Source organism: Hemitrygon akajei, chromosome 24 (assembly GCF_048418815.1).
Source record: "Hemitrygon akajei chromosome 24, sHemAka1.3, whole genome shotgun sequence".
Lineage (NCBI taxonomy): Eukaryota > Metazoa > Chordata > Chondrichthyes > Myliobatiformes > Dasyatidae > Hemitrygon > Hemitrygon akajei.
Window position 1 is genome coordinate 51,785,865 of NC_133147.1, and position 72,089 is coordinate 51,857,953.

A 72,089-nucleotide genomic window follows, 5' to 3' on the forward strand; every position below is an offset into this window, starting at 1 on the left:
AGATGTGACTTCTGCTTTACCCTGATTATCCATGCTATTTTTCTGGAAGTTCGTACTTGGGACAAAGTTAGACATTTGGGTTAGAACAAACTCATCTGCTAGCTTAGCAACCTCCTGCAAAGTTGCAGCATCCTTCTCGTCTAAGTATCATAATGAATGCATCCTTTAAACTTTTCAATTAAAACCAACTCTTTCAAATTGTCGTAATCATCATTCACGTTTTTAGATATGCACCAACGTTCAAAACACACAGACATTTCCTGAGCAAATTCCACATGAGTCTGGCTCACAGATTTTCTCAAATTCCTAAACCTTGTCCTATAGGCCTTTGGAACCAGTTTATACGCTTTAAGCAAAGCCTGTTTTACTATCTCATATTCAGCTGCATCTTCAACTGATAGTGCAGAATGAGCCTGCTGAGACTTACCTTTAATTACGCTCTGCAACATGAGACGCCAAAACTCTCTTGGCCACCGTACGCTCTCAGCAGATTTCTCAAAACGCTGAAAGTATTAGCAACGTGGGCCTCATACAATGGAGGAACAAATTTAATTCCCGTCTGGCAACAAACCTTAAATGCATTGAAAAATGATCTGGAAGCGATGCATCGGCAGCTGGATCTTAACCCGTTTCACGTTTCAGCTCGGCATCCTGAGCCCACTCAGCATTCGTGATATATTTTTTTTTAATGTCTGGAGTGGGCTGTTGCACAGTTAATGTCTGGTGTGGGGTGATAATGCTTGCCAAATACAACGAGCCGCTTTGTCCTTGTTGCTGATTTTCTACGGGTAAGCTGCTTGCACAATATATTTTCCCGGTTAAAGCTGATAGGGGTGTAGGACATTTTGCTTTTCGAGAGAAAAGAACCAGGACAAAACCCAGTTATTCCACGGGGAAGACGGACAATTCGTTCTGTAAGACGCCGGGATTGAAATCCGAACTCCGACGCCTTCAGCTGGAACAGCGCTCGCGCGGACTGTTACACTGCGGTTACCGGACTGCTGAAGGTTTATTGTAGATGACGGTGTGGACATGGGTAATGTTTACGTCATTAAATGACTAATTATGTACGCATTTACTCAGGATGCTCATGGTTAGTTGAGTTGAAGCCTGGCTGTTACTTGCATTTTAACTTCGGTTGCGTATTCTGTTTGCACGGATCTCTGCATCCACCAATTAACCCCTTCAAGAACATTTAAACAGGTAAATTGATTCATAGAAATATGACAATTCAGCTACACTTATCTGTGGGAATAAATTTAGTCGAGGTATGATATCGTCCCGCCACTAAGCTGTTGACGCTATTATTTGGAGCTGAGTGTGCCTTCCACAAGCAGAAGCCGTGGATTGAGTTCCACAATCTGCGGAGGGCCTGATCTGTGGTATTCACACCTGGCGATTATGTTAAAGACAAGAGTTCCAGGCACAATCTGCGGAAAGCCACATCGCGAACGAAATGGCAAATCAGGACCAAAGTTGAATCTATCATTAGCCCTTCGGCTTGCCGTACAGCGTTGTGCTGTGAGGGTTTTGAACACCTGAAGTTACTAATCAATATCTTAATTAGAGTTGTTAGTCGCCGTGCTTTCGGATTAGTCTTCTCATGTGAGTAGAGGCTGGCACAGGTTTCTCATATTTAAAGAGAGCTCCCAGTGAGTGCCCGATTGAAGATATTGTGTCGGAGAGGATGAATTAACTCGTGATGACGCTCAGTGGCCTCTCCAAAGCTCTGATTCGACATTTAACCCCTGGTTTCCCTCTCTTCTTGGGGATCCTGCGGTGCCTCCTCGCCTGGGTCCAGTCCAAAATGAGCGCACCAGGACTGAAAGACCACGCTGTCCTATCGACCCATTGAAGATGCTGAACTTCTCCAGTCTGTGATCAAGACTTTTACCCTGGGTCTTTGGGTTCACAGGGTTCGAAAGGTCTCCTATTTACTGTTTCGTTGCGTGTTATATGCTGAGCAATGCTTCTGAACTATATAATCCTGCTCTGCTTCAGAGCGAAATGCAATGTTTCCAATTCATATGACTTGTTTCCAAGTTACATGACGTAACTATATATTAACTAGAGTTCTTAAACTCATTTGTCTTTGGCATAATCTTGCTAAGCTATTTGTGGCAGACACATGTTACCCGGAATCCACGATCATTGAAAGAGAACTCCCATTTAGTGCCCGGGTAGGGTGATTGTGTTGGAGAGGATGAATTGCCTCGCTGTGTCGTCCACTCGCTCCTCCTAGGCTCCAAGTCCGACGCTTAACCTCTTTTTTCCGTCTCTTCCTGGGTATCCTGAGATTCCTCCACAGCCGTGCCCAGTCCTCTGTGGGCACACCATGACGGAGTCACTAAAGTTTGTTCGATACCTTTGCCAGGAGCTGAATGCTATTATCTCTTACAAAGTGAAAACAAGGGGCAAAGGTGACAGCAAGGTTTCGCTCAATGCCTTCAGTGTTCGTTTTTACCGTCAAAACATGGAGGAAACTTTGCAGATCCCAGTCATTTCCGATTGTCAATATTTCCTCCGCAAATTTCATCAGCACAGGCGTATCACAAGTGTATGCTGAGCTCCTTGCTCTACTCGTTTTATCGTTGTGACGATAAAGGTGAGGGTAGCTCCAATGCCATATTTAAGTTTACTAACGACGCCACTGTCGTTGGCCAAATCAAAGCTGGCGACGAATCAGCATACATGAGTGAGATTGAAAATCTGGCGTAATGGTGTTACGGCAAATGCCTTTCACTCCATTGCAAGAGGACCATAAAGCTTTATATTGCCTTAAGGGTCAGAGAAAGTCAACCTTCTGTCAACTGAAGGTTTTTTTTGCCGGGGACTCGAAATGTCCTTCCTCTTTCTCTGTTACTAATCAGCAAGCCCTGATTATTCCCTCATTCTCTCTTTTACAGTTAACTTGGTGGCAATTGTGATCCTCTGCCGGGGAAAGTGCGGGCTCTCCAAGTGTGTCACTAGCTATTTGAAGGCCATGGCGGCGTCCGACCTCCTGGTCGTTCTCACCGATCCATGATGGAGGTGGACTGCTCGGAATTCCTTCCCGCTTTCATTCGTGAACGTCACTCACGTTTGCAGAATCACCATCGTCCTGCTTGCTGCGGCTACGAATATCTCTGTCAGGCTGACGGTCGCTTTCATATTCAATCGATTGGTGGCCATTTGTTTTGAAAAGCTGAAATCGAAATATTGCACGGAGAGAATGGCGGCAGCTGTGATAACAATGGTCAGCCTGCTGAGTTTCCTTGTCACAGCCCCTTGGTACTTCGTTCATAGGCCTAGTAGGTTTATTAATGGTGCAGATTTCGGCTGTAATATTACAAATGGGTTCCAACCTTCACCAGCATGGAAAACATTTGACTTGCTTGATCGCAATTTAAACCATTTCCTCCCGTCCATTCCGATATTACTGCTCAATGTTCTGACGGCCAGGCGGATTCTAGCGGCTAGTCCAGTCCGCAGGGCCCTCGGCGGTCGTAAGGATGGAGATTATGACAAAGACCCGGAGATGGAAAAACGAAAAAAATCTGCCGTTTTGCTCTTCAGGATAACGGGCAGTTTCACCTTGCTGTGGATGACGATGGTTTTGTTCATCATTTACAGAGGAGTAACGGGAGTGTTTTTTTTTCTCTCTCTCTCTTATTCTGACTCAAATAGCATCACATAAGCAATTGGGTTTATACTGCAAATTATCAGTTCCTGCACCAAAACGTATTTGTATCGTTACCAAAAGGAGAGTCCGAGCGGAGCTGAGGAGCGGGATAAAATATCCATTAAATATACTAACTATATTTGTTACGACTTAGCTAGAGCAGAATACTTATTTTTCAACGGTATGTATCTCCTACAATGACTTTACCTGTGAGAATGAAAGAGGAATCAAAGTAAGATGACCATTAACAATATGCACTAAAGAGGACGGCAGAAAAGAATTTGAATGCCGACGGCTAATTATCTTTGTTTCTCAGTGCTGGTGTGAAGCCAACCTCGTGAATGGTTCGGGGTAGAGGATTTCACAGAACAGGGAAGAGATCTAAAGGTTGTGATGGAGTGATGGAGTTATGTGAACTGCTGGAATTCTGCTCCCGATCCGGCGACACAGGCTTCGCTAGTTTTCTATACCTATGTACGTATATTATTTGACTGAGATTATTCTTCCCCGTGTATGTTTCTCTCCAGCATTTCTTTCGTTTCCTAATCTCCATCACTCTAAATCTTTCCCTGTGACACAGGATTATGGCAAGAATAGGTCAGTGGCTTTAGTTCACGTCAATACACAGGGCTGTGAAAAGCAAGTGGGGCAGTCAGGTTAGTTTAGGGAGTCAGGTAGAGCTGTAGGACTGGTTCTGACTTCACACAGCCAGAAGACTGCATTGAGGCTGGTCCAGCCCCTGGTCAGATCATCCCTCGATCCTCTGTGGGTTGCCTACCAGAAGCACACTGGAGGCGACCATGCTGTGATCTACCTGCTGAACAGAGTTTACCCCCGTTTGGATAAGCAGGGCTGCACAGTAGCCTGTCATGCGCCTTTGTAAGTAACGTAAGCATAGGCCCAGGTAACTTTCGGCATGAACCTTTTAGCTAACACGACTGCGCAGAAGTCATGATTCCTACACAGTCATGCTCCTTTGATTTCTCAACTATCTTCAATACCATACGGCAACCACTCCTGGGGGGAGGAAGCTGCGTTCATGCAAGTTGACTGTGCATGAATAATTGTATCCTGAATAATGGACAACATGACCGTCTGCGCGGCTTCAGAGTTGTGTAAGACATCTGTTGTCGGTAGTACGATCTTGTATGCGGCAGTGTGTGCTGGGGCAAAGTAAGGCAATGCCAACAGGCTGAATAAACATGTTAGAATGAGTCAAACTGGACACACTGACGGCTGAAGTAAAACGGAGGACCCTATGGAAAATCCTGGCAGTTCTGGAACGTTGAGCAATGTGCAGCAAGAGAGGAATCTTGGAGGTCCACATCTTTAAATTCCTCATAGTGGCCAGCCACTTTGATGGGGTGGTGTAGAAGCAGTATGGTGTGTTCATCAGTTGGGGTACCGAGTACAAAAGCCCGAATAAAACATTCATAGAGTACACGTGTGTTCAGTTCTGGTGGTCTCCTCATCAAAGGGATGTGGAACTGTGCAGAAGAGATTTCACAAGAGATTAGAGAGCATGAGTTATGAGGACAGGTTGAGGGAGCAAGGACTTTTCACCTTCGAAGGGAATAAGATAATTTGATTGACGTGTAAGTAATAGTAAAAGCATAGGCCCAGGTAACTTTTAGCATGAACCTTTTAGCTAACACGACTGCGCAGAATATCATTCAGAGATGTGGGAGCGTGGACGCTTTCCTGGGGCCTTGGCAGTGGCAGATATTGACACTTTAAAACCTATTAAATGTGAGTTAAATATAAAAGTTTGGTGCAGTATCGTTCTCCAAAGGGCCTGTTCCAAGTTCTCTTCTCCAATCATTTATATAAGAGATGTTGGGACGTTTGAAGATTTGCCGTGAAATATATACGGTGCGCACCTGTCATCAACAATACTGTAGCCACGCCAGTCGGTGCGCACCTGGCATCAACAATTTACCAGTTACACAAGCCGGTGCGCAGTGTCTATCAACAATATGCCAGATATGCCAGCCGGTGCGCACCTGGCATCACCAATGCTGCAGCTATTGGAGTCGGTGCCCACCTGGCATTAACGATACGCCACGGAACTCCGACTCATTTTCATTCTGACCTCCTTTTCCGACTTAAACTCCGAAATTTCAACTTTACTCAGTCGCATTCCACAGTTGCCCAACCTCTCGTTTGGAAAAGGCTCAACAACGGATTGTGGATGTGGAGCTCGCTCCCGTCAGAATAATATTCGAATTGTTGGATTAAAAGAGAAATCAGAATCCGCCGACACGCTGGATTACTTTGCTAAAATGTTTCCATCTTTATTTCCGGAGGCTTACCTACAACCCTCGGAGATGGAAATGCCTCACAGAGTCGGCTACTTTAAAACCACTCGGCATGTGGTTGTGCGTTTTCTAGGTTTCGGAGACAAAAAACATGTTATTAAGCTTGCTAGAAACAAAGATTGTTTCAATTTCAAAGCACTGAAATTCGCTTCTTCGAAGATTTTCCTCGTTAAATTGTTCACAAACGTTCGGAATTCGCCGCTGTTATGCGTACAGCTTATGAAAAATAGCTGTACCCATCTCTTCAATACCCAGCTAAATTAAGGTTTTCGGTCAAAAATTCTGGGGTTCTTATTTTTGATGACCCAGCTGAAGCACTGCGTCTTATTAATTCTCTCCCTGACGAGTGTGAAGCCAGAAGTTTGAATCGTTTTCAACTCTTTGATTGTCTCACGATGTAAGGAGTGATGAAATCGGAAGATTTGATGGCTAGGTAAAGTTATTACCTTAAAATGCTCTTTTAGCTCTGAAAAAAGGCTAGTTTGGGTAGTTTTAACCTCAAAAGTCACAGCGAGGGAACTGCCGAAAGACTCTAGTTAACTCTGAACTTTCTAGATTTTTTGCTTCTGTTTGCAGCATTTAAATAAACTAATTGCTTTTAGGCTTTGTATGTTTTTATTCCGAACTTTTAAGTAATTATCTGGGTTTCTTTACGCTTTAAAGATAGACTTGATATTTTTTAAATGGCGATTGTTTCTCTTCTGAGCAAATATTTCAAGATTTTTTTTTTCTTGACGTGCTTTTTCTCCTTATCTAATGTTATGAAGTCTACTTTCAAAATGGAAGATCAAATCAAATTATGTTCTCTTTAGCTCTGTTAAATTGTATACCGACTGCAATGAGTTCTATAACCGGAAGGGGGAGATAGAGTTTTCTTTTTTAAAAATGTTTTATCTTTTATACAGACATGTGGAGTTTATAATTGCATTTCATGCATTCTTTGGGGCTTGCTTCGATTGATATCGACTTATTTCTGGGCTTTCTTGTTTGGGCGTATTTTCCGTTTTTACTTTTCTTATTTTTTATCCCTATTATGGAATTCCGGAGCGTACGCAAATTATTATTATTGCTGCTTATCTCCACCATTTTCAACTACCTTAGCCTGACATGCGACTAACTACTTTTTTTCAGATGTAAAGTCTCATGCTGATATTTAAACAGTTAAATGAATTAAGTTGGAACGTTCGTGGTTGGAATCATCCTATTAAGCGCAAGAAAACATTTAAAGCTATCAAGCGATTCCGACCTGATTTAATCTTTGCACAAGAGACGCATATCAGGTTATGTGATAAAAATCGATTTTGAAATTTTGGAAGGGTCCTCAGTCCATGCAAATTCTCAAAGTAAAATTAGTGGTGTTTCTATTTTTATTGATTCCAATATTCCTTTTAACCAGGTGGATACTTAGCTGATATTAATGATCTTTTGATTTTTTGATTCTTAAAGGAATAATTTACAACAGAAAAATAGTTTTGGTCAACATATATCGACCGAATGGTGATGATCCCTCATTTATAAAGCTGCTTTCGCTGTATTGCCTGATCTAAATGTATACATGTTATACAATCGGTGGCGATTTTAATGATTGTTTAAATCCTATAATGGATATGTCTTCATCAGAAAATCTACTCCCTAATCGTTGTGCATCACTTATTAATTCCATTTTAACGGATGATGGCCTATTTGAAATTTGGAGACATATGCATCCTTGTGATAGAGAATATTCCTTCTATTCACATGTTGATAATAAATATTCGAGGATCGACTATTTCATAGTCGACCCGGGACTTCAATTTAATGTTCAGGAATGTGAATATGATGTTATTGTTATCTCTTATCACGCTCCTTTAAACGTAACATTTGAACTGAAAGATGTTGCTTCTATAAGACCACTTTGGCTCTTCCCAGAACACTGGTTACAAAGTTCAGAACTTGTTTGGTTTATTGAAACTCAGATAAAAGAGGGGTTTTTTTTCTTTAATAATACAGGAAACGTTTCAAAGTTAGTGATTTGGGATACATTAAAAGCTTATTCACGTCGTCAGATTATTTCATATATAGCTAAGCTGAAGAAACAGACAAGAAAGGAACCAGAAAAAAAATCTAAACAAATAAAGATTTAGATAACATCGATGCACCCTCTCCAAGTACTATTTGTTTAATTGAAGAGTGGAATTACAATCACAAAATAAATTATTATTAACTTATCCTATTAATATTATATTAAGCAATTTAATATTTGCTTAAATTGAAAAGTCAGTTTTGAATTTCTGGGGAGATAAAAATAATAAGTTGCTCAATTAAGAGCAGCTAAATTCAAATTCTGAAGATTCGTGAAGAGAACCATTGACAATATTTTTCAGGATTTTTATTCTGTTCTTCATAAAGTTGTTTATAATCTCAATTCCTGGAAATAAATGTTTTTGTTACATAAGATTAAATTTCTAAATTTAATTTCTAAGTAAGTTTCTAAAATGAAAATATTATACCAGCCACGCCAGCCGGTGCACACCTGGCATCAACAATATCCCAGCCACAACAGCCGGTGCGTACCGGCTATCAGCTATATACCAAGACATGCCAGTCGGTGGAACATGAAAATATAACATGAAAATGTTATACCAGCCACGCCAGCCGGTGCGCTCCTGGAATCAACAATATACCAGCCACGGGAGCCAGTGCACATAATACACAGCCACGACAGTCGGTGAGCAACTGGCATCAACGATGCTCCAGCCACTGGAGTTGGTGTGCACCTGGTATCAACGATATACCAGCCACGGAACTCCGGCTCCCACCTGTGGACATCTAGTCCGCCTTCTCCGACTTAAAGTCCGAAATTTCAACTTTATTTAGTCGGATTCCATAGAGCGACAGTTACAACTATGTCTATCGTCAGTAGCCCGAAAAAAAAATCCCGAAGCCAGTAACGGTAAGCTTCAGAAAACTGAGGAGATTTCAAACGAGCCACCCTGGGTAAATAGATTAGAGTCTGAAATCAGCTATATTGCTGCTGAACTAACTCAACTAAAAGAAAGATTTCTGCTTCTGGAGGAAAAATGACTCTTTGAGCCTTGATCTTAAAGAGGTTAGTCGAAATGCGGCTGATATTTCTTCTCGTTTGGAAAAGGCTCAACAAAGGATTGTGGATTTGAAACTCGTTTCCGTCGGAATAATATTCGATTTGTTGGATTAAAAGAAAAATCAGAATATGCCGACACACTGGATTATTTTGGTAAAATGTTTCACTCTTTATTTCCGGCGGCTTGGCTACAAACCACGGAGATCGAAATGGCTCATAGAGTCGGCTACTTAAAAACCTTGGGTCAAGGTAAAAATTCGGCATGTTGTTGTGCGTTTTCTTTGTTTCAGAGACGAAAACCGTATTATTATTAAGCTTGCTATAAAACAAAGGCTGTTTCAATTTCGCAGATGTAAAATTCGCTCCTTCGAATATTTTTCACATGAGATTGTTCAAAAACGTTCGGAATTCGCCGCTGTTATGTTTACAGCTTATGAAAAACAGCTGTACCCATCTCTTCAATACCCAGCTAAATTAAGGCTTTTTGTCAAAAATTCTGGGGTTCGTATTTTTAATGACCCAGCTGAAGCTTGCGTCTTATTATTGCGTTTTATTACCCTGACGAATCTGAAGCCTAGAGTTTGAAGGATTTACAGTTCTTTGATTGTCTCGCGATAAAAAGAGAGATGAAATTGGAATATTTGATGGCTATAGAAAGTAATTACATTAAAATGCTCTTTTAGCCCTGAAAAAGAATGGTTTGGGTAGTTTTAACCTCAAAAGTCACAGCGAGGCAACTGCCGAAAGACTGTAGTTAACTCTGAACTATCTAGATTTTTTATTTCTGTTTGCAGCATTTAAATGAACTAATTGCCTTTCCGCTTTGACGGCTTTTATTCAGAACTTTTAAGTAATTATCTGTTTTCTTTTACGCTTTAAAGATTGATTTGAGATTTTAAAGATAGCGATTGGTTCTCTTCTGAGCAAATGTTTCAAGATTTTTTTTTTCTGGACATTTTTCTGGATTTTTTTATCCTTATCTAAAATTATGAAGTCTATTTTTAAAACTGAAGCTCAAATCAAATTATGTTCTCTTTCGCTCAGTTGAACTGTATACCGTCTGTAATGAGTTATATATCCGGAAGAGGGAGATAGAGATTTTTTCTTTTTTTTTCCTTTATTCAGGCAGATGGAGTTTATAATTGCTTTTTATGCATTCCTTGGGGCATGTTTCGATTGATATAGACTTATTTTGGGGATTTCTAGTTTGGGTGTGGTTTTTCCCATTTTTAATATTCTTATTTTTTATCCCCATTATGGAATCCGGAGTGTGCGCAAATAATTATTATTGCTGCTTATCTCCACCATTTTCAACTACTTTACCCTGACATGCGACTTGCTACTTGCATTTAGATGTAAAGTCTCATGATGATATTTAAACAGTTAAATGTTTTAAGTTGGAATGTTCGTGGTTGGAATCATCCTATTAAGCGCAAGAAAACATTTAAAGCTATCAAGCGATTCCGACCTGATATAATCTTTGCACAAGAGACGCATATCAGGTTATGTGATAAAAATCGATTTTGAAATTTTGGAAGGGTTCTCAGTCCATGCAAATTCTCAAAGTAAAATTAGTGGTGTTTCTATTTTTATTGATTCCAATATTCCTTTTAACCAGGTGGATACTTAGCTGATATTAATGGTAGATTTTTTGATTCTTAAAGGAATAATTTACAACAGGAAAATAGTTTTGGTTAACATATATTGACCGAATGGTGATGATCCCTCATTTATAAAGCTGCTTTCGCTGTATTGCCTGATCTAAATGTATACATGTTATTAATCGGTGGTGATTTTAATGCTTGCTTGCATAATAGAATGGATAGAACTTCATCAGAAAATCTACTCCCTAATCGTTGTGCATCACTTCTTAATTACATTTTAACGGATTATGGCTTAATTGAAATTTGGAGACATATGCATCCTTGCGATAGAGAATATTTTCTCTTTTCACTAGTTCTTAATAAATTTTCGAGGATCGACTATTTTATAGTAGACCCTAGACTTCTATTTAATGTTCTGAGATGTGAATATGATGCTGTTATTATCTCTCATGACGATCCTTTAAACTTAATATTTGAACTGAAAGAAATTGCTTCTATAAGACCACTTTGGCTCTTCCCAGAACATTTGTTACAAAGTTCAGAATTTGTTGGGTTTATTGAAACTCAGATAAAAGAGTTTTTTTCTCTCTTTAATAATACAAGAAACGTTTCAAAGTTAGTCATTTGGGATACATTAAAAGCGTGGTCAGAGTATTTCGTATATAGCTAAGCTGAAGAAACAGACAAGAATGGAACTAGAAAAAAATTCTAAACAAATTAAATATTTAAGTAACATCAATGCAACCTCTCCAAATACTGATTTATTTAAAAGAAGAGTGGAATAACAATCACAATTGTAATCCTTCAATATGATATTGAAGGATATTTGCTTAAATTGAAAAGTCAGTTTATATTTCTGGGGATAAAAATAATAAGCTTTTAGCTTCCCAATTAAGAGCAGCTAAAGCTAAAAGACAAATTGTGAAGATTCGTGAAGAGAATGGGGATTTAGTAAGTTATCATGAAGACATTGGCAATATTTTTCAGGATTTTTATTCTTATTTTTATAAATCTTAATTTCCTGCAGATTCCTCGAAAATGATTTTTTAACATAAGATTAAATTTCTAAATTTAGTTTCTAAATAAGTTTCTAAAATGAAAATGATATACCAGCCACGCCAGCCGGTGCTCACCTGACGCCTCGCCAGCCTGTGCGCACCGGTTATCAACACTATGTCAAGTGTTGGCGCACCACGCACCACGCACCACGCACCACGCCAGTCGGTGCGCTCCTGGCATCAACAATATACCAGCCACGCGAGCCAGTACACTCCTGGCATTAACATAATACACAGCCACGCCAGTCGGTGCGCACCTGGCAGCAACAATACACCAACCACGCGAACCTCTGCGCACCCAGCATCAACAATATACCAAAGATGTCAGACGGTGCGCACCCAGCATCAACAATATACCAAACATGTCAGACGGTGCGCACCCAGCATCAACAATATACCAAACATGTCAGACGGTGCGCATCCAGCATCAACAGTGCTCCAGCCAGTGGATCCGGTGCGCACCTGGCATCAACGATCTACCAGCCAGTCGAGCCGATTCGCACCTGGCATCAACTGTCACGCGCGACACGACAAGATGAGAAAGGGGTTGTTGAAGTCATTGACTGGATTATGGAATATTTCCGGAGGACTGGAAAAGGTCTGTCACAACGCTGTTTAAGGGAGGGAGGCAGAAGGAAAAGAATAGGCCAGTTAGCTTGAATTGGGAAAATGGTTGGGAAAATGTTGGATGAGGTTTTGTAGATGAAATATAAAGTGGGCCAATGTCGGCAGGACAGTATGTGGATGTCGTTTACTTGAAGACATTTGACAAGATACCGCATATGAGGCTGCTTTAAATCGTAGTAATGATAAGGTTGCAACATAGATAGAAGTCTCACGGCCAGGCATGAGGTGGAGTCGCAATCAGAGGCGCCTCCAGTTGCCTCCAGTGATACGTGGTGTTCCACGCTGGTGGGTATCTTCAGGTTAGAAGTCAGCGATTTGAATGACAGAAGTGATGACATTGTGACCAACTTTGCAGAAAATAGATACGGGGAAAGACAGATAGTGTCGAGGGCGCAGGGAGCTTGCATAAGGACTTGTACAGATTGGGACAATGACTAAGAATTTGCAGATGGACTACATTGTGGGGAATCATATGGCTATTGACGAAAAAAAGAATAGAATATTTTCTAAACGGTTAGGAGATTCAAAATTCAGAAATTCAGAGGTACAATGAGACTTGGTTGTTGTTAACCTCCATTCCATAAAGGTTTAATTTCCATCTTGAGTTCGAGGCAAGTAACTCGATGTCAACATTTATTTCGAGAGGCCTATTAAGGCATTGGTCTGTATTTTGAGCAGCTCTCAACCCCTTATCTTGGAAAAGATGTGCTGTCATTGGAAGGGGTCCAGAGAGGTTTCACGAGAATGATTTCAGAAATGAAACGGCCTTTGATAGCTCTGTGCCTGTATCCATTGTTGTTTAGAAGAAATGAGGAGTTTATTGAAGCCTATCTGTCACGGATTCGATCGTTAATTCCCTATTTTGCTCCTAATTTCCGTTGATTGTGCCATAGTTACGACCGTTAATTCCCCCATTTGCTGCTACTTCTCTTTGATGACGACAGACCTGCAGCATAAGAGCCCCGGCGATACAACCACTCGTCGCCAGATCGTCGGTCTTGCCTCTGTGGTGATTAACGCATCCCGGCCGCTTAGGCTCGTATGTTCGAAGTTTTTCTCCAATTTCAAGGCTCCGTGTCAAGGTCCCTCCTGTTTGCTGTTCAACGTTCACGTCCGCGTACACATCCCAACACCATCCCCGTGCCTGCGTCCTGCACTTGAGTTCGCTTCATTCGCTCACTGCAGCAGAACGACCTGGTAACACAGCGGACACGAATACCCTGCAACAAGTCCTCGCCAGCCAGGGCTCCCTACTGGGTCAGCACGATGAACCTCTCCGGGATGCCATGGAGAACCTCCATTCTCTCTCTGCTAATGTAACGAAGAACGGTGACCAGGCGGACCGTGTATCCACTCATTTTACCCCATCCACTCCTGGAACTCTGTCTAACCAGCCTATAGTGGCAACGCCCTACGTGTCAGCAACAGCCCCGCCAAGAGAGCTGCACGTACCTGAACTAGAAAACTACGTTGAGGATTTGGGGAAGTGCTGAGCCTTCCTACTGTAATGCTCCTTCGAACAGCAATCATCCACGTACTCCACGGAAATTCAAAGATGGCTTATATCATGGGGATGTTGCGGAGAAGTGCGTCATCGAGTGCTACAGCTGTTTGGGATAATCAAACGGATATCTGCTCCTCATTCCCCACCTTTATCACGGAAATTTTTGAGCAACCTATCGGTGGTAAAGATGCTACTCACTCTCTACTCACTCTACTCACTCTCCGTCAGGGCTCACGCTGTGTTGCCGAATCTGTCGTGGAGTTCCGGCCGTCAGCGTCCGACGGGGGAGGGGGGGAGTTGAACGATGAGGCACTCCAAGCAGTATTTCAGAATGGTCTCAACGAAAGACGAGTTGGCAGCAAGAGATGACACCGACAGCCTGGATTCCTTGATCTCCCTAGCCACCAGGTTGGACAATCGCCTTCGAGAACGCCATAGGGAACGATCTGGTCGGCCACCACCTTTGGCCACTCTCCGGCACTCAGTACCGGTACCCACCAGCATAAGTCTCTCTTCTCCTCCTGCTCCTGGAATAGCTCCCAGCCCGGGCGTTTCCACCGCCCCGGGAGAGGAACCCATGCAGCTGGGATGGAACCGTCTTTCTCCCGCAGAGACACTCTGGAGATTGAGAGCGGGGAAGTGTCTGTATTGCCACTTCCGTGCTGTATGTTCTCTTCGGCCAAAAGGGAAGGCTCACCAGGAGAAAGAGTGGACAACATTTCGTTGCATCCCCCGAATCCGGATGCCGATCCCAGCTACCTTACGTTGCAACCAACTGTCCCTGCCTCTATCAACTCTAGTGTACTCCGGAGGTGAGGGAAATCTGGATGAAGACATAGCTTCCCGGGCCGGAATTCCTCGCAAGCCGTTAAATAACCCCCTGGAAGCCTGGGTACGATTTAACTTAATTTCCTCTCCTCTAGCTCCTATAGTTCTTGGGTACCCCAAGAACAGCCATAACAGCCATAAACAGCCATAATCCCCACTTTAATTGGTCCACCGTGTGGCGGCGCCCATTCCTCGACTCACCTCTCCTGTGACCCATTTTCACTGGGAACCCGAAGCGGACTCAGCCTTCTCTGAGCTGAAGAGGCGTTTCAGCTGCGCTCCCATCTTGTTCTAACAGGACCCCTCTCACCAATTCATTGTGGGAATCGATGGCTCCGGCTCTGGGGTACGAGCGCTCCTCTCCCAACTCTCCGGCCCAGACCAAAAACTCCATCCCTGCGCCTTCTTTTCCCGCTCGCTAACCCCGCCGAATGGAAATGCGATTTAGGGAACCGGGAGTTATTGGCTGTCAAACATGCTTTGGGGGAGTGGAGGCCTGGGCTGTAGGGAGCGGAATATCCATTCATAGTCTGGACAGATCATAAGAACTTCACATACAGCCACCAAACTCCTGAATTCCCGCAAAGCCCGTTGGGCTTTATTTATTGGCCGTTTCAGGTTCATACTCAATTATCATCCGATGTCCAAGAAATGAAAGCCCGTTGCTCTCTCCCGTCAATACGTCTCCAAGCAGGGCCTTCCCAAACACGAGTCCATCCTTCCACCATACTGTGTAGTGGCTGCCCTCACCGGGAAGATCGAATCCAAAATGAAAGAGGCCCACGGACTCAACCTGACCCAGGCAATGGACCCTCCAATCGCCTCGTGTTGTCTGACTCTCCTCGCTCTCAGGTTCTCCGGAGGGGGCACACCTCGTTTTCCCTGTCATCCCAGAATCGATCAAACTCTGTCCATTCTGAAGAAACATTTCTGGTGGCTCTCCATTGGCGCTGACACTCGTTCCTTCGTCTCTGCCTGTTCTGTTTGTGCCCGCGGAAAAGCCTCCCAACGATCACCTGCTGGGTTGCTCGCCCTCGACCTGTCACTTACCGCGCTTGGTCTCACACTGAGCTGGATCTAGTTATTGGATGACCCCCATCACATGGGAGCACTGCCGTACTCACCGTGGTGGACCGCTTCTCCAAAGTTGTGCGCTTCGTAGCCCTTGCCAAACTCCCGTGAGACAGGCGACCTCCTTATTCGTTACGTCTTCCGCCTTCATGGAATTCCCTCTGATATCATTTCTGACCGGGTCCCCAATTCATCTCTCAAGTCTGCAGATCCTTTTGTTAAGCACTTGGAGCCTCAGTAAACTTGTCTTCCGCCCGCAGACTAATGGTTAAACAGAACGAGCATACCAGGATTTGGAAGCAGAACTGCGCTGCATCATCGCCAACAACCGTCATCCCGGAGCACCCATCTCGACTGTGTCGAGTACGCCCACAACTCCCTGATCAGCACCGCCACCGGAATGTTTCCGTTCACCCCCCTCTGTTTCCCGCACATGAAGATGGCATTGCTGCGGCTTCTGTTCAGGCCCATCTCCGCCAGTGTTGTAAGATCTGGAAGGATGCATGGGCTGCCCTGCTCCTCTCAGCCGACCGCAACTGGAGCATTGCCGATTACCATCGGACTCCGGCACCTGATTATCTGCCTGGTCAGAGGGTTTGGCTCTCTTCAAAAGACATCTCCCCCAAGAACGAACCCAAGAAACTCTCCCCTCGCTTCCTGGGACCATTCGAGATTGAGAGTGTCATCAAACCCTCGGTGGTCAGACTCAAACTGCCCGGATCCATCCACATTATACACACGTTCCACGACTCCCAACTGAAACCTGTATCTGTCAGCCCTTTGTGCCCTCCTGCCGAAACCCCTGCACCTGCCCGGATCATTGACGACCACCCAGCCTACACCGTCCAGCAAATACTTTGCCGCCGAGGCAAAGGCCTCCTGTATTTGGTCGATTGGGAGAGATACGGCCCGTAGGAACGCTCCCGGATTCCCCGCTCCTTCATCCTGGACCGTTCTCTCATTCGTGATTTCCATCGAGACAATCCAGACAAGTCTGGTTGTTCGCCTGGAGGCTCCCGTTGGGGGAGAGGCTAGTGCCACTGTCCCGATCGTTAATTCCCTATTGTGCTCCTAATTTGCTTTGATTGTGCCACGGTTCCGACCGTTAATTCCCCATTTGCTGTCAATTCTCTTTGATGAAGGTACCCCTGGTATCCATCAAGACCTGCAGCATAAGAACACCGGAGTTACAAACTCTAGTCGCCAGATCGCTGGATTTGCCTGTGTGGTAAGTAACGTTTCCCAGCCACTTAGAACCGTTTGTTCTAAGTTTTGCTCCAGTTTCAAGGTTCCGTGTCGAGGCTCCGTGTCAAGGTCCATCCTGGCTGCTGTTCAACATTCACGTCCGCGTAAGTATCCTAACTCAATCTCCATGCCTGTGGCCTGCACTTGGCTTCGCTTCATTTGCTTACTACAACACTATCGAATTCTGGAGGGCAGACACAGAGAAGGTGTGGAGCGGATGTTTCCTATAGTAGATGAATCCAAGACCAGAGTGCACAGCTTTAAGATGGAGATATCCATTTAGAACAGAGATAAGAAAGAATATCTTTAGCCAGAGGATGATATTTATTGCCAGGGGCGGGCGTGAAGGCCAGGTCGTTGAGCAGATTTAACACTGAGATTAATAGTGTTTTGGTTATTCAGAGCATCAAAAGTTACAAAACAAAAGGCAAGGGAATTGGATTAGAGGAGTAATTAATCAGTCACGGCCTGGTGGAGCAGGCGAGTGGCTGAGCGCTCTAATTGTTCTTGTGTATCATATGGGTCTTTTGACTAACAGTACTGTGCAATAGTCAGAGATACAAATAACTCTAGCTAGGATGCCTTCTACCTTTATACAGTACGGTATTTATCAACATGAGGCCGAGAGCGTGTTCGTAAATCTAGCGAGAGCAAAGGATATTGGACTGGTGAGGGTGCAGTGCCGCTGGTGGGGTGTGGAACAGGTGGCAGAGAAGGAGTGTCAGGGGCCGGTGAAGACCCACCTAGCACTGAGACACCTGGAAAGGTACTTTTGATCCCTAAGCAAATGATCCATCGATCATTGCAGTATGTCTCTCTGGTGTTTCGTGCTCACTCTCCTCTCCCTTCCCTTTTCCCAAGCACGATTCCTTTCTCTCTGTCCTCTTCCCACTCTCAGTTCACATTGGAGACCAATGTCAGAATCAGTTTATTATCCATCAGGAATGTCATGTAATTTGTTTCTTCTATGTGTTTTCTTTTCTGGCAGCAGTATGGTGCAATGCGTAAAATTTCTCGCATTACCCTGCAAAAGTCGTCGTCAACCTAGCTACATATATGTGCCTAAGACCTCTTCAAAGTACAGTATATATCTTCATCATATCTTATACCTTATCAGACAGTGAAAATGGACTGACATATGGGAGCGAAGAAACTCTACCACTGTAGTAGATCATAGTGGGGGGGGGCGGGAATTTTCATTCTAAAAAATGACATTTTACATACCGCGTCTCAGCTGCTGGACTGCTGCTTTGATGTTGTTGTAAACTTTGTAAAAGGTGGATTGTGTAGATTAGAAAAGGGTTGTATTGTGAATATTTCGAGTTTTTGCGGTTTTTCATTTGCAGTTTTAGCAACTTTACTATTCATCATTGTTCATAAACCGTATTATAGTTTTGCAGTAGTACTGAAACATCCTGATTTCTTCTGTACGTCATTTGCATGCATATTTCGTGGTCCAGATTTATCTCAATTGATAGCAACCTGATGTATTGATATCCTATTTAAATCATAGAGACAGACCACATCTTTATATAATCTACAAATATTGCAAAAAAACCATCAATTCCATCGTACAAATCATTGACATATAACGTAAAAAGCATCGGTCCTAACACAAGCCCCCGTGGAACACCACTACTTACAGGCAGCCAGGCAAAGAATTTTCCCTTTATTCACACTCTTTGCCTCCTGCCAAACAGCCAATGATTTATTCCTGCCAGTACCTTTCCGTTATACCATGAATTCGTAGCTTTTTAGGAAGCCTCATGTGTGGCACTTTCTCAAAGGTCTTCTGAAAATCCAAGTACACCACATCAGCAGATTCTCCTCTGTACATCCCTCTTGTTATTTCTTCATTTTCCCTCGAGGAAACCATGCTGACTACGGCCTATTTTATCGCGTGCCTCGACATACCCAAAGACCACTTCCTTAATAATCGGCCCCAACACCTCCTGAACTACTGATGTCAGACTAACTGTCCTATAGTTTCAGTTCTTCTGCCACTCTCCTTTCTTGAATGAGCTTGAATGATCACTACTTTTACCATTACGATCTCTTCAGGCACCTCCTTCTGAAAACTGATTTGTACACCACCTGCTCTAGGTGGTTTATCCGCCCTCAGACTTTTCATTTTCCCAGGGAGTTTCGCTCTACCCATAGTAAATTCACATTCTTTATGCACCCAGACACCTGGAATTTCCACCACACTGCTTGTCCTTTCCACCCGGAAGAATGATGCAAAACACTTATTCGGTTGGTCCGTTATATCGTTGTCCCCCATTTTTACCTCTCCAGCATCGTTTCCCAGCACTCCGATATCCACTCGCCTCTCTTTTACACTTTATATATCTGAAGACACTTTTGGTATTCTCTATAATATTATTGGCTCCCTTACTTTCGTATTCCACCTTCTTAATGACTTATTGGTTGCTTTCTATTGATTTTATGAAATCCCAATCCTCTAACTTCCCACTAGATTTTGCTCGATTATATACCCTCCCTTTGGCTTTTATGCTGGCTTTCTCAGAACATTATCATGGGAATCGCAACCCTACTATAAATCCGGTATCTTCACAAAGTATCTCGTCAGAGTGCTTGACCACGCCATCGCCAACAGCGCATTCGAAATTCACCACTTCTTTCAATTATGAGAATGCCGACAATCATGCGCGTGGAAAGCAATTATTATCCCGTGACTTCATCGGTTGGAGTTCTCAGTAAGTCGCTGCCACAATGTCAATGTTGTCGCTCAGATGTAACCACTTGGTATAAATGTTTTATTTCAGGGAGCGGACTGTTTGCCACAATGACCTGTTATGTTTTCCAAGTTCATTTTGGAATACTGCTCCATGTCGAATTTAAAATTCAGACCTTATTTTCTTGCAGAACCATCACTTGTATTGAAAGCGCATTATTCTCTGCACGGAATAAACTCTAGCAAAGCGTTTGGGCAAATGATTGGAAGCGTAGTGCATTTCAAGCTTCGGCTAGCGGCATAATATAGGTGGTGATAGCCCATGGCCCGGCCAATCTTAACAAATTTCGTTTAGGTAGAGGCTAAGCAATGTTTCCCCTCTTAGAATTCAGTACCCAGAAATAACAAACAGTATACAATATGAGATTAAACGATTAAACTTTATTAGTCTTACTTTGACTACATGGCTAGTAAAGAAAACGCAAAAAAAAGAAAGAAGGCCCATTCTTATGAAACATTCTATTGCGCAATGTTGGAGCTCCCTGATAAGCCGGTTGTCCACAGTGGACCTACTCCGATCGTCGGTGTCCTTCTGACCCTCCCTCCATGTCCACTCCGTCCACCAGTCTATTCACTCTCCAATCGCGTCTTCTCTCCTCATCTCTCCCCTGCAAAAGACCGCGAAAATTCACAAGACTCACAAGAAAGAACAACATCATTCCAAACCCCGTTTACTCTAGTCATAAACTAAACATTGCTGCCACGGAGAAACCACGACATTATCAGTGAAACCTTAACGCATGTTACACAGCAGTGAAACCTTGCAGCACATTAAAGTAACATCGTCAACCGAAGAGTAAAGCTCTTTGCAGCTTGGTATACTGGACCATTCCAGAATTCGGAATATTATTTTCAAATGTTTGGAATCGGCTGTTTCACGTCATAGCTAATTATGGTTGCAAATATAGCGCGCCCTTTTTCCCCTTTATTGCTGACTTCCTAATGGGTAAGCAGCTCGCACGCTGTATTTTTTCGTTTATAGCTGGTGGGATGTGGAATGTTTTGTTTTCGTATTCAGAAAACGAAGGATGATAGCCCGGCGATGTACTTACCGTTTGGGTGCGTCGTTCAGTGCAACACGGATCTCTGTCCTGCTTTCCTCCAATTCTTTCTGGTTGGACTCTTGCGCTTTTGGTACGTTCGGAATATCTGACCTCGTAATTCAATGACTAATTACCTGCGCATTTCCTGAAGGTATTCATGATTGGATGAGTTTAAGTCAAAATGATGCCTGTATTTTAACTTCCGATCACTGATTTGCGCCCTGTGTATCTGCATACAGGCATTGACTCCTCAAACATTCAAACAAATGTTTTGATTCATAGAACTAGGCCAATTCATTTTTATATGCCAGACAAACAGGTTCTCCTAGTGGCCACACATTTTAATTCCACTTCTCATCCCCATTTCCATATCCCCGTCCATGGCCTCCTCCACTGGGGAGATAAGATCAGAATTAGGTTGGAGGATATGCACCTTGAATTCTGTTTGGATCTCCAACCTGATGGCGAGAACAATAATTTATCATACTTTCAGTTATCCATCCCTCTACCTCACCATTTCCCATCCCTTGTCCCTGTCTCATGTCATCTCCTTGCCCGTCCATCGGCCCACTCTGGTACTCCTCCCCCTTTTTTTCATTCTTCCATGACACTCTGTCTCTTTCGCCAATCAACTTCCAAGCACATTGCTTCATCCCTCCCCCTCTTAATTTCGGTTATCTCCTGTCATTTCTCTCCCCCCCCCCCCCCCACCACCACCCCATCACCACCCTCGCACCTTTCAAATCTACTGCTCAGTATTTTTTTTATTCACTTGTGCTGCCGAAGGTTTTTTTTGGCCTGAAATGTCGAATGCAATTTGTTCTATGGATGCTTCCCGTCCTGCTGAGTTCCTTCAGCATTTTGTGTGTGTTGCTCGGATTTCCAGCATCTGCACATTTTCTCTTGTTTCCAATTCATTCCTCTATGCCTGTGGTGTCTTTTACGAGTTTGTATTTTAAAGGAAGACTTTGGTGAATAACATTTGCCAGTTCATTGTGCCTGCGTGTATAAAACTGCTGAACGGTTCTGTCGTGCTTTCGGTTGTTTTTGGTTTCTCTTAGCATTTTCTACATTCATCGTCCCGAATTTGTTGGTCTATTATGATGTATGTTTGATCGGGTTTTTTTGTAAACCACTTTATCTTTTTATTAACCCCGCTGTTTCTGAAAAGAGCTCTCCAACTCTGAGAAAGTCGTTCAACGCTTCCTTATCGAATCTCGTCTGCTCAGATCGTCTAGATGTTTTCCATGGAGGACCGTGATCGTCCGCTGGTTAGCATTTTCTTCCCTTTTCTTCATTTTCTAAAATGTCTTTCTTTTTTCCTTGCTAATCAGTTCATTGACGTTTAATTCTTAAGGGTGTACTTCTTGTCAGAATCGCATATGCTCGTATGGAATGCGGAATCCTGATTTCGTTGATTAAACTACGGTGTTAAAATTCTTAACTGACCCTGAATAGTTTTTTGTTGGTTATTTCTCTCCCTCGTCTGTACTCGGTGGTTTTAATCTGTGTGCATTCGAGTGTGGATAAAGCTTTCCAAAACTTTTTATTTCAATACTTATTTTCGAGTTCTGTTTTGAATAAAGTTATTGCGCCAAAATAATACATTAATATGAATATAGCGGATGTGATCATTGTCTTAGTTCTAATTTTAATATAGAGCTCTGTTTGGCAGATTTTCTGAAGGTTTGAAGGAAACGCTATCGCAGGTTTTGTCATAATCGCACTATGGTCTATTTTCTTTACTTATTCATATCTGAAATAAATAATGTTTCATATTCATCCATCGAATATATTGTATTCTGCCGCCACGCTTGAGACTCTGCTATATCCATTGAACCTTTCTTTGTGTCTAATGTTCTGCACTAAGTTTGTGTTTATACCTTCAGGAGTTATTTCTACCGTTTGATATACTTGCTCCAGATCGACCGATGAAGGAGCCAAAGTCGTCCATATCTCGAACGTGTCGAGGTGGAATTCGTACGCGAACAAGAGAATATTTGCAGATACTGGAAATCCAAGTAACATGCACAAAATGCTGTTGGAACTCAGCAGGCCTGGCAGCATCTATGGGAAAAAGTGCAGTCGACGTTTCGGTCTAAGACCGTTTGACTGGACTGGAGAAAGTTGAGTCAGAGTAAAATGTCGGGGAGAGTGAAATAAAGAGTCGGGAAGTTCATTGGTGAAAGAAAGAAAGGGATGGAGAAGTCGGAATCTAATAGGAGTGAACAGGAGACCCTGGAAAAAAGATGGGCAACAAAGGGAGACGATGGGCAGACAATGCACCAGGTTGGGAGAGGATATTGCTCGGACTGAGTCAATTTCCCGATAACACACTACGATTCCATCAGTCCTGCAGGCAGCTCCCTGATGTCATTGGTCCATCCCACTGGATAGTGGTAAATCGAGAAATCGGTTAAACATAGAAACATAGAACTATCGAAAACCTACAGCATAATACAGGTCCTTCGGCCCACAAAGTTGCGCCGAACATGTCCCTACCTTGGAAATTACCAGGCTAACACATAACCCCTATTTTTCTGAGCTCCATGTACCTATCCAAAAGTCTCTTAAAAGACCTTATCATATCCGCCTCCATCACTGCTACCGATAGCCCATTCCACACACTCGCTCTCTCTGCGTAAAAAAAAAATCTTAAACCTGACAGCTCTTCTGTGCGTAATCCCCTGCACCTTAAACACAGGTTTTCCCAGTGAAACGATTTCAGCCCGGGAAAAGCCTGTGACTATCCACACGTTCAATGTTTCTCATCATCTTATACACCTCTATCAGATCACCTTCCATCCTCCGTCGCTCTGAGGAGAAAAGGCTGAGTTCACTCAACCCTTTTCATAAAGCATGCTCCCGAAACCAGGCAACATCCTTGTAAATCTCCTCTGCACCCTTTCTATGGCTTCCACGTCTTTCCTGCAGTGAGGCGACCAGAACTGAGCGCAATACTCCAAGTACTCCAAGGTTATTATTAAAGATTTTAAAATGTTTAATATTATTTCCATTTCACAAATGTGAAGGCGAACGAAATGACTGTTACAGCACAAAACACAATAAGATAAATAACATAATAATAAATATAAATACGTAAGATAGCTTATATGCAAAAGATTGCATTCCTGAAAGTGAAGCTAAGCACTGCACCTAGATAATCGTCAGGAATTGATAATGTCGTGGTGTGAGTGTTGAGGGGTGGGAGGGGAGTGGTTGGAGCTGTTAAACAACTTTACTCCTCGGTGAAAGTACTTGCCTTCAAAGCTGTTGGTCGTGGCGTGGACGCCACATAGCCTCCTCCCTGGAGGAACTTTGATGGTGCATGAGACATTGTCATGGGATTGTTTTCCGGGAAGCGTTTAATTTCCTGAGAAACATCCCCGTGTGTAATATCCACGCCGCCGTACTTCACGCAGCCAACGACTGTTCCGTCTGGTTCACCGTCATGTTCACCTTTGACCGATTTGTGACTATTCGCTGCCAGAATCTGAAAGCTAAATACTGCACCGAGAGAACGGCGGCTGTGGTTCTGGGGACTGTGGCCGCGCTGAGCTGTTTAAAGAACATGTTCTGTTATTTTTTGCTCTCAGGAAAATACCAGCTTAGTAACTTCCCTTGCATTTGCCAAGGAAGATACGGTGTGCTGATCTCAGTGCCCTGGACGGTAGTTGAGTTCGGTAGCTGCCTCTTACGCCTGTGATCCCGTTTGTGGTCATTCTGCTACTCAATGCTTTGACCATCAGACACGTGTTAGTGGCGAGCAGAGCCCGGAGGAGACTCCGGGCTCACAGCAATGGGGATAGTTCCAATGACCCGGAGATGCAGAGCCGTAAGAAGTCGCTCATTTTACTGTTGGTCGTGTCGGGCAATTTCATTGTGTTGTGGACGGTATTTATGGTGCACACTGTGTGGAAGCGATTATGGGTTTTTGTTCTATCATATCTGGTGAATTCCATGTTTGCCCTTGTGTCCCCACCTTGGACCATAGGGGAGCTGGGCTACATGCTGCAGCTCCTGAGCTGCTGCACAAGCACCGCTCTTTACTCTGTGACTCAAATGAAGTTCAAGGAGCAGATGAGAGAGGTGCTGAAAAATCCGCATTGTGGGGCACTTTCAGCAGAGAGAGGATCTGAGAAACATGCGCCACTTTCCACCTGAACGCAGCAGTACGATGCGGTTTCAGTCTCCTCCGCATTAGTGAGGAATGTGTTCGTTCTACCCGAGACAGCGTGCGTTTCCTCCAGGTGGTCAGATTAAACCAAGCACTCTGAAGACGGACCAGTTGGACAGATGGTCGTTCTCCTCTGAACCCAGGGCAGTAGGGGAGTCCGGCAGCATCCAGGGTGACTGGGCAGTCCTTTTTAGGACAGCGCTGCCCACCCTGTAATCTGGGAGGGGCCTAGAAAAGGTGGCCTAAACATCGGCTGTCCTAGATCATCCGGCCAGTTAGCTGCAACTGACGGATCACCCGATCATTGCGGTCGAAATCAAAATCAAAAGAAAAAGAAGGGTGCAGAACGAAGACAGGATCCACGCAGTGGGCTTCGCCATAAGGAGTACCCGGATAAAACAGCTCCCCGACCTGCCTGTTGGCATCAGCGAAAGATTGATGAAGCTACGTCTGCCCCTCAGGCAAAATCAACATGCAACTATCACTAGCGCCTATGCCCCCACCCTGACCAGCCCTACTGAAACCATAGAGCAGTTTTACGCCGAACCTGACTCAATTCTGCGCTTAGTGCCAGCCAGTGATAAGCTGATCTTGATGGGAGATTTTAATGCCCAGGTCGGCCAAGACCATGATCAGTGGAGTGGAGTGCTCGGCAGACACGGAGGCGGGAAGATGAACAGCAATGGCCTTCTGCTTCTCAGCAACTGTGAACAGTATGACCTCACTATCACCAACACAGCGTTCAGAATGGCCAACAAATTCAAGACAACATGGATGCACCCTAGAACCAAACAATGGCATCTGATCGATTATGTCATTGCCCGTCAACGTGACATCCGAGACGTAGTCATCACACGAGCCATGCGAGGACAGGAGTGTTGGACGGACCACAGACTCCTCCACACCACCCTCAAGCTACACATCGTTCAATCTCACAAAAAGCGTCCAAAGGCAGTACGGCTATCCTTAAACACCTCCAAACTTCAGCACCCTCCGTGTCTACGCGAATTTCAAAATACTCTTAAACAGAAACCATCAACAAACCAACCACTCACGGGTAACCCAATCCAGAAATGGAGCCACTTCAAAAATGCTATAACTGAAACGGCAAAATCAACCCTAGGCCGCAGAAAGCGCACCCACCAAGATTGGTTCAATGAAAGTAGCCCCATCATCGACGACCTACTTACCAAGAAGAGCAAGGCATTCAAAGAATGGCAGGATGACCCGATCTCCACCTGCAACAAGGACTGATTCAGGTCCTATCAGGCACTCGCTCAAAGGGAAATCCGTATAATGCGCGACACATGGTGGAATGAGAAGGCGGATGAGGTTCAGCACTATGCTAACACAAACAACACCAAGCAGTTCTTCAACGCCATCAAGTCTGTCTTTGGTCCCTCAAAGTCAAGCATAGCTCCTCTGCTTTCTGCAGATGGATCCTCGCTTGTCAAGGACAAAAAGGGCTTCAACACCAGATGGAAGGAACACTTCAGTCAAATCCTAAGACCCCCTCCCCCGCCCCCCACTGTCGGCCAGGCAATACTCGACCAGACTCCCAGAATCGCAATGCGGCTTTCGGCCTAAACGCAGTACTGTGGATATGATCTTCACTGTTAGACAAATGCAGGAGAAATGCCTGGAGCAGAACATGAACTTGTACTTTGTCTTCATTGATCTGACTAAAGCATTCGATACTGTCAACAGAGAAGCCTTGTGGATCATCATCGGGAAACTTGGCTGCACTCCAAATTTCATCAACCTCATCCGCCTCTTCCATGACAACATGCCTGGAGAGATTCTCTCAGCTGACGAACCTAACGAGAAATGTGACATCTCCAACCGCGCTAAACAGGCCCCTGTGCTTGCACCAGTACTTTTCAACCTTTTCTTCACTCAAGTACTAATGCATGCCGTCAAGGACCTAAAGCTGAGCATTTATATCCAATACCGCCTGGACAGGTCACTCTTTGACCTACGTCTCCTTGCAACACACACAAGGACACTCCGAAAGCTGTTCATAGAAACGCTCTTTGCAGATGACTGCGCACTCATGGCGCACCAAGAGGACCACCAACAAACAATGGTCAGCAGATTCTCTGCCGCATCTAAATAGTTCGGCTTGACAATCAGTCTCGGTAAAACAGCCCTCCTACAGCCTGCACCTAATAGCGCCCCGCCACAGCCATGCATCACCATCGATAACACACAACTACGGAACACTGACAACTTCAAATACCTGGGGAGTGCCATCTCCAGCGACGGTGTCCTTGATAAAGAAATCACGTCAAGGATCCAGGAAGCAAGTCAGGCACTCGGAAGGCTCCGGGTCAAAGTTCTGCGGCACAAAGACATTCGCCTCTCCACTAAACTGAAGGGTTACAATGCTGTTGTGGTCTCATCAGTTCTATATGGCTGTGAAACCTGGACACTGTATCGCAGACATGTCAAACAGCTTGAACAATTCCACAATCACGCTCTGCGATCAATCATGCAAATCCGCTGGCAAGACCGTATCTCCAACATGACAGCCCTGGACCAAGCCAATTCCACAAGCATTGAAGCCAAGGTTTTGAGGGCTCAGCTCAGATGGACCGGCCATGTAAACCGCATGGATGAGTCCAGAATGCCGCGTCAGTTGTTCTACGGAGAACTGGAGCAGGGCAACCGTGCCTAAGGCCACCCAAGGAAGAGGTACAAGGACAACGTGAAGTCAAACCTTAAGTGGGCCAAACTCCAGCCCCGTGATCTCGAACACACTGCTGCTGATCGGTCCAAGTGGCGCAATCTATGCTCCAAGGCAGCAAACAACTTCCAAGCCAACTGGCGCATGCAGCGCCTCAAGGCGAGTCACGAAAGACACAGGAAGGCGTCCGCTCCTGCCCCAACAGGCGGTGCTCCTTGCCCCATCTGCAACCGTATCTGCGCTTCGGACTTCGGCCTCGGAAGTCATATGCGTGCCCATAGACGTTGACTGCGCAACACATCCGTCTTCCTCGGACTTCGAGAGAATAATAATATTACTAATTGTGTCATGGAAATCAAATATATGTAAAATTCTGTAAATAAAATTCCAAATCACCGAACAAATGCCTTTTCAGGGTCCACGCTTGTCACTATCGCTTCTATTTTTTTATATATGATCCAAAATTTGAAGTGTCCTTCGTATATTGTCTTGTGTTCGGTTTTGTATAAAACCTGTCTGACCGTCATGTATCTAATCTTCTAATCGTTTGGTCGTGATGGAGGTAAATAATCTATTATCTACATTAAGAACGGATTTTGGTCTAATGACCAACATTCCATTTTATCCTTGCCTTCTTTCGGTACAACTGAGATTATCGCTTCCTTCCAGCTGGGTGACATTTGATACAGCCCAGTGCATTCTTTGGAGTAGAACAGGAATTAACCCATTTTTAAATTATTTGTACCACTCTGACGTACATCCATCTGATCCTGGTGATTTGCTTAATTTAAGCACTAATGGCAGCTTTTATTTCAGCTTCAGTTATGTCGGCAGTCATCGTTTCATTTTGTTCTTCGTTTAAAGTGGGTAACTCTAGAGAATTCGGGAGGGTGTCAATTTGGGTTATGCTTCCCCCTGGAACTTTGCAATATAGAGTTTTGTAAAACACTTCAAAAGTTTCTCGAATTTCACTTAGCTTATTTTTTTTTATATATTATTTTTCTTCCTGGATTCCTAATTATATGAATTGCATTTTCTGCTATCTTTCCTTTTCAGTTTCCACGCCAGTATTTTCAAAGACCCCGATCCACTTTCATAATGTTTCTGTTTCAGAAACTTCAGAAACTCTCAGAAATTAATTTTACTTTGGCCTTAGCCATGTCCGGCATCGACTCCTTGGGCCGGAAGGGCTTGTTACCGTGCTGTATCTCCAATTTAAATTATTGACCGCTGCTGCATCAATTGCGACCATCTATCATACCCACATTCAAACATGAGACATCGAAATATATGCGAAAGTGCGGGGGTGGGGGAGGTGGTATTAGGATTTCAGTTAAATTGGCACAGTTGTTGATAACGAAAGTGATTGATACAGGACGATTACAGACATGAGTCATGGGGGAATGCCCATCAAGATACTAATGACGTTCCAAGTCCAAAGTGAATTTATATTCCAAAATTATACCTGTGTTGTTCTTTATATTCATTGTACGTATATGTCGTCATTTACACACACAGGAAACTAAATAGCCTACTAACCGGTAGGTCTTTAGAGTGTGGGAGGAAACCGGAGCACCATGCAGTTACGAGGACAACGTAGAATCTACTCACAGACCGCAGCGGAAGCTAAACTTGAGTAATTGTGCTGCAACCATTTCGCAACCGTGCCGCCCGGAGTTCGTTCTCCTTCGGATCCAACGATGACAGAAGACCTATGCGGGAGAGTTTTTAAAATGGAAAAGCCGTTGTGCCGGGGCAATTCCATTCTCTCGACCTCGAAAGTCCGGGTCCAGTGGTACGAACAAGCATCACGTTGGTTGCAGTGGATGACAATGGCGTCTTATCTGCTTTGTCATGCCTTAAGCTCTCCACAAAGCGTTGCACAACCGCCTTCCTGTCCGTTGGATATCACTGTTGATCTCATCCGGCCAGAAATACTTTAAAAAAATCAAGAAAAAATCTACACGCAGTAAAGCAAAGACTGAAAAACAATGTGCAAAAGCAGACAAACTGTGCAACTGCTTAATAATAGTAATTCACCAAAATCTTGCTTTAAAATACAAACTCATAAATAAATCATATCTTAGTCTAAATAAGGCCTGATCCAATTTTAGAGTTAAAATCCCACAAACGAAATTATGATCGATCCAGTATGACAGATGGGACATAACCGTCGGGATATAATGATACTGGATAAACAAGCAAGAACAGCCTACATAATAGATACAGTCATTCTAAACACATATAACCTACAGAAATCAATAAGTGAAAACAACCAGAGATTTGCGGAATTTAATGAGAAAATAAAGGCCATGGAACATGAAAAGGGCATAGATTGTCCCGATTGTACAATCTACAGCACAATAGCATTACATAAGGAAGGCTACACAGGAATATCTACGTAAATCTTCAGAAAGCCACACCACTAGAGGACTTCGAAAGTTCCAAGCAATTTACAAATACGCTTGCTTTCGGGCACAACGCCCGAACCTTAGGGTTTACCAGCTGGAACTGAGATAAAATAAATAGTAATATCAGAATCAGGTTTATTATTATCACCGGCATGTGCCTTGAAATGTATTAACTTTGCAGCAGCAGCTCAATGCAACACCTCATGTAGAAGAAGAAAATATCAACTAATAATAATTAATAAGTATATCAATTACAGTATATGTAATATGGGGAAGAACAAAATCGTGCAGAAAACAGAAATAATACATCTTAAAATGTGCGGTAGTGTTCAAAGTTTGAATGTCCATTTAGGAATCGGATGGCAGAGGGGATGAAGCTGCTACTGAATTGCTGAATGTGTCTTTAGGTTTCTGTAAACTTGATGGTAACAGTGAAAAAAGAGCCTGCTCTGGATCGTGGATAATGGACTCTGTCTTTCTGAGATGTCCCGGGTACTTTGTAGGCTAGTACCCAAGATGGAGCCGACTAAATTTATAACCCTCGCAGCTTCTTTCGATCCTGTGTTGTAGTCTCCCTCCCCCACTCCAGACAGTGATGCAACCTGTCAGATTGCTCACCGCAGTACATCTATAGAAGTTTTTGAGTGTATTTGCTGACATGCCAAATTCTCATCAAAATCCCAATGAAGTACGTATAGTCCCTGTTTTGCCTTCTTTACAAGTTCACCGATAAGTTAGGTCCACATTAGGTTCTCAGATATCTTGACAGCCAGGAACTAGAAACTGCTCACTCTCATTTCTATTCCCTATATGAGGATTGGTATGTGTTCTTTCGTCTTACCCTGAAGCCCACAATCATCTCTTTCATCTTACTGACTTTGAGTGCTAGGTTGTTGCTGTGACAACACTCCACTCGCTCCTGTACGCCCTTTCGTCACCATCTGAGATTCTACCAACAATGGTTAGAAGCAATATTTACAAAGAAAAATAAGAACTGATATGACAAATTTTGGAATACACTGTGTACACAGGTACACACAAAGATTAAGACTACATAGCACAGAAAGGAAAAAGGGAATAAATTCATAAAGAAATTTCAGAACAGTGCCATGATACTTCTAAAGATACAGTTTCATCGATGAAAACTGTATTCAGCATTTCATGCAAGGATATGCAAGTCTGATAAGAAGTTATACACCACTAAACTTAAGTGAGAGCAGAGCCCAGAGAGATAAAGAAATTATCACTACAGAAGAACAAGTTAACCAATGGAAGAGCATGAGACAGTAAGACAATCGGATATAAGAGCGGAATGAGTCCATCGAGTCTGCTCCGACATTTCATCATGGCCGATCCACATTTCAGTCCAGCCTCCTGCCTTCCTGCCGTATACGTTCATGCTCTGACCAATCAAGAATCTATCAACCTATGTCTTAAATGTACATCACGTCTTGGCCTCCACAGCTGCCTGTGGCAAGAAATTCCAAAAATTCACCAATCTGGCTGAAGAACCCGCCTCATGTCTGTTCAAAAGGAAGCCATTTTTTGAGGCTGTGTTCTTTGGTCTTAGACACTCACGCCATAGGAGATGCTCATCCAACATCCACTCTATCCAGGCATTTCACTATTCTATACCTTTCTATTTTGTCACTCCTCATTCTTCTTAATTTCACTGAACACAGGTTCAGAGCCATCAAACGTCCTTCATGTGACAAGACGTTCAATACTGGAAACGTTGTCCTGAACCTCCTGTGAGCCCTTTCCAGTGTCAGCACATCCTTTCTAAGATAAGCACCCATGTGATGCCTCGCCAGTGCTTTATTTAAACTCAAAATTACATCCTTGCTTTTATATTCTACTCCACTTGAAATGAATGCTTGCATCGAATGGCCTTCCTCGTCACAGACTGAACCTGCAAAATAACCTTTCGAAAATACTGGACAATGACTCCCAAATCCCTTTGTGTCTTCAATTTTGTGTTTTCTTTCTAATTAGAAAACAGTCAACCCTTTCATTTCTTCTACAAAGGTGCATGACCATACAATTCCCGACATTGTATTCCATGTGCCACTTTGTCCATTCTCTTAAACTGTCTAAGTCCTTTTTTGCCTCCACATTTCCTCAAAGTGACCTGCCCCCCATTGGTTTCCTATCATCTGCAATCATTGCAACAAGGCCATCAATTCTATCATCCTAATCATTGATATATGCCGTAGAAAGAAGCGGTCACAACACGGAAGCGGAACATCACTAAGCTCTTGCAGCCGACCAGAAAATAATTTCCTTTCAATCCCGCTCTTTGCCTCTTGCCAATCAACCACTGCTTTCTACATACAAGAATCTCTTTCGTAATACCAGAGGCTCATGGCTTGATAAGCAGCATCGTGGGTGACACATGATGAACTTCCTTCGGAAAATCTAAGTACTGTATACAACAACGACCGATTCGCCATTGCCTATCCTGCTTATTATTCCTTCAAAGAATTCCGACAGAATAGTCAAGCAAAATTATCCCTTGAGGAAACCATGCAGACTAGGGCCTAATTTATCATGTGCTTCCAGGTTCCCCGAAACCATATCCTTAACAATCGACTCCAAAATTTTCCCAACCACTGCGATCAGGCTAACTGGCGTACAGTATCCTTTCTTCTGCCTCTGTCCCTTCTTGAAGAGTGGAATGACGTTCGCAATTTTCCAGTCTTCGGAGCTATTCCAAAATCCACTGATTCTTGAAATATCATTACTGATGTATTTACAATCTCTTCAGTCACCTCTTTCTGAACACTTTCTGAACACCATCCAGTCCAGGTGTCTTATCCGCGTTCAGAACTATCAGTTTCCGAAGAATGTTTTCTCTAGTAATGATAACTTCATGATCCATGATAACCGAAACTTCCACTGCACGACTAGTGTCTTCTACAGTGAATACTGATGCAAAATACTTATTCATTTCATCCGCCATTTCCTTGTTCCCAATTACTAACAGTCCAGCATCGTTCTGCTGCAATCCAATATCCAAACACGCCTCTCTTTAACACTTTATGTATCTGAGGAAATCGTTGTTATACACATTAATATTATTGGCTAGCTTACCTACGTATTCCATCTTTCCACTTTAATACTTTTCTGTTACCTTCTGATGCTATTTAAAAGCTTTCAATCTTCTAACTCCCATGACTTTTTTACTCTACTGTACGCCCTCTCGTTGCCTTTTACGTTGGTTTTGACTTCCATTGTTAGACAGCGTTGAGCCATTTTGCCGTTCGTATTAGTCTTCCTCTTTGGAAAGCATATCTACTATGCCTTCCGAATTGCTTTCAGAATTTCCAGATATTGCTGTTCTGCCGACAACCCTTCTAGTGTTCTTTTCCAATCGATTCTGGCCAGTTCCTCTTTTTCATCTCTTTAATTTCCTTTACTCCACTCTAATATGCTATATCTGACTTTAGCTTCGCTTTCTCAAATTTCAGGGTGAATTCGATCATATTCTGGTCACTCTCCCCTAAGGATCCTTTTATCTTAAGCTCTCTAATCGATCGCGGTTCATTGCACAACACTCAGTCCAGAATAGCTGACTCTGAGTGGGCTTAACCATGAGCTGCCCTCAAACGTACATCCCATAGGCACTCTAGAATTTCCCCCTTTTGGAATCGCACACCAACCTGATTTTCCTTATCTGCCTATCTATTGAAATCCCTCGTGACTATTGTAACATTGACCTTTTGACATGCATTTCCACCTCCCTTTGTAACTTGTAGACCACGTCCTTACTGCTGTTAGGGGGTCTATATATATATATATATATATATATATATATATCTATATATATATCCCATCAACATATTTTTACCCTTGCAGTTCCTTAGCTCTATCCACATTGACTCAACACCGTCAGCTCCCATGTCACCTCTTTCTAATGATTTATTTTCTCTTTTTTTACCAATTGAGCCATGCCTTCTCCTCTCCTTCCTGCCTGTCCTTTTGATATATTCGCAATAAGCTCGAATCAGGTGTCCACATTGGTAATAACAGGACGCGGAGTGACCGAGCCAATCAGAATACACTTTACAAGATGAAACACAAAATACCAGGGTTAAATGACTGACACAAACTTAATCAACGACAGCGCTGCGTAAAAAGAGCTGCAATTCAGTCAGAATGGCGATCGAATCTGAAAGACAGAGTTTCACGGTCATTCCTCTGAGCTGAGGAGCCACCAATCAGCAAGATGCAGCGTCTAAAAAGAGTTATCTTTCAGTCAGATCCGTGTTCATGATTTAAAAAGCAGTCCTTCGCGACAGCTTTCGCTGAGATGGGCAATCAAAATCACTGTAGAAAGAGCTACATTTCCATCAGAACGGGGATCTATCGAGATTTTAAAGACAGAGCTTGGTGGAAATTGATTCGAAGAGCGTCAATTCAGCAAGAGGGATCCATTAGAAAGGGTCAATAACAATAACTCAAGAGCCACCTTAGCGGCCATTCTTTTGGATGTGCCAGTGTCTGGAGTGTCTTTGGCTAATTAGATTTCGGCTAGATCAGGCTTGGGAGAAGAATCTATTTTAAGTTGTTCTCTCTCTTTGTTCTTAGACTGGACTGCCAACACAGATGCCTTGTGCAGGAAGGCACAGAGTCGACTGTACTTCCTTAGAAGGTTGGCGTCATTCAATGTCTGCAGTGAGATGCTGAAGATGTTCTATAGGTCAGTTGTTGAGAGCGCCCTCTTCTTTGTGGTGGCGTGTTGGGGAGGAAGCATTAAGAAGAAGGACGCCTCACGTCTTAATAAGCTGATAAGGAAGGCGGGCTCTGTCGTGGGCAAAGTACTGGAGAGTTTAACATCGGTAGCTGAGCGAAGGGCGCTGAGTAGGCTACGGTCAATTATGGAAAACCCTGAACATCCTCTACATAGCACCATCCAGAGACAGAGAAGCAGTTTCAGCGACAGGTTACTGTCGATGCAATGCTCCTCAGACAGGATGAAGAGGTCAATACTCCCCAATGCCATTAGGCTTTACAATTCAACTGCCAGGACTTAAGAACTTTTTTAAAGCTATTATTAATGCTTTTTGAGTTAGTGATTTAGATGCATATCATATTATTACTGAGTTAAGTATTGTATGTAATGAGTTTTTGCTACAACAAGTGTATGGGACATTGGAAAAAATGTTGAATTTCCCCATGGGGATGAATAAAGTATCTATCTATCTATCTATCTATCTATCTATCTATCTATCTATCTATCTATCTATCTATTTGTTCATTCTTAGTGGAAATGGCTCCAGGGGCAGTGTTTTGTACTCTGTGTGGGATATGGATTGCCCGGAGTCCCAGGTAAACACATCCGAACCAGGTGCACCGAGTTGCAGATTCTGAGAGAACGTATTAAGGAACTGGAGCTGCAGCTGCATGTGCTTCGGCTCATACGGGTAAATGGGGAGGTGCTAAACAGAGGTTACAGGGGAGGTCGTCAACCCTAACCCTAGAATGCAGGGGTCAGGTAAATGGGCGACTGTCAGGATAAAGAGTGGAACTGAACAGCCAGTGCAGACTACACCTGTGGCTGTTTCCTTCAGTAATAATTATACAACATTAAATACTGTTGAGGGGGTCGCCCTACCGGGACAGATGGGGAAACAGTGACCAGGTTACTGAATCTGGAGCTGTGGCTCCGAAGAGCAGAGATGTAAAAACGACTGCAGAGTGTTAATAGGAGATCCCATAGTGAAAGAAAATGAGATGAGGTTGTGTGGGCGCAGTAACGATATATGAGTGGCATGTTGCCTCCCTGCTGCCAGGATCAGGGATGTCTCTGAATCGGTCCAAGGCATTCCCAAAGACGAGGGTGAGAGCCATAAGTGTTAGTACGTATTAGCGTGAATGAAATAGGGAGACAAAGTGAGGAGACCCTGAAGAGAGATTTTAGGGAATTCGGTAGAAACTAAGAAACGAGGCTACCTGTGTCAGGAGCCAGTCATCGTAAGAATAGGAAGAATTGGCAGATGATTCCGTAGCTGATGAACTAGTGCAGGGGGCACGCAGGGACATAGATGCATCTGTCATTGGGATCTCTTCTGGGGAAGGTATGACTTGTTCAAAAGAGACTGATTACACTTGAACCCGAGGCGGTCCAATATTCTTGTGTGGCTGAAGGAAGATAAAAGCTAGGAGCCCAATGTCCAGGGATATACAATGTACCGCAAGGACAGACAGGACGGCAGAGGGGGTGGCGTGGGTCTGATGCTGAAAGAATGAAATTAAATCATTAGGAAGAGCTGACAATAGAAAGAAAAGTATTGAATCGTTGTGGATGGAGCTAAGAAACTGCAAGTGTAAGAGCTCCCTGTCTTAGTCGCTGAGGAATTGAATAAAAAGCTTGAGGAAAAGGAACACTAAAGGAAAAGTGATCACAATATGATTGAATTTATCCTGAGAAAGTTACGCTAAACAAAGATGTATACGGTTAAAGCAGAATAAAGGTAATTAGGGTCATAGAAAGGAGTTGGCCAAAATTGATTGCAAAAGAACATTTAGGACGTTGGCAGAACAGCACCGGCTGGAATTTCTGTCGGCAGTTCGAAGGCACCGCATATATACATCCCAACAGAACGAAGTATTCTGAAGGCAAAATGAAACAATCGTGGCCAAGAAAAGAAGTTAAAGCCAACAGAAATCCAAACGGTAAACATTAATAATACAGCAAGAAACACTGTGAATTCAGAGGATTAGAAAGCTTTTAAAAAGCAACAGAAGGAAACTAAAAAGTGATTAAGAAGGTGAAGATGGAAAACGAAGGTAAGCTGACCAATAATATTAAAGAGGATACCAAATGTTTCCTAAGATAAGTAAAGTGTAAAAGACAGACGAGAATGGATATTGGGCAGCTGTAAACAGGTGCTGTGGAGGTAGTAATGGGGGGCACGGAATTGGTAGATCACCTGAATATGTATTTTGCATCCGTGCTCACTGTGGAAGACAATAGCATGATGGGTGTGAATTCAGCATTCCTGGAAAGAAAGTTCTGGAGAGCCTCAAAGTTCTGGGGTAGATCAGTCACCTGGACCAGATGGAGTAATCTCAGAAAGAAACCCCCTCTGCACTGTCCATTCGCATAGTGTGCGGCAGAAGTTAATCACGTGGCTTCTCTATCTGTTATACTGCTCAAAAAATGATGCACATGCTTTGTTCTTCACTGCTCTCTGAGTAAAGTATTATCAAATGATGTCAACACCTGAACTTCCTCGTATTGGGCTTCTTGGACCTTCAAACCCTCAGGGCTTGGACGGCTGTGAGAGGGTGCTGGAGAGGTAGTAAAGGCGGACACGGAAACGGCGGACCACCTGAGTAGGTATTTTCCTTCAGTGTTCACTGTGGAAGACACCTGCATGAAGTGTGTGGATTCACTATTCCTAGTGAGAAAGTTCTGGGGAACCACAAACGTCTGAAGGTAAATACGTCACTTGACCATATGGGGTTAATTTCAGAAATTAACTACGTGGCCTCTTTATCTACTTTACTTCTCAAAAATAAAAGGAAATGTTTTGTTCTTCAGTGCTTCCTGCGTAAAATGTAATCTCATGATGTCAACACATCAACTTCCTTATATTGAGCTTCTTGGAACTTGAAACCAAGAGAGTCTCTACCGAGGTGGAGTAACTCATCTCCTCGGCTAACTCGGAACCAATTTCCCACCTTTGCTAAATCAGCATCCAAATTCCGCACAAGACACAACTCCTCGATATAGCTCGAACACTCGAGGAATCCCACCGCCCGTCGCTGTGCAGGTCTGCTCAAGATTTCTTTCGTGCTTTCAGGAGAATTTAACGTCTGTGCACAAGTATCCGAAACTGCTAAGGACCGGGACGGAGCCGGAGATTCCAGGATAGGGTGAGATACATTTCCATGGTTTTATATTAATTTGGAAATGTGGCGGCTGATCAGGGATCATCAGCGGACCTGCGCCGCGAAAGAAAATCCTGCCTTACTGCTTTTGGGAGGGTTTTTCACGAGATTGCACTCAGTCAGGCAATGAAGGCAGGGCAGTGGGATTGTCAATATGCAGTTCATTGAGAAGAACTTCAGAAGTTGCAAAGGCTGAGCTTGTTTTCCAAGCGGCGAAAGCCGCTGACGGATGACCTGACAAAAGAAAATAAGATAACAGCTACAGAGATGGCGTAGACAGTCAGAATCGCTTTTCCTTGGTAGGATCAACATTGAGGTAAGGTTTATATTTACCTTGAAGGAACGAAAAGAAACTTATCCGAATATAAGTGATAGTTTTTTTTTAATTTATTTTAATTTTTAAATAAATATGGAGAAAAAGCACCGTAACCGTCCCTTCTGGCCCGACGAGACTGTGCCGCGCAATTACCCCCATGTACTCAATTAATCTACTGGCGTCTCAAGTTTCTGCGGTTGAAAAGTTTGTAATATGAGGAATGTTCCATGATCCTGGGCTTCTACTCTCCGTAAGTCAGAAGAATGGGGGTTGTCTTCATCGAAACCTGTCGAATGTTAAACGGCCTCGATAGAGTAGATATGGAGTAGATATTTCCTATGGTAATGTAGGCTAAGTATAAACGATACAGCCTCAGATGAGAGGGCCGTCCTTTCAGAAGCGAGATTATGAGGACTTCCTAAAGCCAGAGAATAGTGATACTGTGGAATTCATCCAGCAGACTGCTGTATATTTATATATTTTTAACGCAAATGTTAATAGCTTTTTAATTGGTCAGGGCATGTTCGAATACGGGGTGGGGGAAGCAAGAGATTTGGTCTGAGAAGGAAAATGGCGGAACAGACTCGATCGACCAAATAGCCTCATTCTGCCCCTATATCTTACCGACTCATAATCTTATGTGCGCGGAAAGCGGAGCACACAGAAGAAATCCACGCGTTTTCGGGGTCAACTTCTAAACTCCCTGCAGACAGCGACGTGAATGGAACTTGGTTCGTTGGCGCTGCGGCAAAGCTATGCCAATCACTATTGAACCATGTCGTCCATAATCAGTTGAGAGCTTCAGCGTGGCTGCCAGAATGGCAAACGTCATATCCAATGACTACGTTTCAGAGATATTTATGCAGGGACATAAGCAGATGAGACATACAGGGTCACTGATTAAAAGGGTTTCAAAAATTATTGGTGTAAATGGGAAAATCGTAGGCATGGCCTGCTCGGCCAAGGGCCTGTCCCTACAATGTACTTGTAGCAATAGTAGTAGTAATGCTAGTAATGGTTGTAGTGGAGCAGTGGTTGAAGTAGTTTATAAGGTTACGACAGCAGAGATAGAGTTGACTGACAGTATCTTTTTCCAGGGTAGAAATGCACAGGACTTGTGTTTAAGTTGAGAGGGGGTAAGATGAAATGATATGTAATCAGCAGGAATGTGCTGTCTGAGGTGGTGGTGGCAGATACATTGAGATTTTTTGAGAGACGTTTGCATGAGCTCATGAATGTGAGGGAATTGCAGATTGTGTCACCAGACGCGATTCATACTATCGGCCATGTGACTACGTATTTAGTTGTTTCTGCTCAATATTGTGGGATATTTCTGTACTGTATTCCTGCGCATTATACAGTACTCTGCAAAAGTCTTAGGCACATACTGTATTGAGAGACTCAGGTGGAACAGGCCTTTCTGCCCAATGAGCCCGCACCGCCCAGCAACCAACCTATTTAACCGCAGCCTCTTCACGAGATTGTCATGGTTCCGGTTGGCCGTTCCCCTTCAACACTTCTTTCTCCCTGATCATGCCCCAATTTCAGTCAATTGCTGCCAGTTACCCAATTATCGTACATCTGGCTTTCATCAGAGACTGGGAAATAAGTACAATGGCGACTCGATAACAGGTTGCCAGTTCGTTGGTCGATTCTCGAGTGATACTTCGTTACCTGTTCTGATTAGAACCGGTAATTCTAAGTTCCGCTCTAGTTCTAGAGAGTCCCTGTGAATCCCGTCTCCTTGTCAAGATTCCTCTGGTTTCCTGCTCTACGTTCAGGTCTACGCCAGCCTCCCCAACTGAGTCGACGTGCCAGTGTCCAGCGCTTGGGTTCTACTCCGTCGCCCTCCTGTAACAGAGATATTTTACAATGACCAAATTACCTCATAACTAGTACGTCTGTGGAACATGGCGAAAACCGGAGTACCCAGAGCAAACCCACACGGTAACAGGAACTAATATTAGTGGCTGTAGCAGCCTGCTCACTCGAGTCCAGTGTAATATTCTCCTGGCTGCAGAGGCTGATCTAGGATCCACAGAACCGCGGTGTTAGGGTGGATACCCTTCACAGGGAACGCCTCCGTGTGACTTCGTTTCATTGGGTGAGGCTCAAACACGGGCAGCCACCACACGGGCGGTCAGGGTCCAGTGGCGAGTAATGAAAGAAGATTGTAGTCTCTGCGCTGCAGCAGACTTACTCCGACTTCACTGCCATATTATGTGTCCTGTTTCTGTTCCATGTGGCCTCCTTCCTTCTTCGTTCTCTCCTTCCTCCCTCAATAGCGTTTCGCTCAATTCTTCACCCTTCTAACTTCCACAATTTTTCCACCACCAGACCCGACGATGTCGCTCTCTGAAGGAATGTCCAATTCGACGCTCAGTGAGACTCTCCCTTCCTATAATTACATGGACAGTGAATTGACGATCGGATTGGAAGCACTATTCGTTATGTCAATGGTCATCTTCACGCTCATCGTCCTACTGGGCGTCCCGGGCAACGGCGCAGTCATCTGGGTGACCGGCTTCAAAATGAAGAGTAAGGCCCACACTGTGTGCTTCCTGAACCTGGCTGCGGCTGACCTGATGCATTGCCTACTTCTCTCCTTCCTCATTATTAGCTTTTTCGTGATCTCCTCTGGGTACTTCATGAACATCAACCTGCCATTGTGGATGTCAATTATGTACCTAAACGCTTTTGCCAGCGTATATCTGTTATGCCTGATCAGCATCTATCGCTGCCTGGCTGTTACACGGCCCATCTGGTTCCAGCAACATCTGAGACTCGCATGGGTACGTGTGACCTGCTTCGTGGCCTGGGTCATAGCCATCGCCATGTGGCTGGCTATACTCTTCAGTTGGAATCTTTTCAATACTATGCCTATTGTGATGGCCTTCTGCTTCTGCCCCCCCTTTGTGATTATGGTTATTAGTTACGCCGTCCTTGGCTGGAGGCTGCACAGGGAAAGGTTTGCTAAGTCCTGGAAGCCCATACGCCTGATCGTGATCGCGGTCGCCGCCTTTGTGATATGCTGGCTCCCCTTCAGTCTCTGCGTCCTCTCAATACATTTCTACATAACTGTTCCTGAGGGATGGTTCATATTCTTTCAAGCCCTGGCCTCATTCAACAGCGCCCTCAACCCTCTTATCTACGTCTTCGCCGGCAGCGACTTCCGTCAGGTCTTCAAGCGCTCCGTGTTTGCCTCGCTCCAGCTGGCCTTCGCCGAGCATGAGCTACAGGGTGAGACCCCGAACCGCAATCCCACCTCAAATAGGAATGTCTGACGGAATAGCTCGTCGGCCCTCAGCCGACCAGTATCTCCTGACCACAGCCACAGTGGACGGTCGGCTGCAGGTATGATCAGCGTTCGAGGCTTTCCTGCACTTTTATTCTAATCTCTTAGAACATAGAGTGTAGAACAGTATAGCACAGGGAGAGGCCATTCGCCCTACAATGGCCGGGATCAATTAAATCAGTAAATTAATGGCCAATTAATCTAATCCCCTCTGCCTATGCACTGTCGATATCCTTCCATTAAGCTCATTTTGCCGATATAAACATCTCTATAAAGACTCTAAACTATCTGTGTTTACCACCAACCCAGTCTGCGCAACACCAAGCACCCATCACTCTGTGTGTAAACTGTTTGCACCTCGCATATCATTTGGAATTACGCCCTCTCCTCTTAAATACATGCTCTTTGATGTTAGACATTTCAACCTTGGGTAAAATATACTCTCTGTCTGTGCATTTCATAACCTTCCAAAATTCTATCAGGTCTCCGTTCTCTTGGAGCCGGCCCAGTTTCCATTCCGATATAGCAATCGCTGACTTACTCCACTTGATGGCATGAAAATTGATTTCTCAAACTTACGATAATGCCCTCCCTGCGATACAACTCCACATCCCCTATTTTCCTTTCTCACCTTGCGTGCCCATCGCTTCCCTCTGTTGTGCCTTCTACCTTATCTTTCTTTCATCAGCTTCTGTCCTCTTCCCTTTTCGAGCCTTGTATGTCTTTCACCAGTCATCTTCCCAGCTCTTTACTTCATCCCTCCCTTCCCGGTTTCCAGTATTAACTTGTGTTTCTCTCTCACCTCTCCCGACCTTTTCAATCTACTCCTCATCATTTACCGCCCGGTCCTGCCGAATTTTCTCAACCCGAAACGTCGACTGTACATTTTTCCAAGATGCTGTCTGGCTTCTTGTGTTCTCCAGAAATGGGTTTTAATGACATCCCATCAAACCTTTTGAATACCAGAAAGTACAGACCCGGAGCTATTCAACGTTCCTCGTATGATATCCTTTTCATTACCGGAATCATCCTTCTGAACCTCCTTTGAGCCCTCTCCAGTGCCTGCACTTCTTTTCTCAGATGAACAGCCCAAACTGTTCACAATACACAAGTGAGGACTCACCGGTGCCTTAAAAAGCCTCTATAGACCAATATCTTTATTGAATGTAGATTCCAAGATCTTTTCCAAGTTACTGGCATCCAGGCTGGAGAAGGTATTACCCCTAATTATTTCGGAAGATCAAACTGTGTTTATTAAAAATCGCTATTCTTTTTTCAATGTTAGGAGATTGGTGAATATTGTTTATACTCCTTCACATAGCACTTCAGAATGTGTCATTTCATTAGATGTGGAGAAAGCATTTGATAGAGTTGAATGGCCATACTTATTTAATGTGCTTGAGAAGTTTAATTTTAGTCCGACATTTATTTCCTGGATTAAACTGATATATCATACTCCAGTAGCCTCGGTTCTTACTAACAATCAAAGATCTCCCTTTTTTCGTTTATTTCGGGGTACTAGACAAGGCTGTCCTCTTAGTCCATTATTATTTGATATTGCTTTAGAACCCTTGGCAATTGCTATCAGAGAATCACAGAACATTTTTGGCATTAATCGTGGGACAGATATACATAAGCTATCATTAAATGCAGATGATTTATTATTGTTTATTTCTGATCCTGAGAAATCCATTCCTGCAGTTGGCTCAATTTAGTAATTGAGCCAACTGTAGTATAAATTAAATCTTAATAAGAGTGAATTGTTTCCTTTAAATAGACAGGTTCCAATTTATGGAAATTTCCCTTATAAATTAGTTAATGACTCTTTTATTTACTTAGGGATTAAAATCACAAAAAACTATAAGGACTTATTTAAGGTTAATTTTTTACCCTTAATCGATCAGATTAAATGTTTTATTACTAAATGGTCACCAGTATCTTTATCTCTGATAGGTCGGATTAATACTATTAAGATGGTTATTTTACCCAAGTTTTTATATATATTTCAAGCGGTACCAATTTTTATTCCGAAATCTTTTTTTGCTAATGTTGATTCAAAAATTTCCTCATATATATGGCAGAATAAAACTCCTAGATTAGGTAAAAAAATATTTACAGAAGGCAAGGAAGGAAGGTGGATTCGCATTGCCTAATTTTAGATTTTATTATTGGGCTGTTAATATCCGATATTTGATATGTTGATTAAAGGATCGGGATATATCTTTTAGCCCTCATTGGGTGAACCTAGAAATTAAATCTGTACAAGAAGTTTCATTGGGTTCTATTTTAGGGACTTCTCTTCCCTTTGTTCTTTCTAAATTGCCGAAACGAATTGACAACCCGATAGTTAACCATACTTTACGTATATGGTTTCAATTTCGGAACTTTTTTCGGTTGACTCAGTTTGTTTTAAATATTCCTATTGTATTCAATTGCTTTTTTATCCTTCTATTATAGACCAAGCTTTTCAGCTTGGAAGACTAAAGGATTAATACGATTTTCCGATTTATTTTTGGATAATTGTTTTATGTCTTTTGAACAATTATCTAATAAATATAATTTGCCTAGATTTCATTTTTTTAGATTTTACAGATTAGGAATTTCTTAAATACTGTACTTCCTACTTTTCCAAATTTTCTGTCTTTAGATATTTTGGAGAATTTGTTTGAACTAAATCCTTCTTAGAAAGGGCTAATATCAAAACTTTACAATATAATTATGAAGATACGTTCAGAGCCCTTCTATAAGATTAAAAATGATTGGGAAAGAGAACTTAACCTTACTATCCCTATTGAGAATTGGGATAAAATTCTTCAATTAGTTAATACATCATCTATATGTGCTAAACATTCATTAATACAGTTTAAGGTTGTGCATAGGGCTCATATGTCCAAGGATAAATTGGCTCATTTTTATTCCTATATAAATCCTATTTGTGACAGATGTCATTCTGAGACAGCGTCTTTAACTCATATGTTCTGGTCCTGTCCGCTTTTGAAAAAATATTGGAAAGACATTTTTGATATTATTTCTACGGTATTGAACATTGATTTATAACCTCATCCTATTACTGCAATTTTTGGTTTACCAATGATGGACTCACTCCATTTATCCTCTTCTGCTTGTCGAATGATTGCATTTCTTACATTAATGGCTAGAAGATGTATTTTGTTGAATTGGAAAGAAATTAATCCTCCTACCGTATTTCATTGGTTTTCTCCAACTATGTTATGTCTAAATTTAGAAAAAATTAGAAGTGTTGTATTTGATACTTCTATTAAATTTGAAAAAATATGGAGACCATTTATTCAATATTTTCATATGATGTAATATGACCCTGTTCCAAGCCTATTTGTTTTTCCAGTTTCGATTTTATATATGTTGAGAGAATCGGAGTTGACGACACTGATGATTTTGAATTTTTGTGAGTTATTATAAAAAGCCCTTTTTTCCCATTTTTTCTTTTTCTTTTTCTCTTTTTTCTTTTTTTTGTTTTTTCCTTATTAGATATTAGATTATTAGATTAGGTTTTTTTGCATATTTTCTTTTCTTTTTCTTTTTTCTGTTTTTTTAAATATATATTATGATATACCTAGGTTTGCCTTGTTTATTTGTAAATTTTATCGTCCATGATTTGGGAATACTCATTTATACTGTAACCATTGCTTATGAATTCTTTCATGTTCAGTTGAAATGTGTATGTTTGTAATCCCATTACCTAAGTATCAATTTTATTTTGTTGATATTAATAAAAATAATAATAATAATAAAAAGATTGAAAAAGAAATAAAAAAAAATAAGAAAAAGCCTCAGCATCACATCCCTGCTCCTGTATTCCAGAACGCTTGAAATGAATACGAACATTGCATTTGTCTTCTTCACCACCGATTTTACCTCCAAATAAACCTTTAGGTGTTTCCTTCGCATCTCCGATTTTCTGATTTTCTCCCCCATTTAGAAAATAGTCCGTACATTTTTTTCTGTTACCAAAGTGCATGACCATATATATTTCATTTGCCACTTTTATGCCCATTCCCCGAATCTGTCTAAGTCCGTCTGCATCCTATCTGTCTCAATTCTAACTCCCGCTCCACCAATCTTCCAATCATCTTCAAACTATTCCATCATCTAACTTATTGATATACAACATAAAAAGAAGAGTTCCCGGCACCAACCACTGCAGAATACCTCTACTCACCAATTTATTTTTTTTTGTATCTTAAGCTTCCTGATCACCTCCGGTTTATTACATAAACCCAATCCAGAATAGCTGATCCCAAAGTAGGCTCAATGACAAACTTTTCTACAAAACCATCTCCTAGGCGTTCAACAACCTCACTCTCTTGAGATTCATTTCCAACCTGATTTTTCCAACCGACCTGCATGTTGAAATCTCGTATGACTATCATGGCATTGTCCTTTTGACACGCCTATTCTATTTCCTGTTGTAAGCTGTGGTCCATATCCCAGATACTCTTGGGGCGCTTTTGTATACCTTCATCAGAGTCATTTTACTCTTGCAGTTGCTTAACTCAGCCGACAAGGATTGAATATCGTCCGATCCTATGTCACATCTTTCTACTGAATTGATCCCATTCTTTACCAGCAGAGCCGCCCCACCCCCTCTGCCTTCCTTCCTATCCCACTAATACAATGTGCAGCCTTTGATATTTGGCTCCTAACTGCAACCTTCCTTCAGCCACGACTCAGTGATGAACAGAATATCGTACCTGAGAATTTGTAATAATGCAACAGGATCATCTACCTTATTTCATAAACTCCGTGCATTGAGATACAACATATTGCGGACTGGATTTGCTACCATTTATAATTCTGCATCTCTAATGCACTGACACTCACCCTGCTGACTGCAATTATGTTCAAACATCTGCCTGCCGGGCGGGGTAAACGGAGTCAACGCCAATTCACCCGTTTGGAAAGCAGACGGCAAACAAGAACACTGCGTGAGGCGCGGCCACTTTCCAGAAGTGGAAATATGCGGTTGTTGTAGGCTTCTGGGGAATGTAGTCTAAAAAGCTATTGCTAGAGGGCATGCGCTGCGTTGCGAAGGATGTTGGGGAATATAGTTAATGGGGAATACTCAACCGCGCGTGCTCTGTAGTTATTGAGCTCTTTGGAAGTGCTGTAGCCTCCTGTGAGTTCTAGTTTCACAATATTACAAGGTCTCATTGGCTTCTGCACGTTAAACTAGAAATGCCCAGTTACTTTCAGAAGACTCTTGGCAGTGTGAAGGATCAGAGGGATCTTGGGGTCCGAGTCCATAGGACGTTCGAAGGAGCTGCGCAGGTTGACTCTGTGGTTAAGAAGGCATACGGTGTATTGGCCTTCATCAATTGTGGAAATGAATTTAAGAGCCGAGAGGTAATGCTGCAGCTATATAGGACCCTGGTCAGAATCCACCTTGAGTACAGTGCTCAATTCTGGTCGTTTCACTGCAGGAAGCATGTAGAAGCCATAGAAAGGGTGCAGAGATTTACAAAGATGTTACCTGGATTGGGGAGCATGCCTTATGAAAACAGTTTCAGTCAACCTGGCTTTTTCTCCTTGGAGCGACAGAGGATGAGAGGTCCCCTAATAGAAGTGTATAAGATGTTGAGAGGGCGTTGATCCTGTGGATAGTCAAGGCTTTTTCCCAAGGCTGAAATGGTTGCCACAACAGGACACAGGCTTAAGGTGCTGGGGAGTAAGTACAGAGGAGATGTCAGGAGTAAGTTTTTTTTTACGGTGAGCACCGGAATGGTCTGCCGGCCACGGTGGTGAAGGCGGATACGATAGGGTCTTTTAGGAGACTTTTGTATAGATACATGGAGCTTGGAAAAATATAGAGCTATGGGTCAGCCTAGTGATTTCTACAGTAATGACATGTACGACACAAATTCGTGGGCCGAAGGGCATATATTGTGCTGTAGGATTTCTATGTTTCTGTTTCTCTATGAGATCCAACAAGGCCGGTATATATTCCCCATTCCCAACAGCCCTCCGGAAAGATGGGGGTGAACTGCGCCCTTGAATCGCAACAGTCTGTTGAAAGCGGTTGCTGGGGCCGAGGCTGAGGGTTCAGAACCGTTGACGGTGATCGATATGATTTAAATTGGCCATGATCGAATGGCAGAACAGACTTGATCGGACGACTGGCCTACTAGTGCTAGTGCTGAGGAGTGGTGTCCAACGGAATGGATGGGATGCCGAACGAGTGACAGGTGAGGATTTACCTGTCAAGGTTGTTAGCCCTGAGCTGTCCCAAACCTAGAGGACTGGTCGATCACTCTCAGTCTTGGGTCTATTTTTTGACATGTTTGGCATGGGTTAACCTAACAAGACCCAAAGCATAAACCTCTGACTCCAGCCGACATAGCTCGCTGGGCCATTGAGGCAAGCAAGCCCCCAAACGGAATGACTCTCTTCCTGTGGTCCTCTTGGAGGGAGGTGTGGTAAAGGGAAATGGTTCAGGGAGGGGGCAAGGCCATATTCATTGACTCAGTGAATGTGTGCAGTCGGCTAAGGTATTAAAAGGCAGGAGAGAGTTGTCCCAGTGATGGGCACTGCAACAGCGACTCCTCAGATCAGACACCGAGTGAATTCCGCTATACATTCTCCCATCCCATTTTCCCGGGGTCAGACACAGAATGAAGTGTCCTCCGAATCGTCCCTTCACACATTACCCGAGGCAAACGCACAGTGAACCTCCCTCCACTCTGTCCATCACTCCCAGGATCAGGCACAGCGTGAAGTTCCCTCCATACCCACTCCATGGGACAGACACAAATTGAAGCTTCACTTACGCCGTCCCATCATCCACGACCAGCGTCAGACACCGTCAGTTCCAGTGAGGAAGAAAGCACTGATTGTCACCAAACACTGGCTGTGAAACTCTTGTTCACATACTGATTCCGATTTCTGCAACATTCATGGATTTACTAAAAATAGTCTTAGACTATATTTTTTCTGTCTGACTGTATTTGCAGATATCTTATATGCACTTGCTAACCTATATAACCTTTTATTATGTGTTGATGTTGGTATTATATTTTGTACCTTGACCCCAGCGTAACGCTGTTCTGTTTGGCTACATTTATGTATGCTTGATTAACAATTAAATTAAGCTATCAAATGTGGATGAAAGTCTCATGGCGTCGTATTAAACGTTGGACAACGTAATTCCAAAGCGCCGTCACGCTAGAGGCAACATCTCAGGGATTCTCCTTCGCGGGCCCTCGGCCTAGCGATATTGGTGGGGACGAAAATGGAGCTTTTTCAAAGAGAGTGTCCTCCCCCTTTGCATCTGGGTCCTGGAGCGGAGACTATTGCACAATGCGTTCAGAATACAGAATATTGAACAATGAAACACAAGAACAGGTCCTAGAGCACACCATTTCCCGATAAACCCCACTCCAACCTACATTAAACTCCTTAAAGTTGATACATATCCCGTCATTACATTCCATTTTATACACCATAGGACGATCAGACAGAGAAGCAGAATGAGGCCATTCAATCAATTCCCCTCAACAACATTGTCTGGTCTTCTATTCACAATTTACGACAGGTTATCTTAATCGAGCGCTCAACAGCCTCCTGGGTAGCGGAGATACCTATCGACCAAAACAGCTGGCAGACCTGCAGTAGCCTGCAGGTCACCCTTAGGTACGGTGTAGCACCTGCTTAGATCTCCCGATCAGTGTCACATGAAGCCGAGAGAGGAAGCAGTATGTGTAGCGGGTGGATATCACAAATGATGATTATGCGACCTCTGACGCCAGGCAGACAATCTCTGAAGGACATTGATAATGGCTCGGCTAAACCATCTTGTAAAGGTACTGGCCCGAAGAAGGAAATTGCAGACCACTTCCGTAGGAAACTTTGCCATGAACAATCATGGTCATGGAAATACCATGATACTGCATGTCACACTCTAGGGCACATAACGAACGAATGCACAACCTCCTCCTCAAAACCACCCAATGACTTGTCATTTGGAGCAGTCTGCCGAAGTGAAAGCCTTGAGTGTCCACTCTCTGGGTACACACCTCCAAAACACTTCAACTGTCTTTCCCAGGGTGGACAGAGTATTCTGGCTGTTCAGGTGGACCCTTTGCTGAATGATATTGGTCCATAGCATAACAAACATGTGGAACCCCTGACTCAACACATTCCTGCGTCTCGTAATTACATTCAGCAGCTACTTAAGTAGATAATTCCTGCAACTAACAAAGTGATCACTGCGTGTATTATCTGTTCATATTCTTCGGCAGCAGTGACCAATTCAATTCAAGGTTCGAGATTCTCTTCTGCACACACTGTTATAACACGTGTTTATTTGAGTTGCTGGCCACTGAATGTATGTATTCCAAAATCAACCAAACCAACATTATACACTGATGCAATATGGAATTTCACCTCCCTACTTTTATACAAAACAAGCATCCTCTCCAATTGTGCTAGCATTTTCTAGTAGATATGGACTTAAACACCTGAGATTCTTCCACATATCATTGCTCCTCTACTCCACCCAACTATTGCAAACGTACCTCTGTCATTCATCCTTTCAAAGTGGAACTCCACATACTCGACTGCATGAACCCCGATAAGCCGTTTCTCTGCACATATTTGCAATTGACCTACATCCCGACGACCCTGATGACAATACACTAAGTAGTCACTTTATTCGGGCACACCAGTACACCAGTCCCTTAATAGAAATGTCTAATCACCCAATCATGTGGGAGCAAATCAATGCATAAAAGCAAACTGAATGTGAGAATGTGATTGTAAAATACTTTTAATTTAAAACATCTGACATTAAATGGACAATTTAAAACATCAGACATTAACTGTACCTTTGAAACCTTTGATCAAACATCAGAAGATTTGAACCTTTATCACGTCAAAAGGTCATTTAAGTTTCTTTGATTTAATTGATTGTTGGTGGTTTGTGTGTATTGATACTGCTGATCTGCTGGGAATTTCACCCACAGCAGACGCTAAACTTTCCAGGGAATGGTGTGAGGAACAAAAATTTTTGAAAAAGCAGTGAGAGTCTGTTCTGAAGGGAAAAATAAACTTGCTGATGTGAGACGTCACAATAGAATAGCAAATCTCGTTCAAACTCTCAGGAAGCGGATCGTCGGTGACTGTACGTCAATCATCCATATGGTCCACTCGTTGACTTTGTGCATCTCTGATATTTGACTGACCCCCACACCTTCACCACCAGCCCCCTCAAATACAAACAGTGGAAAACCACACACTGGACGGAATGACTCTTTTCACATTTTTCCTGTCCAGATTTTCATTTCCGAAACGTCCCGATGACAGCTGTGACCATATTCCCAACAATCCAACGTTACTAATTACTTTCTATTTTCTAAATGTCATCAAATTAACCCATGAGCCCAGCTCAATTTTAGTCCAAATCCGTTTAAGATGTCAAAAGGAGCAGAACTCCGAACACCGTTATTTGCTCAGCTTCCGCCAGGAAGACATAGCTACACCCGGACCTGCGATTGTCTGTGGGAAAGTCAGATCTGATACCAAGAATCCAAATTCAAATTTCAACGTTAATTTATTAACAAGGTAGATGTCACCGTCTGCAACCCTAAGATTTTTTTCAGAGTAATTTCACAGCAAATACACAGAAACATTATACAATCAATGAAAAGCTGCATACCAACAGACAGACCAATAACCAACAAATTGTGCAAATACAAAAAAGGAAAGCAAAATAACAATGAAGAAATCAAAATAAATATTGACAACTTGAGTATAGAGTTCTTGAAAGTGACAGCTTGACTGATCCGTACAGTGTTGGGGTGAGTGAAGTGATCTAGTCTGTTTCAGGAGCCTGGGAAGGTCGGCGGGTCGCACAGTTACAGATTGGCATGTATGATTGTCTAGGCCAGTGGTCCCCAACCACCGAGTCGACGACCGGTACCAGGCCGCAAATCATGTGCTACCGGGCCGCGAGAGAAACGATATGATTTGGCGATATGAGACGATATGAATTAGCTGCACCTTTCCTCATTCCCGCTCACGCACTGTTGAGCTATAAATAACTGACCAATCATACCAAATAACGCATAAAACCTAAAATAACACTAACATATAGTAAGAGCAGAAATAACATGATAAATACACATCCTACATAAAGTAGACATAATGTATGTACAGTGTGGTTTCACTTAATAGAATCGGCAAGACTAAGGCAAAACTGAATAGTTGAGTTTTTTTTAAATCGGCACTTTGACGCATGCGTACGCAAGTGCCCGCGCAAGGCCTCATGGTCACGGTAGTCTTTTTCAGGGTAAACACAAGTGTCCCGTATTTGACTGCTACTTTTGTCCCTTACTTGGGAGTGAGAAAGTTGGCAACCCTACCTGAATACCCACCCCCACCCCACTACCGTCAGCCGGTCCGCAAGAATATTGTCAGTATTAAACCGGTCCGCGATGCAAAAAGTTCGGGGGCCCCTGTAGTTCACCACTTATCACCTCTTTATTTCATCCCTCCCCCTCCAGGTTTCACATATCGCCGTGTGTTTCTCTATCCACTGTCCCCACCTTTTCAATTTATTCCTCATCTTTTCTTTTCTTTCGGTCCTGTCGTAGGGTCTCAACCCAAAACTTCGACTGTACATTTTCCCATGTATGCTGCCCGGCCTGCCGAGTTCCTCCAAAATTTTGTACGTGTTGCTTGGATTTCCAGCATCTGCAGATTTATCTCCTGGTTGTGATGGGAGACAGCTGTCTACATCAGCTCTGTCAAAGCCTTTCAATATGCGAAAGGTTTTAATGAGATTCAATTCATTCTTCAGTATTCCAGAGAGTAGAGATCGAGAACAATCAAACGTTCTTCGTGTGATCACCCTTTCATGATCGAGATCATCCTGGTGAACCTCTTCCGACCCCTGCAGAAAACCACTAGTCACCGGCGGCCAAACAGAAACGGGTCCTTTTATTCCGACTCGCAGTCTCCTTCCAGTTCGCTAATACACTAACCATGCCAGTAACTTTCTTGTGATACCATGGGGACTTACCTTCGTAAGCAGCCTCATGTGTGGCAGCTTGTCAAAGGCCTTCAGGAAGTCCAAATACACAGCCTCCACTGCATCCACTTTACAAATCCGTCGTGTAATCTCCTGTGTCGACAAGTAACTTCCTTTACTCCATTGAAATACTACTACTTCAGACTCTACTTTCGTCCTATCAAATTTCAAGTGAGTTCAACTCCTAAGGGTTCTTTTATCTGAAGCTCCATTATTACCCCCAGTGTAACTCATCCCCCAGTAGGTTCAACGGAAAACTGTTCGAAAAAGTCATCTAGTGGGCATTCAACAAACCCACTCTCTTGAGCTCCATTTCCAACCTGATTTTCACAATCCACCTGCATGTTGAAATCTCCATTGACTCTCATAACATTGCTCTTTTGACATGCCTTTCCATTTCCTGCTCTAACCTCCCAGCTACTGCTGGAAGGCCTGTGTGTTACGGCCTTTAACCCTTGCAGTTGCTTAACTCAACCCACAAGGATTCAACATCTTCCAAACTTATGTGACATGTTTCTACTGATATTATGCCATTCTTTAACAGCAGAACCTCGCCGCCCCTTCCGCCTACCTTCCAATCCCTCCAATACAATGTGTAGGCTTGGACATTTATCTCCCAACTACAACCTTTCTTCAGCCACGGTTCAACGATGGCTATAATATCGTACTTGACAATTTGTAATAGTGCAACAAGATCGTCTACCTTATTTCATATACTCCGTGCATTGAGACATAACACATTGAGGACTGTATTTGCTACCATTTTTGATTCTGCACACTTGATGCACTAATACTCACCCTTCTGGCTGCAAATACATCCAATCATCTCGCTGCCTTCCTGACTGCACGCTATTTTTAGTTTGCTTTTTTTGCCATCGTCCTATCCTGAGTCACTATCAATCCACTACTTAAGGAATATCAATGCTATTTGCCCAGGATTGAGAATATCTTGGCGAACTCTTCAGGAGGGAAGCACTTCAGCAAAGTGGTCTTAGCTGAGGCCTACTTGTAGATAGAGATGGAAGAAAAGTCCAAAATGTTTCTTGGTATAAACATTTACAAAGGACCTTATGGCTTAATAGGCTTGATTTTCGACCTGCACGTGTGCTCTGTCTAAAAGCTGTGGATGAGGTGCTGCGAGGTCGCCCGGGCACTTAGATTACATCATTTTTACCGGTAAGGACGGCAAGGAACATCTCCAAAGTTTCATGACAGCATAAAAGAGATTAAATGATTTGGGTCTGTGAGTACGACACGTGCGAAATCTCCAAACCAAGCATCATTTACAGTAAACCTCAGCCCACTGTGTCTCATTTAGATCATTAATTTGGAATTTAAGGGGATATGATGTCACCAATCACTCCAGCAGTCATCATGTCTGCTGTCAATGTTGGAACAATGTTAAAGGAGGTTACAGACTCCCAATGCAGAGATGGTGACCAGAGTTTATTCATCAAAATTCCAACAGAACATCAGTCGCTTGGCCAATTGTCACTGTGAGACGTAACATCCCCAAAACCGGAATCCCGCGATCAGATCTAATTGGGCGTCCACTAACATAATACAAGTAACATGGAATTCCTGAGCCTCTCAACATAAACTGAACAAGTCTAAACAGAAAGCGCCGGATACTGCATCACAAAGAGCGAGTCACTCGAGAAGATAAACACGAAGAACAAGTCTCGTTAAAAACAGTTAATAAATTCAGATGCTCCAATACTTTCAGAGCTCAACACACGCCGAGACGCTGCACGGTCCCGAAGAGCTGGTGACACTGGCAAATTTCGATAGATGTACTATGGAGATCATTTTGACTGGTTGCATCACTATCTGGTGTTGAGGGCCCAGTACAGAGGATTGCAGTCAGCAACCGTTGGGCCCGAATCAGCCGTATTAGGACCGGGGTCGGCGATAACTCATTATGGAAGGGCAGAATTTGTGCGCATGCTCTCCTCTTACGCAGATGTAAAGACGTTTTCCATCTTCTGAAATTAATTTGATTGATTATTAGACTGCATGTTATATTACTCTCCTTCGGTTTTTTCGGTGTTTCTTTCATGTGGCCTATTGGCGGTGGTGGGGTGCGGCTGATCTATTAATTTTTGCGAGTAAGAGGAGATCGTGTCTCTTTTCCTTTCTGCAAGTGAGGGCTCGGAAACGTTATGTGTTTGGGACTTTGCTGATGCAACTTTTTTTTTACTGCGGGCGAGGGGGGTGTGGATATTGGGGTCTGCGACTTTTGTTTCTTTTCTTTCTCGTGCCGGTTGGGGTGGGGGGGGGGGAGTTGATGTGTTTTCTTTCACCAACAACCATCGTCTTTCTGAATCTAATAGCTATTTAGAGTAAACAGATATTAGAGTTTAATCATACATACAGTGATAATGAGGAGATAATAAGACAGATAACAATGATACAATTAAGTAGTACTGTGTCAACACCCATCTTGAAATTCCCCATGTCAAAAGGTCACGTTATAACTTCACGCAGAGGGCCAACCTCTGCTGTTCGCCCTGGGGTTGAGCACTGTGGAAGATGGCGGGGCCGCGAACATCTGAGCCGCCACTCAGCCGACTCCGCGTTTTATAGTACTTGGTTTCTTCCTGCACTGTTTCCCTTTCCTCCTCAGTAGCAGATCCCAACAGTACGAATCAGCTCATTTGTATCTCTCGCCATTGCGCCTCTGCTAACCCGACCGCTTCCACTCAGTGCCTCCAACCCAAGCATGGCGACGGGAGAGGAGCCTTTCCCAATAGCGACAACCGGCTCACTTGTATCTTTTGGTTGGTACGCCTCGACTGGATGCCTCGGCATAACAGACGAGCTAAGGGGTAGGATGGAGTAAATACCAATCCACGCGCTAGGAAATCAGACGGCAGACACGAACACCGCGGCGACTTTCCTGAAGGGAAAATACGCTTTTGGTGGAGGATCCTGCTGAATTTAGTCTAAAATGTTGTTGCGTACAGGGCATGCTCTCCATTGTGAAGGATCTTGGGAAATGTAGTAACTGAGGAATACTGCCACTGCGCATGAACTATAGCGGATGGGATTAATTTCAGAAATTAACCACCTGGCCTCTTTAGAAATTTATCTGAAAAATTTCCGAGTAAATTATTATCTCATGATGTCAACACCTCAACTTCCTCATATTGAGCTTCTTGGAACTTCAAACCCAGACAGTCTGTACCGAGGTGGATTGACTCATCTCTTCGGCTCATTCGGAATAAAGACCGCACCTTTGCTAGGTCAATATCCAGTTTCCGCACAAAAAACAATTCCTCAATTTACCTCGAGCACCCGAGGAATTCCACCGTCCGTCGCTGTGAAGGTCCTGTTCAATATTAGTTCAATGCGCTCAAGAGAATTTAACGTTTGAGTGCAAGTATCCAAAACTGCTGAGGACCGGGACGGAGCCGGAGGTTCCAGAGAAAGCTGAGATGAATTTCCAGAAGAAATTCAGATAACAGATACAGAGATAGTGCAGACAGTCAGAATCGCTTTCCCATGGTGGGAACAACATTGAGAGGAAGGCTTATATTTACCTTGAGGAAATGAGATTTAAGTCGAATATAAGGGATAGTTTATATTAACTTTTAATTCTATTTAGTGATGCAGCCCAGTAACAAGCCCTTCCGCCCCGCCCAATTATGCCCATGTTATCACTTAACGTATTTGAGCCTCAAGCTTTCTGCGGTTGAAAGGCTTGTCAGATGAGGAAAGTTTGATGGTCCTGAGCTTTTCACTGAAATTCAGAAGAATGAAGGGTGATTTCATTGAACCCTGTCTATTGTTGAAAGCCCTCCATAGGGTCGATCAGGAGTAATACTGTTTCGTATATTGGGGCAGGCGACACCGCCGCAGAATAAAGGGCAGTCCTTTTAGAGGGGAGATACTGAGGGATTTCAAGCCCGGGAGTGGTGAAAATGTGGAATTCAGTGCCACTGGCAGCTCTAATTTTACCTGCTTTTAAGGTGAAAGAATCATGATTGTCAGGCATGCTGGGATACGGAGACTGTCGCAGAAAATGAAAATGGCGGAGCAAACTCGATGGGCCACATGGTCTAATACTGCTCCTATATCTTATGGACTTAAATTGGTGAAAATGGGAAAATGGTAGGCATGGCATGTACGGCCAAGGGCCTTTTACTGCAGTGTATCTATACAAATACTGGTAGTAATAATTGTAGTAGTGCTAGTAAAGATAGTAATGATGGTAGTGGTAGAAATAGCTTCTAAGATGATGAGAACCAGAGATGGAGTGGACAGACAGTATATTTTCCCCAGTGTTGAAATGTCCAGTACCAGAGTGCGTGCCTTTACGTTGAGGGGGGGTAAGATCAAAGAAGATGTGAAGGGTAAGATTTTTTTTCACGGAGTGCGCTAGATAGCTGGAATGCGCTGCAAGAGGTGTTGGTGGAGGCAGACATATTTGACACTGATAAGAGACGTTTGGATGGGCACATGAGTGTGAAGGAAGTGGACATTGTGTCAGCAGACGCGATTAGTTACGTTGGCCATGCGATGACTAATTTAATTGGATCGGTATAATATTGTGGACCATTTCTGTGCTGTATTCTTCTGTGTTCTTGTAGGACTCTGCAAAACGTCCTGGGCTCACTTCTGTAGTGAGGGTGGCTTCGAATTTTCCACAGTACTGTACTTATCAAGGTAGTCCGGAGAGCTCCTTTCTGAATCTGGAGGGCGGAAGCAAAGCTTGTTGGGAATGACGAGGGTGAAGCGTCAAGGGAAGGATGTGCGACAGGTGCCAGAGAAGGATTGCCAGGGTCAATGTTGGGGACGGTTGCTGGCGCGGGTTCAGACACGCATAGCCCTAAGATACCAGGCAATTAATTTGATTCGAAACAATTGGTTTATTGATCATTACAGAATGACTCTCTGATGCTTCCCGTTTCCTCCCCTCTCCCTTCCCCCTTTCCAAGCAATGATTTCATTCTCCAAGCCCTCTTCCCAGTCTCAGTCCACAACAAGAACCCATATCTGAATCAGGTTTATCGTCACTCATATATGACATGAAATATATTTCTAATTTGGTGACAGTGCAATACATCAAACTACTAAAGTACTGTGCAGTTATAGGCCCTTCCGGACCAACGAGCCGCACTGCCCAGCAATACACCTGGTTAACCCTAGCCTAACCACAGGAAAATTTACAAAGGTCTATTGACCTATAACCAGTATGTTTTTGGAATGCGGTAGTTAAGCGATGGACCTGGAGGAATCCCGCACGGTCACGGGTGCTAATATTAGTGGTAGGAATAGCTTGCTCACTCGACTCCAGTCTGATGTTCTCCTGAGTGGTTGTCTATCGGTGGGTCTTCGGCTGGCTGTACAGATTGATCCAGGATCCACATAACCGCGATCTGAGGGTGGATTCCTCAAAGGAGAACACCTGTGTGTAAATTTGCTTAACGTGGGGAAGCTAATGCAAGGGAAGACCCCACACGCCCCTTGACAGATCGGGGGCCTGGGCTGGGGCGGTCAGTGTGCAATGACGTTCTGGTGTGTCAAGTTTCTGTTCTCTGTTACAACCCATCTCTACTCCCCTTCGTCTATTTCCCTCATCACTCTCTCGTTCCCTCCTGCATTCTCCGTCTCTCCATTCTGCAACCGTCTCAATTCCACAATATTTCCTACACCAGACCTAGCCCAGGCCCTGTGTCCGTGTCCAGTTTTGTTTCTTCCCGCTTCTGTTTTGCTCACGCCTGGATTTCCCTTTGATCAATCCTTGCTTCCCGACATCCCATGCATTCTTGATAACCTTTGTCGAGCTTCTAGTACTTCAGTGTCTGTGTCTTCCATTTGGGTCCGCCCCCTTGCAACATGTCCACTGCAATCTCCCTGAGGTTCCCCCTTCTATTGTAGTATACTGAATTAAAACCGCTAAGTTAATTAATGCCCTCGGAGCAAAAAAAAAATGTTACAAGGAATTCTTTCTCCCTTTACACATAAGCTCCAAAAGGGCAACTGCTCTCCCTTGTCTACATCAGCTATTTCTAGGTCCAAATCTTGGCTGTATCTGTACCAATATACACTGAGTGGCCAATTCATCAGCTGTACGAGGAGAACCCTGTGTGGTCTTCTGCTGCTGTAGTCCATCCGCTGAAAGGATCGACATGCCGTGCATTCAGAAATGTTCTGTGCACCGCTGTTCTTACTTGTGGTTATGTCTGCTTCCTGTCAGCTTGAACGAGGCTGGACATTTTCCTGTGAACTCTCTCGTAAACAGGACATTTTCAACCACAGAACGGAATGGGTTTTTTTTTCACTCATTTCTCTGTAAATTCCAGAGACTGTTGTCCATGAAAACCTCATTCAATCCGCAGTTTCTGAAATACTCAAACCACCCTGTCTGGCCTGAACCATTATCCCGCGGTCAAAGTCACTCAGATCACATTTCCTCTCCATTCTGATGTTTCGTCTGAACAATAATTGGAACTCTTGATCATGACTTCATCCTTTTATACATTGCGTTGCTGCAAATTAATTGGCTAATAAGATAATTGAATAAACGGGTAGATATTCAGGTGTACTGAATAAAGTAGCCATTGAGTGTACAGAACACTGTCAAAATATCTCATACACACATGTTTAAGAATCCTGAGAAGTGGAGATGATTTGAAAGATAATGATTTGTTGAGTTTCTAAATATCACAATAATGCAATGAAGAGCAGAAAAAAGTAAAAAGAAAGAAAATCAAATCAATATTTGGGATTACCACCCTTTCCTTTTAAAGATGTATCGATTCTCAGACTTGTCAACACTAAAAGAATACATCGAAGTTACAGAAATCAGATTTGACTCCTTAAACCATACCGGACAAAATAGTTAGTCTGTCAGATTATAGGAACGGCTTTCTGTCCAAACTGGAGTGGAGCCGATGATCCACTCCAGTAATCCCAAGTGCCAAGAAAATTTGGCTACAGGATCAATCCAATACTGACAGTAGATCAATACTCTTTGATCAGGATAGAGGATGTCTTTGCAAACCATTCTGCAGGACAACACTTCAGCAAACTGTTCTTAGCTGAGACCTGCATATACCTGCGATATTCTTCTCGCCAAAACCACCTACAAAGCCCCTTATGGCTAAATAGGCTTGTTTGTAGAGTTGCATTTGCACCTGCAGTCTGTCAGAAAGCCATGGACCAGGTGCTGGAAAGCTGCCGGGGAACTTAGATTACATCATTGTTAGCTGTAAGGATGACAAGGAACATCTCGAAAGTCTCATGACAGCTTTAAAATAGATGAAAATATTGGGGGCTCTGAGCACGACACCAGTCTGAATTCTTTCAATCAAGCATTCTTCAAAGGTGGCTGCTGTTGTTTGCAGAATCAGCCCACACCATCATGGACAGAAATGCGGACGCCACCAAGATTATCTTCAGAAGGAGTGCATGCATCATTGAAAACCCTTACCACCCGTGGTCAAGCCCTTTTCTCGTTTCAACCACGGGAGAGGCGGTACAGGAGCCTAAAGATCCACACTCAGTGATTCAGAAAACACTTCTTCCTGTCCGTCATCTGAGCAGCCAACGAACATGACCTCACTAGTTCTTCTTATTTTACACACTAATTACGTAGTTTGTCATTTGTATTAATTTGCAGAGTAATGCTACCACAAATCAACAAATTTCACGACAACTACATTGCGGTGATAATAAGCGAGAGAAATCGATACGCTCGACTTTTATTGTGTCAACACCCATCAGGTCACGAATGATATTTTAATTCAGCGTCATTTTCCTTTACCAACTACTTGTTGGTAATTTGTTGGAATTCCAACAAAATTCCAATGATGCGTTATCCTCTAAGCATTTTGCTCCTTAAAAACTGAACTGCTATACCTAGACGACGGCCGCTGTTCCTGAAAAGCTCAGGTCGTGAACCCAACAAGAAAAACCCTTATCAGCCTTCGTCAGTATTCATGGATTCATGGGCTTCCCAAGAACGTCTCCCTTTAACTGATATTACGGTTCTTCGCCTTATTCGAAAAAAGACAAAAATGGAGAGAAATGATGAAATATGAAGGTGTGAAGGAAAATGATATCAAAGAGGATAACAGAAGTTTTCTTTTTCAAATATGTAAAGAGTAAAAGAGAGACGGGAGTGGATATTAGACTGCTGGAAAATAGCGCTGCATAACTACTAATGCAGAACAAACAACTGGCGGACGAAGTTAATAATTATATCGCATCAATCTTCAGCGTGGAAGACGCAGTATACCAGATATCCGAGAAAGTGATCGTAGATGTTATTTATAAGGCGAGGCTGCCTTTGAAGCTGAAAGGTCTGAAGATAGATAAGTCTCCTGGACCAGATGAACTCCGCCGCAGTGTTGTGAAAGGGCTGATGAAGACATTGTCGAGGCATTGCAAGAATCTCTAGATAATGGGATTTTTCAGAGGACTGGGAAACGGCAACTGTCACGACGCTCTTAAAGGGAGGGAGGCAGAAGAAAAAAGTATAGGCCAGTTAGCCTGAATTGCAAGGGGTTCAGAGAAGCTTCACGGGGATGATTTCGGAAATAAAAGGGCTAACGAATGAGGACCCTTTGACAGCTCGGTACCTGTATGCACTGGTGATTAGAAGAATAGGGGATCTTATTGAAGCCTGTCGAATATTAAAGGGCAGAGACAGAGTAGATGTGCAACGGATATTTCCTATAGTGGGTGAATCCAAGACCAGAGAGCACATCCTTAATATAGAGATATCCATTTAGAACAGAGATAAGAAGATATGTGATTTTAAAAAAAAACATCATTTTTGAACTTGGCTCGTCGTGCGATGCTTTCACTCGCAATGGTGTGCTGTGACCGAGCAGCCCGTTAGCAATTTAGTTCGAGGTCTCTCAGCCCTGTATGGCAGTGTGTAGTAGTAACGTGTTGAGTCCATTCTCAGTTTCTGACACGAGATAGAGGAAGTCATTGATGATTAGTGAGCACCGTATTGGTCGAAGGGGAGGACGATAAGCTGATGAGGAGTTCAAAGTGCGTTTCCCGTTGCAATGGACTCGCTCAACTTGGGCGGTAATGTCAGCCTCTCCAGAATAACCTATCCCAACTTCCCCTTACTGACTTGTGGGAACGAAAATACTCCAACACTTTTGTAGAAAATAGAAGGGAAATTTTCATTCTAACGAAAGACTTTTTACAAACCGGGACTCAGCGGCTGGCCTGCTGCTTTGCTGTTGTTGTAAACGTTGCAAAAGGTGGATTCTGTAGATTAGAGGTGGGGTGGATTGTATTGTGACTGTTTCGTGTTTTGCGGTTTTAATTTGCTGTTGGTTTATGTTTTTTAATGACTTTATTATTCAACATTGTCAATAAAACGTTTCATCGTTTTGCGGTAGTACTGGAACATTCCGAGTTGTCTGTACTTCATTTGCATACATATTTACAACTTAGTTAAACATTAGTTTGGACTTTTTCTACGTTTTCAACTATTTCCATGAAGTTGCTAGTTCTGGCAGACACTTAATTAGGCCTAATTGTCGTGGTCCAGATTTATCCCAATTAATAGGAATCTACTACATTAATATCCTATTTAAATCGTAGAGACATAACACCAACACATCCTTGAAGTATGACATCAAAGTCGTCACGTTGTTTTCAGCACGGACAGTCCTCAGAAATAACGAGTTTGATAACACGATGACGAAGACGAAAAATCCTGCAGATGCTGGAAATCTAAGCAACACACATAAAATCCTGGAGGAACTCAAAAGGCCTGAGACCCTCTATCTCAGCACATATTCATCCTGAAAATTAATCTTTAGTCAAATTTGTACAAGGACTCCCAAGTCCTGTTGCACCTCAGCTAGTAAAAGTTTCTCTGTACTTAGAAAATAGTCAACCCTTTTCATTTCTTCTACCAAAGCGCAACGCGGTACAACTCCCAGCACTGTATTCCATCTGCATTTCTTTGCCATTCTCCTAATATCTCTAAGTATAAGTCCTTCTGTCGCTCTCTTCTTCCTCAAAACAACCGGCCCCTTCAACTATCTTCATATCGTCTATAAACATTGCAACAAAACCATCAATTCCATCGTACAACTCATTGACGTATAACGTAAAAAGAATCGGTCCCAACTGAGGCTCCCGTGGAATACCACTAGTTACCAGCAGCCAGGCAAAGAATGTCCCCTTTATTCTCACTCTTTGCTTTCTGCCAATCAGCCACTGCTTTATCCTTGCTAGAATCTTTCCTGTAATAACATGGGATCGTAGCTTTTTCGGCAGACTCATGTGTGGCACCTTCTCAAAGGCCTTCTAAAAATCCAAGTACACCACTTCAACAGATTCTCTTTTGACTGTCCTTCTTGTTATTTCTTCATTGGATCCCTCTAGGAAACCATGCTAACAATGGTCTATTTAATCATGTGTCTCGACATACCCTGAGACTACATCCTTAATAATCCACCCCAACATCTTCCCAACTACTGATGTCAGACTAACTGTCCTCTTGTTTCCCTTCTTCTGCCACTGTCCCTGCTTGAAGAATGGGATCACATTTGAAATATTCCAGAATCTGGTGATTCTTAAAAGATCACTGCTAATTCCACCACGATCTCTTCAGCAACCACTTTCTGAACCCTGAGTTGCACACCATCTGCTCCAGCTGATTTATCTACCCTCAGACCTGTCAGTTTCCCAAGAAGCTTCGCTCTCGTCATGGTGTCATCACACTGTTCATGCCCCCTGACACCTGGTGATTGCACCATATTGCCCACCCGGTTTTCCACCCGGAAGAATGGTGCAAACCACTTCTTCAATCCCATTATAAATCCGGTATCCTAGCAAAGTATCTGGCCAGAGTACCTTCCCTTGCCATCGCCAACAGCGCATTCGAAATTCACCACTTCTTTCAAATAGGAGAATGCGGACAATCATGTGCGTTGAAAGTAATTATTATCCCGTGATTTTAGCGGCTGGAGTTCTCAGTAAGTCGCTACCACAATGCCAATGTTGCAACTCAGAGGTTACCGGTTGGTATAACGGATTTTATTTCAGGGAGCTGATTGTTTTTCATAATCACCTCTCGTGTTGCCCAAGTTATATTTTGAATAGTGCTCCTTGTCGAAGTTAAAATTGAAGACATATATTCCTGCAGATCCAAAACTAATATTGAAAGTACCTTATTCGCTACACGGATAAGCTCTTGTAAAGTGTTTGGGCAAAGAGTTAGAAGCGTAGGATCATCAGCCGAAACTTAAACCGTTTTCTTTACAGTTTGGCATATTGAGCCATCGCAGCATTCGGGATATTATTTTCAAATGTTTGGAGTCGGCTGTTGCACGTAATGTGTTAATTGTGTTTGTCAATTGTAGCACGCCCTTTTCCCCCTTGATAACTGACTTCCTTATGGGTAAGCAATTCGCACAGTGTATTTTTTCGGTTAAAGCCTGTGTGGCTGGGGGATGTTTTGTTTACGTATTCAGAAAGCGGAAGGATGATAGTTCGGCGATATATTTACAGTTTGGGTGCGGCGTTTAGTAAAACGCGGAGCTCTGCCCTGCTGTCCTCCTCAGTTTTTGTGGTTGGGCTCGTGCGCTAATGGAACGTTCGGAATGTCTCTCCTCAGAATTGAATGACAAATTACCTGCCTATATACTGTGTAGCCTGCAACCTGATAGTATGAACATCAATTTCTCAAACTTTCAGTGATGCCTTCCCCCGCTTCTTCATCATTTCTCATAGCCCTGGTCCCTCTCTCCCTCATGTTATCTCCTTGACTGCACATTGTCTCCCTCTGTTGCTCCAATAGTTGGAGTGGTTTTCTTTCTTCCGTAGCCTTCTCTCTCTTTCACCAATCAAGTTCCCAGCTCTTTGCTTCATTCCCCCTCCCTCCAAGTTTCACCGATTGCCTGGCATTTTCCTCTCCTCCACCCCCAACTTTTCAAATCTACGCCTCAGCTTTTTTTTCTCCAGACTTACCTGGGCGTTTCGGCCAGAAAGGTCGACTCTATTTTTTTTCCATAGATGATGCCAGGCCTGCTGAACTCCTCCAGCATTGTGTGTGTGTTGCTCAGATTTCCAGATCTGCAGATTTTCGCTTGTTTCCGACGAATGTTTACCTGTCAGGGGTATATTTTAGATGATGGTGGATAGAATTTGCCAGGTGATTGTGCCTGTGTGTTTAAAACTGTTTCAGGGATCTTTATTGCGTTGGTTTGTTTGTGGTTTCTCTTAGCATTTTCTACCATTATCGTCCCGAATTTTTTGGCCTTTTATTATGTGTATTTGACCATTTTTTGTGTAAGCAACTTGATCTTGTATTGCCAAAAGTAGCCCCACAGTTTCGGAAAAGAAGTCTCCAAATCTGAGTCAGGCCTTCGACGCCTCCTTGTCGACATCTATTCTGTTCACATCCAGTGGATGTTTTGCATGGAGGTTCGTGATCGTCCAATGGTTAACGTTTTCTTCTGTTTTCTACATTAAAAAACAACGCTTTTCTTGTTCCTGCCTGCGTTGACGTTTAACTCTGAAGGGTGTACTCATCAGAATTGCTTATGCTCGCATGGCGCACTGAATCCTGTTTTCGATTATGAACACGTACTGTTAGAAATTTTAATGGATTCTTGAGTAGTTTTTGTTCGGTATTTCCCTCCCCCCTCTGTCCTTGGGGTTATTGATCTAAGTGCGTTCGGGTGTACATATTGTTTTCTAAAATATTTCATTTCAATTCTTATTTTTCGTTGCAAAATTTCTCGTTCGGTTTTGGACAAAGATATTATGCCAAAAGATACGTTAATATGGGTTTAGCAAAACTGGTAATTTCCTTTGTTCTATTTTTAATACAGAGCTCTGTTTGGCAGATTTTCTGAAAGACTGACGTGAATTCTATTGATGGTTTTCTCTTTATCGCTCTCTGGTCCAATTTCTTTACTTCTTCATGTCCAAAGTTCATAATGGTTCACATTAATCAATCGATTATATTGTATCCTGCTGCTCACCTTTTTAGTCTGCTATCTGAATTGAACCTTTCTTTGTGTTTAATGTTTGGCATTTAACTAGTCCTATGTTCGTGTTTATATGTTGGACCGATAGTTCTACAGTTTGATTTAATTGCCCTGGATTTACTGATGAAGGAGCGTGTATTTTTAAATCGTCCCTATATCGAATATGTCAAGGTAGAATTCGTATACAAACAAGACAAAATCTGCAGATAATGGAAATCCAGGTAACACAATCGATACTGGAGGAACTCAGCAGGCCAGGCAGCATCATGTCAAACAGTACATTTGATGTTTCGGGCTGAGACACTTCAGCAGGACTGGAGAAAAAATATCAGTCAGAGTAACAGGGTGGGGGGGTGAAACTAGGAGGAGGGAGGGATGAAGTAAAGAGTTGGGAATTTTATAGGTGACACAAATACAGGGCTGGAGAAGGTGGAATCTAATAGGAGTGAACAGAAGACCGTGGAAGAAAGAAGAAGGTGGGGGTGGCACCAGATCAGCCGATGGGCAAGCAAAGCGCTACGGTGTGAGAGGATACAGCACGAAGTGCGTTATTTCCCGATTAACTCACCTCGATTCCATCAGCCCTGCAGGCAGCTCCCTGATGTCATTGGTCCATCCCACTGAATAGTGGTAAATGTGTAAATCGGTCATTATTCAAGATTTACAAGTGTTTAATGTCATTTCCAGTTCACAAATGCAACGGAGAACGAAATAACAGTTACAACACAAAACACGATAAAAGAAATAACAATAATAAATATAAATACGTAAGATAGCTTATATGCATAAATAGATTGCATTTCTTAAAGTGAAGCTAAGCACTTCACGTAGATACTGTTCAGGAATTGATAATGTAGTGGCGGGGGTGTGGAGGATGGGAGGGGGAGGATTGGAGGTGTTGATCATCCTCACTACTCGGTGAAAGTAAGTGCTTACGAATCTGTCGGTACTGGCGTGGACGCCACGTAGCCTCCTCTCTCATGGAAAATTGATGGTACATGGGACAGTGTCACATCTGCCGACGTTCTGTTAAAAATAAACTTGTATTAGATACCATTCATAGCAATCTTTGCAGTAGTGGCATCTGCTGTCAGGCCTTTGTGGCATCTTCAAAGATCGGGGGATGTACAACCTGGTCATCATCACCCTGTTAAATTGTGCTGCTCCAGCAGTCCGGATTCAAAGAAGTTAAACGTCGGTATTTTTGTGCGCCTGCAATTAACGTCAGCCCGCACGGAACCTGCTCTATCACTGGGGGATCTGCAGCTCCATTTACAATTGCTACTTTTGATGAAGTCTCACAGTGTCAGCGGGAGCAGCCCTTCCGGATCAGACAGAGCGCAGCAGCTCCACGGCGTAAGACAATAATTGGAGAGCTGAGAAGTATAACCGGTTAGATCCGCAGCGGGTGAAGCGTCAGTCATCGACTAGAATCTGGGAACACTGAAAGGGAATGTGTCCGGATCGGGAAAGAGGAGTCTGGAATGTTACAGCGAGCGGGAAGGGTGTCTTCAGTGCGGCTCACTATATTTGGTCAGATGATCCTTGGATCACAGCAGACAGACGGATCAGATATTTACTCCTGATATTTCAACCCGTTTACTATCCCCTTCTCGCTCTGGTTGCCGTTCCAAGTACGTTCCTCTCCAGTGACTCGAGCATCGAGCAAATGAGAAGCAGTGTTCACGGACTCCGTTGAAGTGATCTGATGCATGGGGATTTCAGTGCGTGTTCCAGTTAAGATAGGCGATCGTCGTTGGTAACTGAGGAAAATGTCATATATAGACCAGAACCGTATGCAAAGATCTTCGTTTTGAATGGCGCGTTTATTAATACGACAATAATAATAACATATTCAGTGGGCATATGATGTAGTTTAAATTGCTTTACAATGTGATGGAGTGCAAACATGAAAATAAAATGAAGAATAAAAACTGAAATATAAAAAGTAAGTAAAACAATGTTAGTTGAAGGCAAGTTCAAATTGGTATTGAGTTGGCGTATAGAATTGTCAACGGAGTCTGAATCTCTTATAGTTTCGGGTATTAAATTCAGAAGTTCAGATGGGTAGTTTGAAATAGCTAAATTGCCAGTTATTGTTTCAGAGAGATTGATGAAATTTGAGTCACTGGCTGAAGAACAACGGAGAGCCATTGGAGGTATTATAGCACTATAGGTGGAATTGTACTTAAAAAGCAACACTCCAATTTAGAGGCCTAATTAGTTCATCTAAAACTCATTTTACGGGGATTATAATGGGATGTAGGCACACTTCAGCTCATCACCGAAACCAGCCACCATCCGTTTCCCCCAATGCAGTCTGTTCACACCGTTTGCCGACTCTGTAAAGCATTCAGCAAAGACCCTGTCTGCACCAGCCATTCTTTCCTCTCCCCTCTTCAATCAGGCAGGCGGTAGACAGTCTGAGAGTACTACCTCCGTGCTCAAGAACAGACTCTATGCTGCGGTTCTCAATGTATATTGGCATACCAATGTGGCAAAAATAAGGCAATTCCATTTCTATGACCGATTCCGAGCACAGTTCAAACTACATCTTTACCGAAATCTGGGACCACTTTGACTCTGCTCCGTGCGGGTTGCGTGATGATGGTGTTTTCCAGTTACTTGTCGACTTCACTGACCAATCATCTACCACCATCCCCACTCCCCGACGCCCCCAACAGACATTGCCGATGGAGCAAACGGAAATCTTCAAGTTTGGGTGCAGGAACAACTTTCTATATTTCTATCTCTGTGAATCTGGCTTTGTTCCTTGCCCATTCATAAGTCTGTATTTCTTTCCGTCCCGGTAGTGAACGTGCTGACGATTGTGATCCTGACCCGGGGAAATTTCGGTCTTTCTAAAGACGTCACTCGTTACCTGATGGCCATGACACGGCGGATCTCCAATCGTTGTATTCGACCTGATACGGAGGCAGATTCCGATTGTTAATTGGGAAGCGTTTAATTTCCTGAGGAACATCCCCGTGTGTAATGTCCACGCCGCCCTACTTTACACAGCCAACGACTGTTCCGTCTGGTTCACCGTCATGTTCACCTTTGACCGATTTGTGGCTATTCGCTGCCAGAATCTGAAAGCTAAGTACGGCACTGAGAGAACGGCGGCTGTGGTTCTGGGGACTGTGGCCACGCTGAGCTGTTTTACCAACGTTTTCTGGTATTTTACTCACAGGAAAATACCAGTTTAGTAACATTCCCTGGATTTGCCAAGAAAGATACGGTGTGCTGATTCCAGTGTCCTGAACCGTAGTTGAGTTCGGTAGCTACCTCCTCACGCCTGTGATCCCGTTTGTGGTCATTCTGCTACTCAGTGTATTGACCATCAGCCCGGAGGAGACTCTGGGGTCACAGCAGTGGCGATAGTTCAAAAGACCTGAGGATGCATAGCCGTAAGAAGTCACTCATTTTACTATTGGTCGTGTTAGGCAATTTCATCGTGTTCTGGACGGTATTGATGGTGCACACTGTGTGGATGCGATTATGGGTATTTGCTCTATAATATCTGGCATATTCATGTTTGTGCTTGTATCCGCACCTTAAACCATAAGGGAGCAGGGCTACAGGCTGCAGCTCCTGAGTTGCTGCTGAAACACCACTCTTTACGCCATGATTCAGAGGAAGTTCAGGGAGCAGATGAGGGAGGTGCTGAAAACTCCGTTCACCCGCATTGTGGGGCACTTTCATCGGAGACAGGAACTGAGAAACACGCGCCGCCGTTCCAACTGAACGCAACAGTAGGATTCGGTTTCAGACTCCCCCGCCGTTAGTGAGGAATGTGTTCGTTCTACCCGTGAGAGCGTGGGATTCCTCCGGGAGTTCAGGTTCCCACAGAACTCCAAAGACCGAACAGTTAGCGTTAATTGGTCAAATTCTGTCATATGGCGACACGGGTTCTTTAGGATGGAAGAGTCGGTTATCGTCCTGTACCCTGAAATTCAAAAAATGCGTTAAAAAAGTAAAACTCCGTCCTTTAGTGTTCCGCTTTTGTATCTTACATTTAAAAAAGTCATAAACTGCTGTGCCAAGGAACATTTCACTGACAGTTGTGCACTGCGTTCTCCTTGGGCACGTCCATGTGTCTGTCGTACATATCTTACAAACTGCTGTTCCGTTGATTTGACTCGTACAAATGTTTCAACTAGAATTGCAACTGCATTGGGAGCGGCGGTAGCGCAGCAGTTAGTGCAAATTTATCACAACTCGCTGTGCTCCAGTCAATTACGTCGCTGGCATTAAGAAGTTTGGATGGTCTGAGGGTTTCAAGTGCGATAGATTAACCCAAGAACACATACATTATGCAACAAAATTAAGAGAACGCTATCTCTCAGTCTATCTCTGTCTGCCTCTCTGCCTCTGGTTGTTTCTGTGTCTGTCTCTTTCACTCATTGTCTGTTTATCTCGCTGTCTGTCTGTATCTCTGTCTATCTGGCTCTCTGTCTGTGCCTGACTCTCTCTCTCTCTCTCTCTCTCTCTCTCTCTCTCTCTCTCTCTCTCTCTCTCTCTCTCTCCTCTCTCTCTCTCTCTCTCTCTCTCTCTCTCTCTCTCTCTCTCTCCCTCTCTCTTGCATTCGCAGACCGGCCCTCTGTTTAGCCTTCTCTGCCATCCCCAACATTTGCTGAAATGCGATCATCGAGTACCTCACCTGTCACCAAGAAGAATTGAAAAACATTTATTTTTTGATGAATAGCAGCAAACTCGCTCCATGATTTCCAAAGTGACTTGTGATATGTATTATTATCAAGCCTTTGGTAATTATTCACTGTTGTGAAAAGCTCAACGTCAATTTATTAACTATAGACACACACACACACACACACACACACACACACACACACACACACACACACACACACACACACACACACACACAAAATACAACGCTGAGATTCGGGATTTCTGCCGACACTCACGGGAAGACAATCAAATACAACACAATTCGTGAAAGGCCAATAGGCGACACACAGCCATTGGGTAACAGAGAACAAGTCGCGCAAGTCAAAACAAATTGAACAAAAAATACTGAGAGAATCAGTTACAGATTTCCCAAAAGGGAGTCCGCAGGCTGTGGAGTCGGGTTCGCCTTATGGCGAGGGAAGCAGTCTGAGGAACCCAAAGGCAGGAGGGCAACAATTCTCCCTGAAGCGTGTGCCGTGGTGTCCAGTACTCCTGGTACACCGGACAGATGGTAGTGACAAGAGATGGAGACTGATGGGACGGGCTGAACGGGATAATTCTGTGTGAAGTAGATTTGTGCCTACTAGGTCATCTAATATATTCTCTTTGTGGAATTTCAACCAGATCTGAAATGTGCCGATGCAATGTGTTTCTAATTGCTGAATATAGCTACAAAATATTTAATGAAAAGCTCAATGATCGGGTTGTGTAAAGCTAGCAAGCATAGCAGTAAGATTAGAGTGATGATATGGGGATACTGGTTCACACACAATGTCAACAGTATCTACAATGAGACGCCAGACGTGGTGGCGTCACATAGAACGGGTAGACGAGCAACAGAGTCGAGCTCAGCACTGCACCACCGTGGAGCCCAGTTGAAGAGGAATCTCATGGGAAAGTGCCACCGCTTTACAAACAATATCTGTAGGTCATATTGTGTTTAACTTCAAGTTACTGCTTGCAATTTACAAAATATCTGAAAACTGGTTCTCGCTTGAATTAATAACTGCCATATTGACTTCAAACCGGAAAACTCCTGGACACAGGCATCAGTGTGATGAAGGTTCGTGTCCCGAAACGTCGACTGTTTACTCCCCCTCCATGAATTGTGCCCGAATTACTGAATTCTCCAACACTCCTCGTGGACTGAAAAGAAAGACGTGCTTAGAACATTTTGGAAATAACCCGTTCTACAAAGCTACAAAGACTACAGAACAGATTTTTTTTTTCAGAATTAAGATTCAAAGATTGTTTATTGTCATCTCTGGAACAGAGGTGTGAAAGAGAACGAAATTATTGTTAATCCGGACCCGATAAACCACAATTAATGGCAATAATAATCACATATATATAACCATATAACAATTACAACACAGAAACAGGTCATCACGGCCCTTCTAGTCCGTGTCGAACGCTCAGTCTCACCTAGTCCCACCGACCCGCACTCAGCCTGTAAACCTCCATTCCTTTCCTGTCCAAATACCTATACAATTTTACTTTAAATGACAATACCGAACCTGCCTCCACCACTTCTACTGGAAGCTCGTTCCACACAGATACCACTCTCTGAGTAAAGAAATTCCCCCTCGTGTTACCCTTAAACGTTTGCCCACTAACTCTCAACTCATGTCCTCTTGTTTGAATCTCCGCTACTCCCAATGGAAAAAGCCTATCCACGTCAACTCTATGTCTCCCCCTCATAATTTTAAATACCTCTATCAAGTCCACCCTCAACCTTCTACGCTCCAAAGAATAAAGACCTAACTTGTTCA

The 72,089-nt window shown here is 43.3% G+C and overlaps 1 protein-coding gene across 1 annotated transcript; it reads left to right on the plus strand.

Annotated features, from left to right (window-relative positions):
- The first annotated feature begins 37,725 nt into the window (after positions 1-37,725).
- Positions 37,726-42,458, plus strand: LOC140715617 (N-formyl peptide receptor 3-like). Its single transcript, XM_073027986.1, has 2 exons — positions 37,726-37,954; positions 40,623-42,458. The coding sequence occupies exon 2, from the start codon at positions 40,631-40,633 to the stop codon at positions 41,567-41,569; it is 939 nt and encodes a 312-aa protein (XP_072884087.1). The 5' UTR covers positions 37,726-37,954; positions 40,623-40,630; the 3' UTR covers positions 41,570-42,458.
- The last annotated feature ends 29,631 nt before the right edge of the window (positions 42,459-72,089 follow it).

Excerpts from the sequence above, each read along its gene's own strand:
- LOC140715617 (XM_073027986.1), top strand. The coding sequence starts at position 40,631 with ATGTCGCTCTCTGAAGGAATGTCCAATTCGACGCTCAGTGAGACTCTC.